The sequence below is a fragment of the Vanellus vanellus genome (assembly GCF_965231255.1).
Source record: "Vanellus vanellus genome assembly, chromosome: 2".
Classification (NCBI taxonomy): Eukaryota; Metazoa; Chordata; class Aves; order Charadriiformes; family Charadriidae; genus Vanellus; species Vanellus vanellus.
The window spans coordinates 450,068-515,914 of record NC_138906.1 but is presented as its reverse complement, the minus strand read 5'-3'; the positions used below and the strand labels follow the sequence as shown (position 1 = coordinate 515,914).

Genomic DNA, 65,847 nt, shown 5'->3' with positions numbered 1-65,847 from the left:
TGTCGGGGTGCTGGCACCTCACGCCCCACCGGGCGCCCCCCCGCTGCCCTGGGGGGCTGTGCCCCCCCCCCGGCGTGGCCGGGAGCGTGCTGGGGTGCCGGGCCAGCAGCGGGGGGGGCCTAGGGAGGGCAGAAGTCTGTGAAGTAGGGGTGCTGCAGAGCCTCCTCTGCCGATATCCGCTGCACCGGGTTGCACTTCAGCAGGTTCTGGGGGGGGGGGGAGAGGCAGAGGGGGAGCCCCCAGAGCCCCCCCAACCCGACGTGGGGCTGTGAGGGGAGAGGACCCCCCCAAAGCCCCTCTTGTCCCCCCCGGGACGGGGCAGAGCGCTCACCTGCAGCAGGTCCCGGCCGGTGGCATTCAGCTTGGGCACCACGTTGACCAGGGAGGTGGTGGCGGGGTACATGGGGTAGGGCTGGGGACAGAGACGTGAGCCCCCGCCGCCCCCCCTGTGCCCCCCCGACCCAGTAACCCCCCACCCGGCCCCAGTAACCCCCCCCACCTCACCTTGTAGTCTGGCAGCTTGGCCATGGCCGGCCACTGCTCCTCCGTGGGGGTCCCCAGCAGCGTGGGGACTGCAGGGGTCAAGGGCCACCATGGGAAGCACCCATCCCCCCAGCCCTCCCCCTGCAGACCCCCTCCCCCCCGGAGAGGGGTGCACACCCCCCCATAGCCCCCAAAGGATATCGGAAAATCCTTTTCAGCTGGTCGTCCACGTCGTTCCCAGGGAAGAGCGGCCGCCCGGCGTTGGCCAGCTCTGGGGGAGAGAGAGGGGACGAGCACCGAGCCCCCGTGGTGCCACACCCCCCCCATGTCACCAGCAGCCCCCCCCCAGCGCTGGCAGCCCCCCGTGGCACTACCTGCGAAGATGCAGCCGGCCGACCACATGTCGATGGAGGTGGAGTAGAGTTTGGCGCCAAAGAGCACGTCCGGGGGCCGATACCACAGCGTGACCACCTGGGCAGAGGGACGGACAGACGGGGGGACGCTCAGCCGGTGGGGGGGGACACGGGACGGCCGAGCGCCCCCTGACTCTGGCGAAAGCGCGTCCTGACCCCCCCAGCTCACCTCTGCCGAGTAGCAGCGCACGGGGATGCCGAAGGCGCGGGCCAGCCCGAAGTCGGCCAGTTTGAGTTCCCCGTTCTGCAGGGAAAGCGCTGCGTCAGCAGGATGGCACGGCACGGCACGGCACGGCACAGGGGGGACGCGGTGCACGGGCAGCATGGCACAGCACGGCACGGCACGGCACACGGCCCCCGCTGCCGGCGTCTCCCCGTCCCTCACCCTGTTGATGAGCAGGTTCTGGGGTTTGAGGTCGCGGTGCAGGACGTTGCGGCTGTGGCAGAAGGCGAGACCCTTCAGCAGCTGGTACATGAACGACTGCGGGAGAGAGCGCGGGACGCGTCAGCACGCCGACGCCGATGGACGGTTCCTGCGACACCGCGGCAGGACCCCGCGAGCTTCCAGAGCCCCCCCCTAAAACGCACCTTGACGATCTCCGGATCCAAGTCCCCGTTGCAGCTATCAAAGTACTTCTTCAGGTCCTGGGGAGAAGCCGGCGGGGGACACGTTGTACAATGACGGAGTGGTTTGGGTTGGGAAGGACCTTAAAGACCACCCAGTGCCACTCCCCGCCATGGGGACCCCTCCCCCCAGCCCAGGGTGCTCCCAGCCCCGTCCAACCCGGCCTTGACCACCTCCAGGGATGGGGCAGCCACAGCTTCTCGGGGCACCCTGCGCCAGGGGCTCACCACCCGCGCAGAAGAGAATTTCTTCCTCGTATCTCACCTAAATCTCCCCTTTTTCGCCCTAAAACCGTTCCCCCTCCTCCCATCGCTCCCCCCCCGCCCCGCGGTGCGTCGTCCCCCCCTTCACCTGATCGCAGAACTCGAAGACCAACGTCAACTTCTTGTCGCTGTGTAGGACGTCGTGGAGCCTGCGAAGGGGAAAGGGGGGACGTGGAGGTCCCGCATCACACGGGGAAGACCACGAAGGGGTCGGGGCTTCCCCCGGGGCCCCGGGGGGAGCCCCGACCCGTGGTCCAGTTGCCATTTGGTAGCCCCCCATCCTACCTGACGATGTTCTTGTGCTTCAGCTCCTTCAGCAGACAGATCTCCCGCAGCGCCGAGCTGGGGACACCCTGTGGAGTGACGGGGGATGGGGCGGGGGGGAGGAGGGGGCTCAGATCCGGTACCGGCTACCGGGAACGGGGTACCGGGAACACGCCCCCCCCCCAAACCCTTCTCCTTCCGCCTCCTCACCTCGTCGTCATCGTCCAGCCGCACTCGCTTCAGCGCCACGATTTCGTGCGTCTCCCGGTTCTTGGCCTTGAAGACGGTGCCGTAGGTGCCTGCGGGGATCCGGGCCGCCGCGCCGGTAATACCGGGACCGCCCCCCCCCGCAACTCCCCCCCTCCCCGCACAGACCCGGCCCCGCCCTCGGCCGTACCTTCGCCGATTTTCTCTAGTTTCTCGTATTTCTGCATCGCGCCGCGATCCCCTCCCCCGGCCCCGCCGCACCGGCCCCGCCGCACCGGCCCCGCCGCCGCCGCCGCCACACCTCCCGGCAGCCCCCGCGCCTGACACGCCCCTTCCGCCACACCTCCCGGCAGTCCCCGCGCCTGACACGCCCCTTCCGCCACACCTCCCGGCAGCCCCTCCGCGCCTCGCGCGAAAGCCACGCCCCCAGCCCGCCCACGCCGCCACGCCCCGCCCACGCCGCCGGACACGCCCGCCGCCGCCGCCACGCCCTCCCGCCCGGGGGTTCCGGGTTCGATCCCCGCGTCCGCCCTCCCGCTGCACAGCGCGGCACCGGGACCGGCGGCGGCGGCGGGAGGGGTTCCCTGCCGGTGCCCCACGGGAACGGTTGCGGACCCACCCGGTGCCGCCCCGCCCCGGCGCGCTCCCGCTCCCGCTGCCGCTCCGCCCCGCGGGGCCGCGCAGACCCGCCCGGCGCGGCGGGACTCTCCGGTAAGCGGCGGGGCCGGGAGCGGGAACCGGAACCGGAGCAGCGCTGGCGACCGCCGGGGCTGTCCCCGCTCCCCCCGCGCTGTCCCCCGCTTGACCTCCCCTCCCCCCCCCGGGACGGGACCCCCGGGGCGCTGCACCGTCCCGGCGGCTCCTCCCGCGACACCGCGTCCCGGCCCGGCCCCCGCCTCCCCCCGCTGCCGCTCCCGCGACCCCGCGGTGGGGCGGGGGGATCCCGGGGGGTCGCACGCCGTGTGCCGCACAGGGGCCGGGGGCTCGGTGCCGCCGGGGGCTCGGTGCCGCCTCCCCCCGCTCCGTCGGCCGGGCAGGAGCAGCCCCCCCGCCGGCGGGCATCCCCCCGGACCCCCCCGGCTGCCGCGGCTCTGCCGGCCGGGGCGTCGCACCTCGGCCCCCTCCCGCCGCCGCGGCGCCGTGCGCACGTGGCCCTGGCTGCCCTCCCGCGCCGCGGCCGGCTCGCACCGCGGTGGTTACGCCAGGGCGCCGCGGGAGGTGGGAGAGCCCGGATGGCGCTGCCGCTGCGCTTCAGCCCCCGGTGTCCTTTTCTTTTCCAGCAGGTGCCGGAGCGACGCGCGGCAGCCCCATGCCATCCCCTCCCGGCGCCTGAGCCCGGCGGTGACCCTCGGCAGGTGAGGAACGTGGCGCCGGGGAGCGGACCCGGCGTGTGCGGCGCCCTCGGCTGCCTGGCACCGCCATCCCGCACCCACCGGCTCCCTCCGAGCGGAGGGACCATCCTGCAGCTCAGCCCCATCCCGGCACGGCCCGGAGCCGAGGGGTTTGCTCCTGGCCAGCATGGTGCTTGCCGGGAGCCGCCATGTGCCGTGCCGGGTGGCGAGCGGCACTGCCCACTTGCGAAACGCTGCCAGGGGTTGAGCAACGCCGGGCACCAGTCCAGCCCCGCTGCTCTCCCACTCGAGCTCTGGCGTGGGCTCCCACGGCGGGGACCGGAGTCGGGTCCCCATGGTGCGGTGGGGGCAGCGGGTACTGGGGGGGGACACGGTGCCTGTGGACTCCTCTGAGCCACTTGGCGCAGGCAGGGACGCGGGCAGAGCCAGCGCCGGGGGGCTGCCCCACACCTCCTCTGCCAGAGAGACCCCCGTGGTCTCTGGTCCGGTGTCGGGAGGCGGGATTGCACTAAGGGGCTTGTGCCGGTGGCTCAGCGGTGGTCCCTAAGGCTGCGGGGAGGGGTCTGTCCCCTGTTTCCCCCCTCCCTGCCCCGGCACGGGCTGCGGGGTCCCACCGGGGGATCAGCCCCCGCTGCGCGGTGCCCTTCAGGGTCGCTGCACGGCTTCACAGCAGCTGCCGGCGGCGCGGGATTTCATCGCCCTAACAACCCCGCTGGCACCGGCGCCTGCGCCTCCCCGCCGGCAGCCCTTCCGCCCCGGCTGCCTCCGGGTACCCGGGTGAGGACGGGGGGGTGAGGGGGGGTGGCCGGCCAGCAGCAGGGCTGGCCATGAGCCCGGGCCGGGGCTGTGCCGGGTGGGCTCTGCCCCATGATGCTGCGGGGAGGATTCTGGCTGCGCTCCCCCCCCCCATGCTGCCACGTCCCCTTCTCAAGGGATGATGCTGGCGGTGGGCTCAGGGCTCCTTGAGGTGGGCAGGACGTTGCCGGGGATGGGGGTGGCAGGAGCATCCCCCATCCCGTCCTACGGACGCTCCTGCCGCCCCCGTCCCCGGCAACATCCCACGGATGGGGGGGTCTGGCTGCCGTCCCCGGCACGGCTCCCACAGGCACAGCCCTGTCATTAGAGGGGACCGGGTGGCCGCAGGGACCGGGCTGGCTGCCCGAGGATGCCGCGCCGGGGCTTGTTTTGGGGTGCGTCTGGGGGGGTTCAAGCTGCACTCTCTGCCCCGCACCCAGCGCGTCCCCTCGTGCGGGCCAAGGTCCTGCCCACGCTCAAGGGGCTGTGGGGTTATGTCCCCCCCCTCCACGGGGGCTGGCCGGAGTGCGGCCTCTGCGTTGGCGCTCGCCGGCGTTCGCCGCTGGCTGCCCCCGAGCCCAGCGGGAGCCGCAGCGCAGAGGTGGGGCTGCCCGAGGAGCCGTTCCGGGACTTGGCACCGCCGCTCTGTTTGGATAAAGTGGCCTGGTGCAGGCTTGCCGAAACAAAGACTCGCGCTGCCGCCGCCGCTGCCGCTGATTTTTTTTTTTTATCTATTTCTCCCCCCCCTCCCCTCTCTTTCGCACCGGTATAAAAGCTCCCGGCGGCGGCTGGCGCTCGGCAGCTCGCGCGGTGTGACGGGGCAGAACGCTGCTTGCCCACGGCCTTCAGCCCCGCGGCCGCGCCGGACGAGGGCCCCGCTTCATCCCGTCCCGGGGGACGCCCGCCGGCTTGGCCGGTGCCCGGCAGCCTCCGCGGGAAGCCGGTGGCAGCGGGAGCGTGGCTGGAACCGCAGCCTTGCTGGGTCACAGGCGATGGGGTGAGTGAGGCAGAACTGCCCTGTCGGTGCCGGTGCCGGTGGGGGACGGGGAGCGGGACAGTTGGGTTCACACCTCCCGGTGCAGCCGCGGGTGGGTGGGTGGGGGTGCGGCCCCGGCCCTGCCATGGAGGGCTGCGCCAAGGGGTTGGTGCCGGTGCATGTGCCGTGGCACGCCGAGCCCGGCACCGCAGCACAGGGGCAGGGGGTCGGCGGGGGGGCGCGGTGCCTGCCCCCGCTCAGGGCTGGGCTGGGGACAGCAGTGGGGACCCCCGGCAGGAGCCTCACATGGGGGGTCCCGGTCTCACCAGGGCCGGGCTGAGGGGGCCGTGGCGGGGGGTGGCAGTGGGGCAGCAGCCGCGGCGGGAAGGAGCAGATGGCACCCTGCGGGGTCCGGGGGACATCCCCTGCCCGCGGCACCGGTGCCTGCCCTGCCTGCCATCCCCCCCCCACCCCCCCCCAAGGTCCCGGTCCCCGGGCGCGGCGGTGGCACCGGCGTGGGTGTGGGTGCGGAGCCGCGCAGCGCCGTGATTCATCTCCCGGATCCGGCGGTTTCGAGGTCGCGGAGCGGGGGGTGCGCGGGGCCGGGGGGGGGCGGGGGGGGAGGTTGGATATTTTTGGTGGCGGCTTCTAAAGTTGCAGCGTCACAGAAAACCTCTGCCGGGGCGGGAGCCGTGTCGCGGGCGGCGTTGTCCCGGCCCCGCTCCGTGCCGGGGTGCCCTCTGCGGCGATGGGGGCGGTGGGATCTTCCGGGGACCCCCGGAGCATCCAGGCGAGTGGGGCCGGGGGGAGCGGGGCAGTGGCCCGGGCCGGGGGGAGCCGGGGGGGGGCGGCAGTGGGCTCCCCAGCGGTGCAGGGGTGGCTGCACCCCCAGTTTTGGTGGCACCGGCTCTGGGGTACGGCTGCTGCCCGCGCTGCCGGGCGGTCTCCTGCCCTCAGGTCCCCGGGGTGGGCCGGGAGCGGGGTGCCGCTGGGACCCCCGTGGCACTGCCCTCTGTTTCAGGGTGCGGGGAGCCCATCCGTGCAGGTGGGACGCCGGCGCACGGCCACCGCGAGTGCCGGTGGTGTGTGCCGGAGCTGCCCGGTGCTGCGGCAGAGCCTGGGCACCCTCACGGTGCGGGTGCAGCGCGGCCTCGGGGTGCTGCCCGGGGGGAGTGGGTGATGGTGCAGCCCCGCGGCAGTGCCGGTGCCGGGGCGGCTCTGCTGGGGACGGCTGGTGGCTCCTACACGTGGGAGCGCCCCGAGGAGCAGCGGGGTGAGCGCGGCTGTGCCACATCAACCTCTCCCTCCGCCGGCGTGTGCCGGGCTGTTCCCGAGGAAGCCGTCCCGGCAGCACCGCGGGGTGTGGGCAGTCCCTGCCGCGGTGAGGGTCTGCGCAGGCAGCGGGACGGCGTGGCACGCGGGGACGGGGCTCCGCTCCCCTCTGCGGCGCGGGTCTGGGGGGCGGCTGTGGCCGAGGAGCCGTGGCGGGATGGGGGGACAGGCCTGGGGGGCGGCACAGAGCCCCCCCGGGGCAGCCGCCGCCATCCCTGCGCTGGGTTGCGTGGCCGGGGCCCCCCGCTCCCTCCTTGCCGGGGCGCAGCCTCGCCGTGCCGTGCCGGCTGGGGAGCGCAGGGCACGTCCGCGCGGCGCGATGGGCACAGCCTGACCTGTGCCGGGCTGGTCCTGCCGCAATTTTCCCTGGAAATGGGGCAGAAGGAGTTCCTGGGGGGTGGCTGCCAGCGGGAAGATGGCAAGGGACACGGCGCGTTCACCGTCACCGCGGTGTTGGCACAGGGGACGCCGGGGCTGCAGGTATGGCTGTGGTTCCTGACCAGATGTGGCCCGGCGGTCACCGTCGGCATCACCTCCAGCCGTGGGCACAAGTGTGCACGGCACGTGGGTGTGTGTGCGTGCGGACCTGCTCCTGGCACTGCCGCTGCCAGCTGGTCCCCTGCCGGGGTGGCAGGGTGTGAGGAGGCACAGGGCCGCCGGCAGCACTGGCACAGGGCAGCGGGCAGATGGGCTCTGGGGTGCCCCCGGGGCGCCCCCGCTCCCCGTCCCCCCTGGAGGGGTGCTTGGTTGGTGCTGCGGGCAGGGATGGATGCCCCGGTGCCGGCTGCGGCAGGGCTGGCGGTGGCATTGCCTCACTTCCCGCCTTGCTCAAGCGCCGCCGCGGTGCCGGCGGGTGCCGGCGGTGGGGCCGGGGGCGCGTGGGGTCCGTGGGGCAGCCCCACGGCGCGGGGCGTGGGGCCGGGCTCTCTAATCGCCTCATCGGATCAGGCGGGCAGGCCGGGGCTGGTCCCAGGAATGTGACTCCGGCACCGGCGGGAGCCGCCGAGCCGGCTCGCGCACAGGCGCTGATCGGAGCCAGCCGGTAATTAGCGGCGCGGCGTTGGCAGCCCGTGGCCGTATCTGCGGACCTGCCCCGCTTATCGGAGCGGCCTGTTCCCTCGCACAAGGGGCCATTGTGCTGCGCCGCCGGCCCGGGGAGGCCGCACGCGGGGCGCGGCGTGGCGGGGCTGCCGCTGGCACTACCGCGGGCACCGCCACCACCCCGGCCCCGTGCGGTGCCGCCAAAGCACATGGCCCCGATCCTCCTGCCCCACGGCTGAGCCCGGAGTGGGGCGAGGTGGTGGCGCCGGTGCCTGCAGCCAGTGGCACGGTGCTGAGTGCCGACACCAGTGGAGCTGCTGCGGCGCACCGCGGCGCATCGGACCCGTCCCCCCATCCCGCGGTGCCACGGCTCCCTGGGTGGCCGGGCGGGCAGCTGCCGGCCCAGCATGGTGCCAGGGTAGCCATGGGCTCCTCTCTGCCGGGCTGGCAGGAGCCGCCGAGCCGGTGCCGGCCGCTGCCCAGCCATGCCGCCCGGGTGAGTCAGCCGCCACCACGGAAAGCAGAAGTTCCCCCCCCGGGGTGTCCGTCACCGTTTCCAGCAGGGTCAGGCCACCGGCTCCCGGGCGCCGCGTGTCTCCTGCACGGCTGGGCCTGGCACCGCGCGTGCCGCCCCGGCACCGTCCCACCGGCTCCCTGCAGCGGCACTGCCAAAGCCCAGGGCTGGCGGGGCAGGGTGCCGGGAACCCCCAATTTTAGGCAAGGGGCGCACAGGCGGCTGCCCCACGCTGGCGAGAGCGCGGCTCGGGGCCGCTTGCCAGCCCGGCGTTCCCTGAGAACAATCCCAAGTGTGTTCCCGGGGCTCTAATCCCCGCGATTAAACCCAAAAAGCTGCTTAGGGCCGGGAGCGGGGAGCGCTTTCCCGCACCGGAGTGGTGCCCACCGCCGTGGTGGCCCGGCGCCGCTCTGTGGGGCGGGTGGGACGGGGGCACCGTGCCGCGGGGAGCTCGGCCCAGGCGTGACGCCGGCGGGGCCCCCGCGGTGCAGCCGGGACGGCACACAGGCGCTGGCTGTGCCTGTGGGTCGCTCAACGCCGCCGACCCTCCCCATGGGCTCTGCCCCCCAGCCCAGAGCCCCCCACTCCCGGCATCGCTCTCACCGGCACCGGGGAGCTCCCGCACCCAAATTGCCGGTCCCAAATCCTCAGGGCTGGGGGGCCGCAGCCACATGGGACCCCTCGGCACCACCCTCAAGTCACCCGGCAAAGGTAGTTTGGGGGTCCCGGCTCCATTTTGGGGGGGGAGCAGAGGTGCTGGCTCATCCCCCACCAGTTCCAGCCCAGTTGGGTTAGGCAGGTGCACTGGTGAGACTGGAGCTGTGCCGGATCGGCTCCCCGTTCCCGATCGGCTCCCTGCTTTACCCGTGCCGTGGTGGGGGGCTGCAGCCAGCCCCCCTCGGGCATGGCAATATGGGGTGTAGGGGGGGGTGGAGTTTCGGCTGCCGGTGGGGGCTCGGCGGGCGCCGCGGGAGAGTGGTGTGGCGGGTGGGATAATCTGCTGGGCTGGAATGTGGATGTGCTGGCTCCGGCCCCGGGTGGGGAGCGGGGATTAGGGAGCAGCCGGAGCCCAGTAGCGCCGAATCCGGGAGAAGGTACGATCCGGTGCCGCGGTCAGGCTCGAGGAGCCTCGGCCTTGGCAGACGCCGAGGAGGACTCCTCGAGCCTGGCCGCAGCCACCGTGGCAGGAGGGGATGCCGGTGATGGTGACGAGGACGGTGATGGTGAGCCACCCATGTGAGACGCAGTCATCCGTCACCACCCTCCGCGGTCCCCTGCTGTCACGTGGGGCCACCTCCCGCGGCAATAAACCACGCCGGTGCCGCCGGAGGGGTCAGCCTGGTGGCCGGGGAGCTGCCGAAGGGCAAGTGTGGGGCGAAGATGGCCGGTGGGCAGGTGTGGGGGGCTGGGATGGAGGTGGTGGGGAGGTGTCGGTCACCGGGTGTCCATCGCTGCCGTCCCCCCCGGGGTCTGGCTCCCTGCCGGCAACCCACGGGGCTGGGTGCGTGCCCAGGGGGGGTCTGGCCACCGTCCCGCTGCTCCGGCTCCGGTCCCCTCCCGGCGTTTGTCTTGGCCCCCGCTCTCTCGCTCCCGCCGGCGGCCAAGACAAACCGGCGCCGGAGCCAGCCCTGCCTGCGCCGGACCCCTGCCCGTGGCTCGGCCCCGGCCGTGGCGGTGGCACCCGGTGCCCGGTGGAGGGGGACAGCCAGCGGCCACGCAGCGCCGCAGGGCATCGCCGCTGCCGGGGGGAGTGCCGGCCGTGCCCCTGAGCACCCCTCTCTGCCCCCAGGTTATGCTGCCCCGACAGCGTCCCCTGAGCCCCCGCGAGAAGGAGAAGGGCTAAGCCGGCCGCGCCGGGGTGCCGCGCCAGCGCCATGACCCACTCCCAGGTGTCCTCCGAGATCCACCACATCGTCTCCTCCGCCTTCCAGAGCGTAAGTGCCCCATGGCTGCTGGGGGTGGTGGTGGGGCTGTACCCCCCGCTGCTGCCAGGGGTGGGTGAGGGGTGCTGCGGTACCGCCTTTCCACTGTGCCGCACCGCGGTGTGGTTCCCCATCGCCGGGCCATGGGGTGCCGGCAGCGCAGCGTGGCAGCAGCCCCGTTGCCCGGCCGTGGGGCAGGGCTGTACCCCTCAGCAGCCAGCCCGGGGCCGGCTGAGCCGCTCGTGCCGGGGCGGCGGGTGCCCTTGAGGCAGGTGCTGCCGGGACGTGTTGGGCCGGGGCCACCGGCTGCACCGGTGCCGCTCGCCTGCCCCAGGCGTGCGCGGTGCCCACGGTGCCCTCGGTGTGGGTTCGTGGGGCTGCCCGGGAGCGGAGTTAATGATTAACCCTTTGCGTGGCGCCGCGCGGCGCCGTTGGGCAAGTCCCCTTCGCCACACACGTGACCGGGAATGGGACCTGCGTCCCTTTCCCACGGCTCTGCCACCCATGGAGTTCCTCCTGGGCTCCCCGGTAAGCTGCGGCCTTGCCCGGGCTGCCGTGCTGGTGGACCCCGTGTGACACCGGCACCCGTCCCGCGGCTGAAGCTGGGCCCGGCAAAGCCGCGGGTGTCCCGCGGGCGCTGGAGCGTACCGGGCACGCAGGGACACGGGGCATCGCCCCAGGACGGGGCACGGGGTTGGGAGCAGCTCAGCCCCACTGACCCCTGGCGGGGCGCCCCGGTCGCAGTGCGCATGGGGACGCCGGCGCTCGGTCATGCCGTGCCGGGGATGCGTTGGTTCCGGGGGCTCTGCCGGCGTCACGTGGTGGCATCGGTGCCGTGGGTGGTGGGCGCGAGGGGACATGCGGGGCTGCCTGTTCCCGGGCACCCCCACTGCGGTACCCCCGGGGTTTGGGGTCACCGCGCGGGGGGGGCCGGGGCCAGGGGACACCGGCTCAGCTGGGGATGTGGTGCCGGGGGTGGGGGGGCTGTGGCACAGCGCTGGCCGGGCACGTGCCGTGGGGCACCGACGGAGGGTGCTGGGCCATCCCCAGGGAGGGTGGCAGCCCCCACCGCCGCTGCCCGGGGGTGTCCCGGCAGGGGACGGTGCCCATTGTGCCCCTGTCCCCACCCCGACCCCCCCCGTGTCTGGGCGGCACTGTCCCCCCCCGCCCCCCTCCTCCCGGTGCCCCCTCCCCACCCCCCCCACCCCGGGGGGGTCATCGGGGGTGGCCGGGACGGGGCAGGGACCGGTCTTGGGGGGGCTGTGGCGGGGGGGTGTCAGCAGTGCCGCCCCAGCAGCGGCCCGGGGGGGCTTTACCGGGAGGGGGGAGCCGTGCGTTACCGGGGGGGGCGACCCGACCCGACCCGACCCGACCTGACTCGCGCAGCACCGGGGGGGCACTGCGCAGCGGGGGGGGGGGTGGTCGTGGTGCCGTGCATCACCGGGGGGGGCGGCTGTGCGTGCCGGGGCTCGGTGCGTTGCCCGGGGGGGGGTCGGAGCCCGGCGAGGGGGGGGTCGGAGCAGTGCTGGGGGGGGGGTCGGGTCCCGGCGGAGGGGGTGTCGGGGCAGTGCCGGGGGGGTCGGAGCAGTGTTGGGGGGTGTCGGGGCAGTGCCGGGGGGGTGGTGTCCCGGCGGAGGGGGTGTCCCGGGGGGGGGCGCAGCGCGATGCTGCGGTCGCCGCCGGTGCCCTCTGCGCGCCGCTGTCACCTTGAGGCGGGCGCGGGGCGGCTCCGTCAATATTTGGCGAGGCCGGAGAAGGAGCCGCCGCCCGCCGCCCCCCCCGCCCCCCCCCGCCGCCCCCATCCCCGGCCGGGCCGCGCCGCCCCGATAAAGCGCTGCGGGAGCTGCGGCGGGAGCGCGGCTCCGCCATGACTCAGGTAGGACCGTCGGGGCGGGGACGCGCCCCCCCCGCACCACCCCCCCCCGCACCACCCCCCCGCATCCCCCCGCACCCCCCACCCCCGCATCCCCCTGCACCCCCCCTGCACCCCCCTGCACCCCCGCTGCACTCCTGCACCCCCCACCCCCGGCACCCGCACCCCCCCGACCCCCCCCAGCCCCCCCCATCCTCCTTACACCCCAACACCCACAGCCGGGGTGCACCGGCAGCGGCGCCGGGGGCACGGCGGGTGCAGGGGCTGGGGGGCACGGCACGGGGGGGCCACGGGGTTCATGGCAGTAGGGCACGGCGCGGGGGTACATGGGGGTACATGGCACCAGGGCATGGCACGGGGGGGGACACGGGGTACACGGCACCAGGGCATGGCACGGGGTGTGCCGGGTCCAGGCTGAGCGGGGAGCACGGCACTGGGGTGGTGGGGCGCCCGTGGGGGGAGTGTGGCAGAGGGGGTGCCGGGTCAGGGCTGCGCGGGGGGGGGCAGGGCACTGGGGATACCGGGGGGACACGGGGAGAGCGCGGCACAGGGGCACAGCACCGGGGGTGCCGGGTGGGGGTTGTACTGAGGAGCAGGGCGCCGGGGTGCTGTGGTGCGTGCGGGGGGAGCATGGCACCAGCGCGCAGCGCAGAGGCTGGGGGGGGTGGGGTGCGCTGGGGGCAAAGGGCACCGGTGGGTGCACGGCCCACGGAGTGCCAGCGGGCACAGCCCATAGTTGCGGGGCCTTTGGGGACCCCGGGGAGCCGCTGCGGGGGGGCTGTGACTGCGGTGTGCTGGGGGCTGGCGGCAGTGCCAGCAGTGCCGGTGCCCGCTGAGCCCGCTGCCGTCCCGCAGCCCGAGCAGGAGGCGCTGGGCGCCGGCTCGCCCGCGTTCGGGGAGGAGGAGGAGGAGAAGGACCTGAACAAGGCGCTGGGCGTCGAGCGCTTTGAGGAGATCCTGTGCGACGCGCACCCCCGCAACGCCGAGGAGGCCGGGCGCAGCTACGGCGAGGAGGACTTCGAGTGTGAGTCTGGGGGCCGGGGGCCGGCGGGGCGGGGGGCAGCAAGCACAGCGCCAACCTGCCCTGTCCCCCCCCAGACCACCGCCAGTCGTCGCACCACATCCACCACCCGCTCTCCACCCACCTGCCCCCCGACACCCGCCGCAAGAAGGGGGTGCCGAAAAAGGGCAAGAAGAAGCACCGCCGTGCCTCCGTCCCTGGCGAGACCCCCACCATCGAGGAGGCCGAAGAGGATGAGGACGAGGCGTGCGACACCGAGACGGAGCGGTCGGCGGAGGAGCTGCGGCAGCCCGGCGTGCCTGAGGCGGTGCAGGTGAGGGCAGGGCTGGGGGCGGGGGGGGCGCTGTGCCCCCCGGCGCTGGGGGCTCTCGGGGCGGGCGGCTGGGCATGTCCCCGGTGCCAGAGCCGGTGGCACCTGCGTCTTGAGGCCACGGCCCCACACAGCCCGTTCCTCCCGTGCCCCGTCTCAGTTCTTCCTGCAGGAGGATGAGGTGACCGACCGGCGGCCGGAGGAGCCGGGGACCCCCGTGGCGCTGCCTGGCTCCCCCCCGGAGCCCCGAGGGTCCGCGTCCCCCCGGGAACCCCGGGCAGGCAGGTGAGCACCGGGGCCCAACGTGGGGCGCGGATGCGCTGGGGCTCTCGGGGGGCGGGCGGCCCCCTCCGGCTGCCCCACGGCGGGGCCGGGGGGCAGAGCGGGGGCTCAGAGCGGGCGCTTTCCTCGCAGCCCCGATGCGGAGGAGGGGGGTCCGCCGGAGGGAGCGGCCGCCGCCGAGGCCGGCTCCCCGGGTCGCCCCGTTCCCAAGTCGCAGCCGGGGCACCGCAGCTACAACCTGCACGAGCGGCGGCGGATCGGCAGCATGACGGGCGCGGAGCAGGCGCAGTACCAGAAGATGCCGACAGACGAGTCGGAGGCGCAGACGCTGGCCTCGGCCGACCTGGACTACATGAAAAGTGAGTGGGGGGCACCCTGCGCCGTGGGGGCCGCGCTGGTAGCCGCTGTGGGCACAGCACAAGCCGAGCCGTGCGCCGGGGTGAGCGTGGCTGGGGCCGGCAGCTCCGGCAGTGCCGGCTCGGGCGCAGGCTCTGGCCCCACTCCAGGCGCGGGGTACGGCCACAGGGGACACGTTCCCGGGGTGCCAGGGATGTGCCGCGTCCGTGTGGAGCACGACCAGGAGCCGGTGCCCCGGGCAGCTGGAGCCGGTGGCGGTGGTGGCAACGGCGGTGGTGGCGGTGGTGGTGGCGGTGGCTCCCCTGGGTGCTCACCAGCCTCTGGTGATTTGGAGCTCGGGGACTCCCCGGGTGGTGGGTGACGCTGCCACCGCAGAGCTCCCCAGGGAACCCCCCCGCGGCAGCGCCCTGTGCCGATGGCCACACGCAGCCTTTGGCACGGGGGGGTCGGGTCCCTCTGCTCCGAGCTGTGCCGGGCAGGCTGCCGGCCCACGGCTCCCTGGCCCCCCGTGCCAGGACTTGGTGGCCCCCCCGGATTGGGGCTCGGGGGCCTCCCAGGTCACCCACCCGTCCCCATCACTGCCCTCCCCCCTCACTGCCCTCCCCCCTCCACGGCAGGTCACCGCTTCGAGGATGTGCCGGGGGTGCGTCGGCACCTCGTGCGGAAGAGCGCCAAGGCGCAGGTGGTCCATGTCAGCAAGGACCACAAGGAGCCCAGCACGCGGCACCGCAAGCAGGACCGGCAGCCCCACGAGGTGGGGGTCCTGGCGCCCGGGGGGGGGGGCAGGGCTGGAGGTCCCGGCGCGGCGCAGGACCGGGGGAGCGGATGGGTGGGCGCGATGGGGGGCTGCCTGCGCACGGCCCCGGTGCCGTGAGGGGGTCCCCACCATGGCGGTGCTGACCCGGCTGTGCCGTCAGGTGTTTGTGGAGCTGAACGAGCTGGTGGTGGACAAGAACCAGGAGCTGCAGTGGAAGGAGACGGCGCGCTGGATCAAGTTTGAGGAGGACGTGGAGGAGGAGACGGACCGCTGGGGCAAACCGCACGTGGCCTCCCTGTCCTTCCGCAGCCTCCTGGAGCTGCGCAAGACCCTGTCCCACGGTAGGGAGGTGGGGACGGTCCCACGGGGACCGGGCGCGGGGGGTGCCCGGCCCCGCTTGCCTCAGCCCCCCCTCCCTCGCCCAGGGGCCGTCCTCCTCGACCTGGACCAGAAGACGCTGCCGGGGGTGGCTCACCAGGTGGTGGAGCAGATGGTCATCACCGACCAGATCCGGGCCGAGGACCGCGCCAACGTGCTGCGGGCGCTGCTGCTCAAGCACAGGTGAGCGTGGGGGGCACCGACCCGCAGACCCCCCCTCCGCCGGGCTCCGCTCCCCGGGAGCACCGGTGTGCAGCGTGCCGGCCGGCATGGCTGTGCCGCGCTGCTGGCCGCTCTCCCCCCGGGCCGCCACGGACAGCCCTGGCTTTGTCCCGCAGCCACCCGAGCGACGAGAAGGACTTCTCCTTCCCCCGAAACATCTCGGCCGGCAGCCTGGGCTCCCTGCTTGTGCACCACCACAGCACCAACCACGTGGCGGAGGGCAGCGAGCCGGCCGTCACCGAGCCCCTCATCGCCGGCCACGCCGTGGAGCATGACACGCGGGTCGACGTGGAGCGGGAGGTGAGATTGGCCGCACCGGCCCCAGCCCCCGCCCCAGCCCTCTGCCCCTGCCCTCCTCCCGGCCGGCCGGCCGCCGCTCCTCGTCCTCGGCAGGGGCCCTGACCCCAGCCCTGCCGCGCGCTGTCCCCGCAGAGGGAGGTCCTCACCCCCACGCCCCCCGCCGGCATCACGCGCTCCAAGTCCAAGCACGAGCTGAAGCTGCTGGAGAAGATCCCGGACAACGCCGAGGCCACGGTGGTGCTTGTGGGTACGGAGGGGCGGCAGGGGGGCGGGGGGGTTGGGCACCACGTGCCGGGCTCCCGCGGTGACCCCCTGTGCCCCCCCAGGCTGCGTGGAGTTCCTGGACCAGCCCACCATGGCCTTCGTGCGGCTGCAGGAGGCGGTGGAGCTGGACTCGGTGCTGGAGGTGCCCGTCCCCGTGCGGTTCCTCTTCGTGCTGCTGGGGCCCAGCAGCACCCACATGGACTACCACGAGATCGGGCGCTCCATCTCCACCCTCATGTCCGACAAGGTGGGTGCCACATCCCCGCCGGGGCCGTACCGCCGCGGTCGGGCTCACGGGGGGCTCTGACCGCGCCGTCGTCCCGCCAGCAATTCCACGAGGCCGCGTACCTGGCCGACGACCGCCACGACCTCCTCACCGCCATCAACGAGTTCCTGGACTGCAGCGTGGTGCTGCCGCCCTCCGAGGTGCAGGGCGAGGAGCTGCTGCGCAGCGTCGCCCACTTCCAGCGCGAGATGCTGAAGAAGAGGGAGGAGCAGGAGCGGCGGCTGCTGCTGGAGCCCAAGTCCCCCGAGGAGAAAGGTACCGGGACCGGGGCAGGGTCCGGGCGGGGGGACCCGGCTGGCAGGGTCTCACCGTCCGTCCGTCCATCCCTCTGTCTGTGGGGCGCAGCGCTGCTGAAGCTGAAGGTGGTGGAGGGCGAGGGCGAGGAGGAGGATGATCCCCTGCGGCGCACGGGACGGCCCTTCGGGGGGCTGATCCGGGACGTGCGGCGGCGGTACCCCAAGTACCTGAGCGACTTCAGGGACGCCCTCAACCCCCAGTGCATCGCAGCCGTCATCTTCATCTACTTCGCCGCGCTGTCACCGGCCATCACCTTTGGAGGGCTGCTGGGTGAGCGCCGGGGGCACGGCACTGCCGGGGGGGTTGCGGCGCAGGTCGCGGCAGGCGCGGGTGCTGCGGGTGCTGCCCCATGCGCACACGGCGGGCGCTGCCCGAGGCCATCGGCTGTGCCGCCGGGGACACCCGTCCCCGTCCCACCGGGTGTGCCTGAGCCCGTCCTGCCCGCAGGGGAGAAGACGCAGGACCTGATCGGGGTGTCTGAGCTGATCATCTCCACGTCGCTGCAGGGAGTGCTCTTCTGCCTGCTGGGCGCGCAGCCCCTGCTCGTCATCGGCTTCTCGGGGCCTCTGCTCGTCTTCGAGGAGGCTTTCTTCACGGTGAGAGCGGGGCGAGCCCCCGCGGGCAGGAGCAGCGGGGGGGGGGGGGGGGCGTCCCGGACCTGCTGCTCCTGCTGGGGCTCCCCCTGCCCGGGGCGCTGCCGCAGCCCCGCGGCCGTCCCTCCTGCTGACACCCCTCTGTCTGTCTGCATCTGTCCGTCTGTCTGCACGGCCCCGGCAGTTCTGCACGTCCAACGAGCTGGAGTACCTGGTGGGGCGCGTCTGGATCGGCTTCTGGCTCATCCTCATCGTGCTGGTCATGGTGGCCTTCGAGGGCAGCTTCCTGGTGCGCTTCGTCTCCCGCTTCACCCAGGAGATCTTCGCCTTCCTCATCTCCCTCATCTTCATCTATGAGACCTTCTCCAAGCTGGCCAAGGTGAGCCGGCGGGGCCGGGGGGTCTGCGGGGCAGTGGGGCTGGCGGGACCGGCCTGAGCACCGCGCTGCCGCAGATCTTCCAGGAGCACCCCCTGCACGGCTGCCTGCGGGCCAACGGCACCGGCGCGGAGGCGGAGGGGTGGAGGAACGCCAGCACGGCACCGGCCAACGGCACGGCCGGCCGCGGCGCGGCCAAGGTGACGGGACAGCCCAACACGGCGCTGCTCTCGCTGGTGCTCATGGCCGGCACCTTCTTCATCGCCTTCTTCCTGCGCAAGTTCAAGAACAGCCGGTTCTTCCCCGGACGGGTGCGTGGGGCGGGCGGGACGGCGGCGCGGGCGCTGCACGGGGCCGTGGGGTGAGCCCAGCTGTGGGGGCAGGGCTGAGCCGGGGGGTGTCGGGCGGTGGGGCCGGGGCCGGGCTGACGCTGCTTTTTCCCCCCCACCCCAGATCCGGCGGCTCATCGGGGACTTCGGGGTGCCCATTGCCATCCTGGTGATGGTGCTGGTGGACTACGGCATCCAGGACACCTACACGCAGGTCAGCACCCAACCGCCCCCCCGCCCCGGGCAGGACCCCACACCCCGCACCCTCCTGTGGGGCCCCGGTCCCACTCGCCAGCGGCGGGTCAGCGGCGTGTGCGGCACCGTCTGTCCCTGCCGCGGCGCTCAGCCGCCTCCAGCTCCCACCATCTCGCCTTTCCTCTCCCCTTTGGTTCCGGCTGCGGTGCGCCCCCGTGTCTCCGCGGCTCACCCCATGGCACCCCTCGCTCTGGGGGAGCTGCGTGCTATGGGGCAGAGCTGGTGCCTCCCCCCCCGCAGCGTTTCTCGCCCCCTCCCCGCAGAAGCTGAGCGTGCCCAGCGGGTTCTCGGTGACGGCGCCGGACAAGCGGGGTTGGGTGATCAACCCCCTGGGTGAGAAGAGCGACTTCCCCATCTGGATGATGGTGGCCAGCGGCCTCCCCGCCGTCCTCGTCTTCATCCTCATCTTCATGGAGACGCAGATCACCACGTGAGCGCAGCGGGGCAGGGCTGGGGGCCCGGCAGGGCCGTGCGGGGCACGAGTGGGGCATGGTGTGCTGTACCGTGCCGTGCAATGCTGAGCTGTGCCGAGCTGTGCCGTGCAATGCTGAGCTGTGCCGAGCCGTGCCGAGCTGTGCCATGCAATGCTGAGCTGTGCCGAGCTGTGCCGTGTCACGCTGAGCTGTGCCGAGCTGTGTGGTGCCAGGCTGAGCCGTGCCAAGCCGTGCCGTGCCGCGCCATGCTGAGCCATGCCAACCTGTGCTGTGCCACGCTGTGCCAGGCTGAGCCGTGCCAAGCCGTGCTGTGCCACGCTGCGCCGTGCTGAGCCATGCCAACCTGTGCTGTGCCAGGCTGAGCCATGCCAAGCTGTGCTGTGCCATGCCGTGCCAAGCCATGCCAAGCTTTGCCGTGCCGTGCTGTGCCAAGCCCTGTCGAGCCATGCCGACCGTCTGCCCTTGTGCCCAGGCTGATCATCAGCAAGAAGGAGCGGATGCTGCAGAAGGGCTCTGGGTTCCACCTTGACCTCCTGCTCATTGTGGCCATGGGCGGCTTCTTCGCGCTCTTCGGGCTGCCCTGGCTCGCCGCGGCCACCGTCCGCTCCGTCACGCACGCCAACGCCCTCACCGTCATGAGCAAGGCTGTGGCGCCCGGGGACAAGCCCAAGATCCAGGAGGTGAAGGAGCAGCGGGTCACCGGGCTGCTGGTGGCCGTGCTCGTCGGTAGGTCCAGTGCTGCCGGCTGTGGGTCCCCCGCTGGCCCTGCTCCGTCCTGTGTGGCCGTGGGGGGGCCAGGCGGCCGTGGGGAGCTGCAGGGAGCAGTGGGGGGGGGGGCGGGCTGGGGTGCCCTCGCCAAATTGGCGTGGCTGTCCTGTCCCACATAGTCACGGGTGACGCAGGACCCTTGCCAAGCATGGGGGGGGTCACCAGGTGGGGAGGAGGGGGGCTGTTGCGAGCCCGGGGGCTCCGGGCGCCCCCTCCCCAGGCACCATGGGTGACCCCGCTCTGGCCCAGGCCTGTCCATCGTCATCGGGGACCTGCTGCGGCAGATCCCACTGGCCGTCCTCTTCGGGATCTTCCTCTACATGGGCGTCACCTCCCTCAACGGCATCCAGTTCTACGAGCGCCTGCAGCTGCTGCTGATGCCCCCCAAGCACCACCCCGACGTCACCTACGTCAAAAAGGTTGGGGGTGGGGAGGACACCCTCATCTGGGGCACCCTTGGGCTGGGGGCACCGGGGCGTCTGCCGGACAAAGCCTTGTTTAGAGGGTGGAGGGGATGGACAATGTTGGGGGGGGACACAGTGCCAGTTCCCGGCCGGGCTGTGGGGGTGCCGCTGGGCACGGGGAGGGGTGGGGACGCGGAGGGCCGGGCACACTGACGCCCGTCCCCGCGCAGGTGCGCACGCTGCGCATGCACCTCTTCACCGGGCTGCAGCTGGCGTGCCTGGCCGTGCTCTGGGCCGTCATGTCCACGGTGGCCTCCCTGGCCTTCCCCTTCATCCTCATCCTCACGGTGCCCCTCCGCATGTGCCTGCTCAGCCGCATCTTCACCGACCGTGAGATGAAGTGTGTAAGTACCAGCGCCGTGTCCCTCCTCCCCGTGGGGGCCGGGGGCCGGGGGCCGTGGCGGCGGGGCAGCCCCTCGCTGCCGGCTCAGCCCCTTTCTCCCTGCAGCTGGATGCGGACGAGGCCGAGCCCATCTTCGATGAGCGGGAAGGTGTGGACGAGTACAATGAAATGCCGATGCCGGTGTGACCGCGCACCAGCCGGCGAGCTGGGCACGGCCGCGTCCTGTGCCGGGACGGGGGCAGCGGCTGCGCAGCCGTGCCCAACCAGGGACGGGCACCCCGCGCTCCCCGTGCCTTCGGGGGGACACACCTGCCAAAGAGACGCCAACCCACAGCCTCGCCCCGCCGGGGACCCCCCACCATGCGGTACCGCGCCGTGCTGTGCCTTTGGACCCTCCTGACCACGCCATGGGGCAGAGCTCCCCCCCAGACACCCCCAGCAGAGCTGCAGATCCTGCCCCTGCCGCAGCTCCTCCGCAGCCCCCGGCCAGGCCCTGGGCTCCCACCGGACAATCGGGTGTTTCCGAAATCCCACCGTGGTTTATTTAACAGAGTAATTTAAATGGCAATAAACAGCTTTGTACGGGGCTGAGGGGTGCCGAGGCCCTTGATGCTGGGGGGGCAGGTGAGCCCCGTGCCCCCCTGCAGGCAGCAGCACCCCGGGCACGGCACGGTGCCAGGGCCGGGCGGGTCTGTGCCTGCCGGTGCCGTGGCTGGGGGGGGACAGGGGGGGTTGCCTTGTGCCAGGCCCGGCCCGGGCAGGGGCTCTGGGCCGGCCCCTGCCTTCTACTAATAAACAGAATGGACTTTGCACACTTTTCACCAGTTTTATTGTAAAGTTAACCCCCACTTCCCCAGCACCCCCCACTCCTCCCAGCTCGGGGGGCAGCCCCCTGTGCAAACAGCCCGACCCGGGGTCTGCCACAGCCCCCCAGACCCTGCGGGACCCCGCAGGTGGGGGCCAGGCTCAGCCCTCCCTCCCAGCAGCGGTGTTGGGGGGCACAGGGACACCCCCACACCCCCTATCCCCAGTGCCACCGGGAAGCCAGGCCAGGCTCCCCCCCGGCAGCAGTGACCCTTGCAGACAGGGCAGGGGGGACAGCGAGGGACACTTCCCCCCCAGCAGCATAGATCCCCACACCCCCCTTACGCACCAGTCAATTCACACCCCTTTCCCCCCCCCAACGGCAATAAATATCTCACACTACCCCCAGCCCCACATCAAGGAGCAGGTGCCCACGGCCCCGCATTCCCCCCCGGGATGGGGGCGGCTCCGTCTCCCACCCCCGGGGAAGGGGGCTGGCAGCCCCCGCCTGCGCCCACCCCGCTCTGCCCCCTCCCCGCCGGGGCCCGGCGCTCGGGGGGGTCCGTCCCTCAGAAGCGCAGCTCCCTCAGCTTCTGCCGCAGGTAGTGCTTGGCCTCCTCGATGCCACTCACCTTCTCCAGCTCCGTGTAGGGCAGCTGGAAGGGAACGGGGAGAAACCGTCAGAGCAGCTCCACCACCACCACCAACCGCCCCCACCACCCCCTGAGACTGCCCCAGACAGCCCTCCGTGGAAGCGGAATGAAGAAATGGGACTGGGGACACTTTCCGAGGGAGGGGAAGGAGGACAGTGCTGTTCCTTCCAAGGGGAGGGAGCAAACCCACCCCAGCTCGGCCTCCCACCGACTGCCAGGTAGAAGCTCAGCCCTGGGTAAGGCGTAGGGACAGGGCAGCCTTCCCGGGGGGGAACGAGTCCCCCAGCGCCTGCCCACACTGGCTCTGCCCTCCCACTGCCTCACCCCAAACCTGCCTGCCCGTACCCGCTCCGGTGCCTGCAGAGACCCACAGGGAGCCCCAGCCCCCAGCCCCACTGCGGCCGGGACGAGCCTGGCACGCACAGGGAGGACACGCGGTGCTGCAGGGTCCGGGGAGCTCACAAGCGTCACCCCAACCTTGAACTCCACTCGCCAACCACTGGGGAGGGACGAAGAGCAAAGCGCAGCCGCCGTCCTGCCCGCGACCCCTCCGCTGCCCGTCGGCGAGCAGCAGCCAGCAGCCCCCCTCCACAGAAAGGGCTGCGGGAGGGAGCTGGGCCCAGCTGACAGCCTCTTCCCCAACTTTTCACGCCATTTCAACCCCAGTCTGCGAAGGAACAGCAGCGCCGGGACTGACAAAATCAGACACAGCCCTCCCTTTGCCCTGGGAGCTGGTACGGCGTGCAAGGTGCAGCGGAGACCCCCCGGGAAAGCTGGACAGGGTGTCAGTCTGTGGAGCCAGGAGCGCTCTCTGCTCCAAACAGCAAATATAACATGGAGCTAAACACCCCCCCCCCCCTCCCCCGAAGGGCCACGAGCCCTGGGCAACCTCAAGACAGAGGCACCTACAGGGGTGGGAGCAGAGATGGGCCCCGGCCCTCCCCACGGCCAAGAATCTCAGGTGCCATTTCCAGCCCTTGGGGCTCTGCCCCGCAGCCTGCTCCGAGAGACGGTGCCGGGGACACGGCCGGGGGCAAGCGTCCCCCTCGGTGGCGCAGTGACCCATCCGAAAACACCCATTCACAGTTCAAGGCTCTCCTGCCCCAGAGCTTGTCACCCTGTAGTGACACCCCCGGCCCCAGCCACCACCCGCGGCTGTGTGTCCATCCCCGCACTCGGCTGGGACCACACCAAGGGTTGGGGAAAGGGAGGAAACCTGCAGCGCGGCAGCCCTGCGGGGGGGGACGTGCAGGGACCAGAACAGGAGACTCCAACTGCCACCAGCGTTCCCTCCACATCACTATCTGGGACTGGGGGCCAAAGCCTGTTGGGGGGCTGGAAGCTGGTCCAGCATGGCAGAAGGCACCACCAGCGCTGGCGGAGCAGGACTAGGGGTAGCCATGACCCACGCTTCAGCCCTGCCCGGAAGCACAGGAGGGCTCAAAGCTTTACACAGTGCTCGCCGCGACAGCAGTGCAGCCCTTGGTGTGTTTTGCTGCTCAGGCACAAGAGGATGCCCGCCCTGTCCCTCCTGGGAACATGGACGTACAAGAAAAGGTCTCCTGGGGGCTCGGAGACCCGCCTGAGGGGCAGGGACACGGGGCTGGGGCTGCGCAGGGCAGTCCTTGGGAGAGAACCTCAGGTGCCATTTCCAGCCCTTGGGGCTCTGCCCCGCAGCCTGCTCCGAGAGACGGCGCCTGGGACACGGCAGGGGGCAAGTGTCCCCCTCGGTGGCACAGTGACCCACCGCTGGGCTCTGTGCCGCTAGCCTGGCCCTCCACCGTTCACGGGCACCAGGAGAGCCGAGCCCCGGAGGGGCTGTGCTGGGGAAGACCCCTCCTCACTGCAGGGCTGGAGCCCGGCCTCTGAGGGGCCCGCGGGGAGCCGGGTCTGCGGGAGAGCTGTGGGTCGGGAAGAGCTCCGTGCCTGGCGAGGGGGTGGTCTACTATACCAGAAGCATCCAAGGCTGCTTGGAGAGGCCGCTGCCATCCCTCAGGAGCGGCAGATCATGACACACAGGAGTTTGCCTGCAAAGGAGGAAGCTTTTTCTCACCAGCTCGTTGAGAAATGGGGCTAATCGCAGGCATCGTGAAGGGCTAAGGTGGGAAAACCCGGCGCAGATGACACAGGGACTCCACAGAAAGGCTAGATCCTGGCACGGGGACTACACAGAGCCCAGGACCTTTTTGTGACTGTCACAGATGAGCAGGTGGGATGGGACAGACAGATGAACTGCACGCTGCCCCCAGGCCAGCGGAGAGGCTGCAGCCCAGTGCTGTTCTCCAACAGTCCCCCACGGGCCAGGGGGGAAGGAGGCGGCGACTGACTTTGCCCGGGGAGAAGGAACCAAATCCTCTGGCTGCAGTGGGGCTGAGTCAAAGGTTTCTGGCAGCTCCTTCCAACTGCTTCACTCTCCCTTCCTCACGGCCCAGCTCTGCGGGGTCTGCCTCCCCAGCGGGCTTGTCTTTCTGACACCACGGATCAGCAGCACAGAAAGCTCCTTCAGCCAAACAGGCTGGCGGCGAGGAGTGCCAGAGCCGGGACAGGGCTGCTTGTGGGAACAGCAAATGCCACCATTATTCTGGGCAGGATCCTGGAAGGCAGGAGCACATCCTTGCCTAGAAACCTCTGAGGGAAGACAGCTGGCTGCCAGTAAAAGGTCAGGACCACTCGAGGAAAGAACATCTACCTTGGAAAGGGCTGAGAGGCAGAGGGTCTGCGGGCAGAGGGTCGGTCTGCGGTAGGTGACCCTGCACCAGCGCTCCCACCGCCTGCCAGAAGGGTGGGAGCACCGCACAGGTTCAACCGCAGGACGCAGCAAGGAGGGGTCCTGTACGAGATCTGGGGATGGCTCTGCAGCCACCGCGGGCAGCCCCTGCGTGCTGTGCCACGGAGGGAGCCGGTGCTCTTGGGAGGAATCCCCGTCGAGAGGCACTGACAAACCCACAGCTGCCGCTGGTACCTGATCAACGGCATCGCAGGGGGAGCGGGGCCCTGGCACCGTCGCACAGACATACCCAGACAGCTTAGCGGCGTGCCAGGCACGACAGGCAGCCCACCGCTGATCGAGCAGGCACACAGCGACGCAAGAGCCAACAAGAAAAGGCCTTAAATTAAATATAAGGAGGGCTGAACTGCCAGGCTCCAAGAGCTGCGAACAGAGGCACCGCGTCCAGCTGGACCGAGTCACCAGCCACATGCCCCAGGAGTCAGTCTGGGGCCAGCACCGTTTAGTGTCCTCATTAGTGACCTGGCCGATGGGACGGAGCGCACCCGCAGCGAGGCTGCAGACAGCACAGGACGGGCAGGAGTGGCTGACACGCCAGACGGTTGTGCTGCCACTGTTCAGAAGGACCCAAACAGGCTGGAGAAACGGCCCCCAGGCAGGGAAGGGCAGAGTCCCGAGCGTAGGGAGGAACAGCCCCACACACCAGGTCGAGGAGCAGATCCTTCCCTGCCACTCAGCGCTGGCGAGACATCTGGAGTGTCCATGGGCACACCGGAGCAAGTCCAGTGCAGGGCCATGACGACGATTATGGGACTAAAGCACATGATGCGTGAGAAGAGGTTGATAGAGATGGAGAAGAAAAGGATCGGGGCATCTTATCTATGCACACAAATATCCGATAGGAGGTTGTAAAGAAGTCAGAGCAGACCCTTAGCTGTGCCCAGTGATAGGGAGTGAGGCAAGGGCACAAACCTAAAATACTGGAAATCCCACTTAAACTCAAGAAAAAGCTACGCATGCACTCTCTCTCACACACCCACACACCCACACACCCCAAACATAAGAAAACCCTCTTTTCCTGTGAGGGTAAAGCAGCCCCGGCTTTGAGCCTGGAAGAGGTCACCCAGAAAGCAACTTGTCTCTGAGACATCCAAAACTCGACTGGACATGGTACTGAGCAACCTGCTCCAGGTGAGCGGGGTTCATCTCCAGAGGCCCCCACCAACCTTAACTGTTTGGCGATTCTGTAAAGGCATCAGAAGAAGAGGAAATAAACCTCAAAGGAGAAGAGGAAGAACAACCACCAAGCTGTGAAGCAGCTTCAACTCAAGAAGAAGTTGAACTGCCTGAGGCTCTTCATCTGAAAGGGGTGGCCAAAGGGAAGAGACCTCTGGAACCACAAGCACAGAAGGTAACCGCAGAGCTTCCCTCTTCACTCCCTCACAGTACCAGACCCAGCAGCACCACGTCGGCTGACGAGACAGCAGGTTAAACCAAACAGAATGTGTTGCAGTTCGCGCTGCCTGGAGCTTGCTGGCACCGCACACTCAAAGAGGAATAAAACGCTCACGGAGAAAAGGTCCATCGGGGCGGTTAAACACAGTTGCCCAGACACACACTCCGGTGCAGGAGTCCCTGGACTACCTGTGCCATACGTGATCCACTCCCGACACATGTTCTAACGATCTGCCACCGTCTGCTGCTGGAGAGGGAAGAGGGGACGGGAGCAGAGCGCGTGCTTTCAGGCACCCAAGAGGAGCTACCCGCACCGGCAGCTGCATGACAACGGGGCACGCTGAGCAGAGGGGAACAGCTCCGGTGGCGTCAGCCATGTGTGTCCTGACACCACATGCTGCCGGACAGAGCCCCTGATGCCGCGCACACCAGGAGCAGGAGCACGCTCCCACTCGCCCGCACCCCTGTCCATGCCGCCTTGCTCCTCAGAGAGCCCCTTGGGCTGCTGCTCAGCAGCCTCAGCCTCCCGCAGCAGCCCCGGCCCACACCAGGGGCACAGACCCGAGCGGTAACGGTTACCAGAGCCGGTGTGAGACGGGGCATGGACGCCCCGGCTCGGCCAAGCACAGGGGGAGCTCAGTTCCTGGCTGCTGCGGGTGTGCTGGGCACAGGGCGGGCAGGGGCGGCTCTCAGACACAGTGGCACAGCCCTCCTCAGCTGAGGGGCTCCCGGAGCCGACGCACCGCGAGAGCCTGCGGCACTGTCCGGGAGCCTGGTGGCGGGCGCTGGGGAGCACTCCTCCGTGCGACAAAGCTCCTCGGCCCCACTGCTGTCGGGGGACACAGCCGGCCCTGGGCAGCCCGTCCTGAGCTCCGGCCCAAGGGAGACGCAGGGTGCGCTGCACAGGGGAGCCGGGCCTGCTCCACTGCTCTGCAGTTCGGGATCTCCAAGGAAATACCACAACTCAAGTCACAGGACTGCCAGAGCTATGCATAAACAAAGGGCTTCTGAACTATGTACGTTGCAAATTATGAAATTAGGAGGAGCTTCATGCTGGCACGCCACGCCGTCAGCAGCAGGGGAGGTAAGAAGCTTTAAGAAATGGTTATGGGACTGCTTGGTAGATCTACGACTGTAATTCAGGTGACCTCTGAAGTGGAGGAGTAAACAGGGATAAGAGGCCTGCATTTCTGAGTTGCTTTCCTCAGAAAGATCTATCCCCAAGCTAAAAATCACCCCACAAATAGTCCTGTGGAAGTTGCACACCTTAAAACAACACCTTAAGTTTCCAAAGAAATCCGAAGACAATTGCAGAGGTGGCGGTGAAGCCTCAAGGGCTTCTCCGTTTGCAGCTCTCACCACAGACCAGCCAGAGGCTGCAACCAAAGAGGCCAGGGCTCCGGGACAGCACCGAGGGGAGCTTCGCCTCACCGCGCCTCCACCCACCGCGGCGAGCAGCACACTGCGGGACCGACAGCCAGGAGCACAGCGAAGGGTATCAGGCTGAGCTCTGTCCCCACTTGATTTCCACCCCATGGCCCTGCAGCCGACACGTCTGCCGGGCACAGGCTGAGCCAGGTTCCCCTTCTCCCCTCCCTGCCCAGTGCACGGGGCCGGTCCCAGCTCCCAGCAGCAGGATGGATTCCTGCAGGACCAGGGGAGATGGAGGGGCCATCCCCTCGCCCACGCTTCCCACCAGGGCAGCGGGGCTGGTATCGCGTGCCAGCCGCCCGGGAAGACTCTCGGGGCGGGGTGGCAAAAAGGAGCCATGAGGATGAGTCACTGCTTCCTCTCACAAGCAGCAAGTGTGGAAGGACGGCTCCCATGGGAGCGTTTACAGCAGCTCTCCCGCCTGCAGCACATCCCGCGGCACCGCCATGGGCCGATTCTGCCCAAGGGGAGGAGGGGAAGGGAAGAAGGAAGCAGCCCCTGCTTACCTGAACCAGACAGTAGCCCAGCAGTCGCAAGTGCCTGTCCCTCATGGCTCGCGAGCCCACCAGTATGTCGGAGTTCTGGCAGTAGTGCCATTTGTCATTGACCGACAGCACCACCCTGCAGGGGACAGAGTGGGGGGAAGAGGGCAGGGTTACCCCCCACCACAGGGAGGCAGGACAGGCAGCAGCGTTGCCCGCGCCTGGTCCCCAGAGCAGCAGTGGATGAAGGACAGCACCCCACACCTCCCCATGCCCAGCTGGTGGCAGGGGCAGCCATACCGCGTGGGGACAGCGGGGACAGGGGGCTCTGCCACCGGGCACCTGACGGTGCAGGGCAGAAGGGGGCCGGGGCGGCCGACTGGGGAGGGCAGGAGCTGAACCCAGTGCTGGCACGGGCCCGGGGCGGCTGTCCTGCTGAAAAGGAGTGGGGACACGGACCATCTCTGCTCAGTACCTCTGAATCTCTTCGGCTCCCTGTGGCCCATCGCCTGGCCCTCGCTTGGGGCTGGGTCGGCACGGAGAGGGCGGAGGGCAGGCGTCCTCGCTGGGCGGTGGGCTCCTTTCCTCCGGTTCCTCCTGCGCCTGCTCCCCCTGGAAGCAGTTGTGATCGCGCCCAGTGCAGGTGGCGGTAGCCTCCTCCTCCTCCTCCAGAATCTTGCCGATAGGGAACTGGAAGAGGGTGGCTGCGGAGGTGCCCCTGGGGGAGCAGTCAGGGGTACCGGCCGGCTGCGCGGAGAGGCACTCGGAAGGGCTGCTTAATGTGGAGCTGCCCTGGCTCTCCAGGGAAGACTCTTTGCTCAGGCCGCAGTAATAGTCCGAGGGAGGCTGGTAGCAGGGGCCCCCCGGGGCAGGGCAAAGCGTGGGCAGGAACCGCCCGGCCAGGTTGCTCTCCCGGGAGCCCAGGGGGCTGCTTGGCGTCTCTGGAGCAAACGGGGCAAAGTCCTGCAAGTCCGAGGTGAGGGCCAGGACGCTCGAGCGCAAGGAAATGGCGGCAGGGGACGTTGTAGCATGGGCAGAGGGAGCCTTGGAAGCCGCAGGGACACGGGAGAGAGGCAGCACAGTGCCCGAGCGGTTAATCCACAGCAGGAAGTCTGTGGAGAGAATAGGGATCAGCGCTGGGCCCAGAGACCCCCCTACTGATGGAACATGGGCTCGGGGACCCTGCGTGCCTCAGGGTGGGAGACTGTGCCAGTCAGCCCAGCAGACAGGAGCGCAGAGGGAACCCCCCGCTGCTGAGCCCTCCTGCAGGGGGGGTGGCTCAGGGAGCTTTGTCCCAAAGCACCAGGGGAAGGCAGTGTCACGGGGAAGGTGGTGACCAAGCAGCCTAATCTAGCTCTGCTCTGAACAGCCTCCCACCCTCAGGCCTTCCCCGAGCACCCAGGCACCCGCAGCCCCCCAAATCCCAAGTGCCAGCCCCCTCCCGGGAGCCCTGCCCCAAAGCAGGCGCCCAGTTCGGCTACCTGTGCAGTATCCTGGGGGCAGCACCTCGTCCTGCCGATAGCACTCCTCTCCCACCAGCTGCCGCAGGGCCTCGGCCACCAGCCCCTTGTAGCTGAGGGGAAAGAGAAGAGTCAGAGGACTCACTAGGGAGAGCCCCCAGCCCGCCCCCTCGAGCGCTGACCACCCGTGTTCTCCCTCTGAGCACATCTGCAGAGATGTGAAGGCCCCTGGGAGCGAGAAATAAGGACAGCCTTTAGCTTTGGGCTCTGCTGTTCCGTGGCAAGGAGGGGACACACTTCAGCTCATTCAGCAGAAAAGCTCCTCCCGATAGCCCTACACCAACAGCACATTATTCTTCACCAAAAGGGTTGCAAGCACTGGAGCAGGCTGCCCAGGGAAGTGGTTGAGTCACCATCCCTGGAGGTATTTAAAAGACATGTAGACGTGGCACTTAGTGACACGGTTTAGCGGTAGGCTTGGCAGTGTCAGGTTTATGGTTGGACTTGATGATCTTAAAGGTCTTCTCCAACCTAAATATTTCTATGATTCTATATTGCTCCTCTACGGGCTTCAGAACTCACATATGGGCCTTTACCCCAGCAACATCCTCGGATGGGATCCTGCCAGAACAAGGTCACCCTTGTGCGTCCCAAGCGACGCTGCACTGTCCACCTGCAGTGGTGGAGGCCACCACACTCCCCACCACGCTCTCCCCACTGAGGACAGCCCTCCCGTCCCCTCCCCAGCATGCCATGCGCCCCCACCACTGACCTGTACTTTCTGTTGGCCTCGTCGGCCGTCAGGGCGTGCTCGAACATGAGGACACGGTAGCGTGGGTCAAGGCGCGGGCCACTGTAATCGTGGAACTCCAGCTCCACCGCCGCGTCCAGCAGCGAGAGGTAGCGGCGCACAATCAGTGCGTAGGGGCTGCCTGCGGGGAGAGGACGGCTGGCTAGACACTGCCTGGGAGCCCCTCCTCACCCAGCCACGCTCCCGACCAGCGAGGTGCTCCTGCACTCCCCCAGGGTCTGTTCTGCCCAACGCTTTCAAAATCCACCTCCACCCCAGCCCTGAGCTCTAACGGCTGCGTTTACCCTGGAAAAGGCCCAACATACTCATAACATTGGTGATGAAGGCTGGGGAGAAGACTTGGTGCAGGACGGTCTGGGGGAAGTGGCTAAGCTGAAACATGGACATGAGGATGTTGACGGTCGCCAGGGGTGAGCTGCCGGCTTTCTGCTCCAGGATGGCTTCCAGCTTGGGGAAGAGCTCACTGTGGTTGGATGGGCGGTAATTCATGCGGCTGAAGGGAAACACCAGCTTCTGGATCACCTGCAGGAAGGAGGAGAGAGTCGGGCCAGGCCGAGCCACAGGACAAAGGACTGGTCAGGCCCTGAGCAGGATCAGGGCACATCCTGGTCAGCCCCCAGTGAGATGCCTCAGCCAAACGGCTGAGAAAGGATACTGTTTCCCCCAGCACCGGGGCAGCCCCAGGCATCCCCTGCAGCCTGGGGCAGACACTGACCTTGCTATCGAGCTGCTCCCCACGCTTCAGGAGGAAGTTTGCGATGGTATCAAGCAGCCGTGGCTCACGCAGCCGGTGCCGGGCCACGTACTTGGCAATGAGGGCCATGGTGTAGGGGGTAAGGTTCTCTGCCTTCCTGGGGAGCCACTCTGCACAGAGCAAACCACAGCAGGGTGTCCGTCAGAGGCCTGGCTTTGTCAAACTGCAGCTCTTCAGAAGCCACTACAGCCTGGGCAGGAAAGGCAGCGCAGGCAGGTGGGAGATAACCAGACCAGGGCAGCAGAGCCATCTCTCCTGAAACCCAGAAGGCTTCCAAAACCCATCACGTTATGGGGCTTGTGAGAAGTTGGGGCAGATTCCCATCACGTGCACCCAGAAGGCACAGCTGGAACATGCACTGAATAGGGGCCCTTCTGTAGAAACCCCACCGAAACCAACCTGCTGCCAGTCTGGAGGTAAGGTAGGCTCACGGCCCCTGGAATGGCCAGGCTGGCAAGTCAGTGACAGGGCGGCCACAATACAGAGCATCTCCTGCTCCAGCCTCACTGCTGCAGGCCCTGGTGCTCAACAGGGCCCCAGCTGGTGCCGTCACAAACCCAGATGTCCTCTGGGGCCAAGAAAGCAGGCTCCGAGGCTACCAAATGCATGGACAGAGCCCAGCACACCCTGCACCGGGGAAGAAGCTCACACCGTGGGCAAGGCTGGGACCCTGCCTGGGCAGACCCTGCCCTCACCTGCCATACTGCGGATGAATCGCTCTTGGCGGTTCTCGTAGAAGAGCTGAGAGCTGAAGATGGCCTCCAGGGCCTTGTTGTTCGCCTCCTGGGCGCACAGAGCCAGCATCTCGTCCAAGAGGGCCAGCTCGTGCTCCCGCATGGCACTCACTTGCCCCAGCGTGTGCCTGACGAGGCGCAGGATCTTGCGGTTGTTGATCAGCTGCTGGTCGGAGGCCGGGTGTCCCTGCAGTGCCTGCGCCCGCAGCCGGTAGTAGGAGAGGAGCAGGAAGAGGGTCTGCGGGTGCCGCTCCTTCTCCAGGTGCCGCTCCAAACTGCTGAGGCACGACTCGACCAGGGGGTGGGGGCTGGACGGGTGGAGCCTCATCACGCTGCTGAAGACCATGGAGACATCCTTCTGGTTGAAGCGGCCCAGGCGGCTGCGGGATTCATCCTCCAGCACTCGCACCAGCGGCGATTCCCCAGGCAGGCCTGCAACAGGGAAGGGATTAGGGACACTCGTACCCCACCTCGCGTCTTCACTAGGCACAACCGTCCTCATAAGCTCAGGCACGGGACTACGGCCAGAGAAAGACAGGTTTGCCGTGTCAGTGAGAAAGGGAAAGAGGACCGGTTTGGCAAAGCCTGACCAGAACATCCGTGCATCTGCACCATGGAAAGAGTCATGTGGAGCCGTTGTATTATTCCTACCCACTCAACCAAAGTCCTTTAGGCCATCCGCAAAAGCAAGGTTTATTTCTCAAGTCTCAAACTTCTTAAAGATAAATAATATGCCTCACAAAGTACTTTAAAAGAAAAGTTTTGGTTGAAAAACAAATAAGACATCAACACATTACCAAAATAAAAACTGCCTGTGTATGACAGGAATTAGTCTTTTCACATTTCTAGCCTTCTTCCATTTTCCAGTTTAGCTTTAGCCTTTCAAACTCAGCTCCTGGGGAAAATACTTTCCTCCAGCTCTGGACGTATTATTCAACCACAGAAAGACAAGGGGCCAGGCACACAGTGCAGTTACGAAAAAAGGCAAAGGCCATCCTTCGTGTGTCAGGAGAGATATTTTCAGGAGGTGCATGAAGCATTATGCACCGTATGAGGCCCTGGTAGCCCACTGGTCTCCTAAGCCAGCTGACAAGATTTCAATTTTCAAAAGGGCTTTAAAGCAACTAAGGCAGCATGGGGTAAGTTGCTGCGTTTTATCATTAATCAAAAATCAGTCAGAAGGTGGAAAGTGAAGAATTAGTCTGAGCAGTTGCTTTGTTCCTTAAAAAAGGCCTCAAAAAGGCGGGTTAGCACTTTTATTAATGAGCGGGTAAGCGTGGTGAGCAGGGAAGGGCGACTGACGGAGAACAAAGTGTGGGTCAAAACCAGAGCAGGCTGGGGGGAGCCCAGCTGAGGGGAGAGGCGCCTGGCAGCCCAGAGTTCAGTGTCAACAAACACAAGGCGCCGTGAGACAGAGGGGGGAAGAGCAGAAAATTCTTCCCTCCCCCCTTTAGCGGGATCTAGAGTTACTGCATCAACCCACGGCCAGGACCGGGCGTCTCCGTACGAGGCTCAGCCGAGGCCTCAGCCCAGCGTGCAGCTGCAGTGGGAAAAAAAAAAGCAAACAGCATGGCAGGAGACGTGTGCGTGGGACAGAGGAGTGCAGGGCCGGCAGGAGGTGGGGAGGGCAGGCACCTGCTGCCACAGGCAGCCACCAGGCGTCATCCCCTTCCTCGCAGCAGGAGAATCCGCAGGGCCCCGGTCCAGCGAAGGGGGAGCTCCCCAGGACACAGCCCGCCAGCTTGCCCAAAGGCTGCTGCTGCTGCGCTGGAACTCAAACTGGACCGAACCTTGTCTCCTGAATATTAAATGCTCAGTGACATGGGCCTCATGGCTGGCAAAGGTTTAGCCAAGACCCCGCCTCTCACACCTCGATGGTCAAATGTTTTCTGATTTTCAGGGATTGGAACAAAACTCAAGGAGTGGTTTATCCCGATCCCGCCAGGCAGCGCTGGCCACCGCTTCAGCTGCCCTTCAGGCCGACGTGCTGGGTGCTGCAGCCAGCCAAGCCCCCCTGCGCAGTCTGTCTGCCTGACTCCCTTCCTGCTGCGTACCCCAAGCAGAGCCTTCTCCTTCGAAGGGCACAGCTCCATCTGCCACAAAGCCACCATCACATGTAAATCCACACACAAGCCCAGACACTGGCTCCAGTTCCGGTACGCCCTTCCTCCTGTGGCAGCCGGACCGGCAAGTTCTCCTCTCACCTCACAAACGCAAGCACTGGCCCGTGTCCCGCTGCCCTGCTTGCCTCCCCCATTTGCTGTGGACAACCCCGCGCAGGCAGACACCGGCAGCCTGGGACACTCACCCAGCGCGGCAGCAGCGTACAGGCAGTTGACAATGCTGAAGTTATCAAACTTGGAGCAGCCGCTGATGATGGCCTGACAGAGAGTCTGAAACTCCGGCTGCTCCAGCATCTGGCTGGGCCCGCGGCTCTCTCCGTTCACCGTGGCCTGGCCCTGTTGCTGCTGCTGTAAGAGCTGGCCCAGCTTGTGCAGGGCAATGGGGTAGTGGCTGGCGGACACCTTGCTGGGGTTCTGCGTGACCCACCGCAGCACTTCCCCCACACTGCGTGAGCGCTCTATCAGACGCTTCATTGTGAAGAAGGTGTCATAACTCATCTTCTCATGGATGAAGTTCCAGCTCTTCCTCTTGCCATGGCCTCGAGTCCTGTAGGCGTCTGGGGGAAAGGTGTGCAGCAGCCCATGGCCGTAGGGGTCCAGGGGGAGCAGCACAGCCCGCCCCTTCGCTTTGCCTGCACAGTAGCAGGTGGGATACATCCCGGCCCCGCTCCGGTCACTAGCAGCCAGGCCCTGCAGGACTCCGGGCCGCGCGCTCTCCCGGGTCAGAGCACGGAGCCATGGCAGCAGGCGCAGCATGGCGAGGGCAGGGCGGCTCGGGAGGCTTCAGAGAACCGGGAGACCCTGGGGATGAAAGCGGGGTGAGGGGGGCACTGAGCTTGTGCCTCTGGGGCGACTGGAGCCAGCGAGGGACGCACGGAGCCCAGGCTGGGACCCCCCAAGTGCAGGGATACCAACCCCACACAGCCCCTCTTCTGAGGTCCCCCCGCACACGGAGTTCCCCTCGGTACCGGGACCCCCGCCCTGCACAGGCCGCCCGGCCCGAGCTTCCCCAGCCCACACAAGGGACTTGTTGTCCCGAGACCCCCGGCCCGCACAGGGGCGCCCACCTTGATGTCCCCTGGCCCACATAACCCACTCCCCTCTCCCAGGGCGCCGGCTAGCAGAGATCGCCGTCCGGTACCGGGACCCCCAGGCCACCCCGAGCGCTCCTCCCCCGGTACCAGGACTCCTGGGCCGCCCCGATCTTCCCCTCCCCGGTACCAGGACCCCTGGCCCAGGATGGGCCGCACCGGGCCGGCGACACCCGGCCCACCGAGGCCCCATCCCCGGGGTCCCCTATCCCCACCCCTCCCTCCGGCCTAGACGGGCCCCGAGGCGCCCGGCCCGCGCCCCCCCGCGCCCCGTCCCGCCCCGCCCCGCCCCAGACCCCCGGCCCGGCCCTACATGGCGCTCGCGGCCGCGCTGGGACCCGCCGCCACCTCGGCCGCTCAGCACCGCCCGGACACCGAGTCCGCCATCTTCCCGACAGCCCCGTCGGGTCCAGGGAGGCCGCGGCCCCGCCCCCGGCGCGGCTCACACTTCCGGGGGCGGGGCCGGGCGCGCAGGCTCCGGCGGCGTGCGTAACGGCATATATAAATAGCCGCTACGCGCGCTCCAATAAACGAGCGTATCGCGAAGGGGCGGGGCGGGGCTCCGTCAGCGCAGGCGCACTGCGGATCGCGTGGCCGGAGAAGGCCCCGCCCACCCGCTGGGAGCGCGCCGCCGGGGAAAGACCCGCCCTCTAACCCACAGCCCCTCCCACCGCCGTGGAACCCCGCCCCAACACCACCACGGAGCCCCGCCCCCGGCGGATCTCCGCCCCTCCCACCTGCCCGGAGCCCCGCCCCTCCCGCCTGCCCGGTGCCCCGGCGGCGCAGCAGAGCCGGGAGGCGGCGGCCCTTCACAGTCCTTTAATTGTCACAGAGTGGTGGGAGCGCGGCCCCGCAACCGGCACCAGGACCCGTGCCGGCTTCCCCCCTACCGCTCCCCACGGGGAGACAGCCCCAGACCCGGGGCAGTGCAGGCCCCATCCTGGGCAGGGCACAGACAGCCCTGGCAGGAGCTCCCGTGTGTGGAGCTAGCTGTGGGGCTCGGGAGTAGCAGGTGAACACTCTGTGCAGGGCCGGGGGGGGCACCGGGACACACCCCCCCCCCCCCCCCCCCCCCCGAGGTAGCACAGCACTGGCTCTGGCCCCGGTGGCAGCACTGCCCAGCCAGGGAGTCCCGGGACACAGTGGCTCCCACCCGGACACTGGCTCCCTCGGGGCCCACAGCCCCTGGGGAGGCACAGTCCGGGGGTGCGGCAGGCAGACACCACCCGGAACCATGTTCGTTCTTTGTGTGGCAGCTCTGTCTGGGGCACGGGGCCGTGCTATCTGCGGTACATGGTGAAGGCCACAAAGCTGAAGAGGAGGGTGAGGCCAGCCAGGAAGGTGGTGGCGGTGGCGGTGAAGACGTGCCGGTACTGCAGCTGAAAGTACCAGAGGACGGCCAGCATCAGGACGAAGAGCGGCAGGACGAGGCTGCCCACATCAAGGGCGGCGTGTGCGGGGTCGGCAGAGGCGCGGGGGCTGGCAGGCGCGGGGGCTGGGCTGTGCGGGGAGATGTGGCAGTGCAGGACGCTGTTGTGGGTGAGGTGGAGGGCAGCCAGGCTCTGGGCATCATCACGCAGTAGCTGGCCCTGGTAGATCAGCCGCACTTGCTGCTCCTGCCCAGGGAAATAGGCCCTGAGGTGGGTGAAAAGGATGTCAGGCTCCTGCCAGGATGTTGTCCCCTCCATCCACCCCCCGAAGAGCAGGCTGCCAATGCACCCCCATGACCACCCCACACCCCTGCGCCCACGCTTCGCCACCAGCCACCCCAGTGTGACCAGAAGTGAAGGCATATGCTATGATGGCCCCGCCAGGGACAGGCACAGTGCTCCAATGATGGAAGGAGCCGCCAGGGGATAGGGGAACCCCCCCAGCAGCCAGGGGAAAAGCTGCCTGCCCTGCCCCTCACCTCTTCAGGGCCCCGACGGTGTCGCCGGGGCGCACCCGGGCCAGGCGCTCCGTGTCGTTGAGGAACTTCAGCCGCAGCACCATGGTGGGCTCGGCGGGGCCGCCGTCCCCCTCACTGAGGGGACTCTGCGGGGGTGCGGCCCGGGGCCGCAGCCCTGCCGTCAGCCCGCCCGCCCCATCGGGGACAGCTCCGTCTGACGCCGGGGCGGGGGCCTTGTGCTCGACGGGGGTCGGGGCAGCGCTCGGGCCCTCCTCGGGCACTGGGGCGGCGGCGCGGGGCGGCGCGGCAGGCTCGGGGGCGCGGGTGGAGGCCCAGGCCAGCCCCAGCACCACGGCGACCAGCAACAAGGCGAAGAGCACGGTCACCTCATCGCCTACGCCCTCGATCAGCGCCATGGCGGCGGCGACAACGGCTACCGACCTGCGGCCATAGAACGAAGGACCTCAGCCCGCCGGGCCGCGGGCGACCGGAGCCGCGGCCGGTCCGGGCCCCTCACCTGCCGCCATCGCGCCGCTTCCGCCTCGCCGCAAGGCACACTGGAAGCTGTAGTCATACTCTGCGCATGCGCTGCGTTACGCCCCCGCGCTGTACGCTGGGAGTTGTAGTCCTATCCGCGGCGCCGAGCATGTCTCTGGCACGCCCAGCGCCACGTGCGGGACTACAACTCCCGGCGTGCACCGCGCCAGACTAGTCCCTTCCCTCCTCCGCCATTATGGTCCTAGCCTGAGGAGACGTGGTGCTGTCGGGCCGATGAGGGAGCGGGTTAGATGAGCTATTAGGGAGAAATTCTTGGCTGTGCGGGCGGTGAGCCCCTGGCCCAGGTTGCCCAGAGGAGCTGTGGCTGCCCCATCCCTGGAGGTGGTCAAGGCCGGGTTGGACGGGGCTGGGAGCAACCTGGGCTGGGGGGAGGTGTCCCTGCCCAGGGCAGGGGGGGGACTCGATGGTCTTTAAGGTCCCTTCCAACCCAAACTATTCTGTGATTGTTTCGTGAAACCCTCCAGATAAAATTTCTCACACAACTGAAGGAGCGTGAACTTACCGGTTCTGCTTTATATAATTTAATCGATACACTGTGCTTTGTTTTGTATACAGAAAAGTTGTGAGGGGTCTGGAGCACCAGTCTTGTGCGGAGCAGCTGAGGGACCTGGGGGTGCTCAGCCTGGAGAAAAGGAGGGTGAGGGGAGACCTTCTTGCTCTCTACAGCTCCCTGAAAGGAGGGTGTAGCGAGGGGGGGTTGGTCTCTTCTCCCAAGGAACAGGCGATGGGACAAGAGGGAACGGCTTCAAGTTGTGCCCGGGAAGGTTTAGATTGAATATTAGGAAAAATTTCTTCATCAAAAGTGTTGTCAAGCACTGGAACGTGCTGTCCAGGGCAGTGGTGGAGTCGCCACCCCTGGGGGTATTTAAAAGACAGGCAGACGTGGTGCTGAGGGACGTGGGTTAGTGGTGGGCTTGGCAGTGTTAGGTTAACAGTTGGACTTTATCGTAAAGGTCCGTTCCAACTTAGACGATTCTGCGATTCTAAAGGTGGGCAATTGGCGAAGGACAGCAAATTCCAGAGGCAGAGCCTGTCGCTGGAAGAGCCGTGCTGTGGGGAAGACGAGGTCTCTGGCAGGGAATAAGTGGGTTACGCAGCGCAGAGGTAACGGGGGAACAGGAGAAGCTTCTGACTCAAACTGATCGAGTTGCAGTGATCCTCTGGGGGACTGCGATTCCCCAGATGTGTTTAAACCTACCTGTAGGCTTCATGAAGAAGGAAAGTTTGAAAGGCAGACAAGAAAATTAGTGTGGAGTAGTTTTTGTCTCCAGCATAGGTTTGATATTCAAAGACATTTCAAATAGTTTGTCCTAAAATCTCTCAGCTGAGCTAGTAGCTGGTATTAAACCTTAATGCTGGATACTTGTTTTTTTTGTGTTCCTGGAAATCATTCAAAAATTGTGAATGTGGCCAAAAATTATTTGATCAACATTTCCATATTTTTAGGTGGTTTCTGGGGCGGGGTGGGCTGGGCTGCCTGCCTCCAGCCCCCTTTGAAGTCCTGGTTCAGGCCAGTGGCCAGGAGCCCCAGAATCAGGACACGGGGCCTGAGGTGGTGCTTCTCTCAGCTGCCTCCTTCAGTCCTGATCTGCATTCTTCATTGCTGTTTTCAGCTTATCGTTAGACTGCAGCAATGCAGATTGATGAGACGTGTGGTAGGGGAGCCTGAGGCTCCAGGCAGTGTAATTGTCATATTAGCATTAGCAGGAGGCATTGCAAACATAAGATTTATTTTCTGTGTACAGCTGTCTTGCAGAACTCAAGAGCAGAACTCGTCCTGCGATCACAGGGAGCAAAGTCTTTAATGACCTGCAAATAGCACGGAGAGAGCTGAAAAGTGGGGCTGCCAAAGCAGAGCTCTCGCATGCACAGCAGAATTTAAAAATAGGCTGCTGCTGGCGTTCTCGCTTACCCGCCGTTCCTGGAAGCCCACGGGGAGGATGACTCTCCAGCAGAGGAGAGACGCAGTCCCCTGATGTAACTTGCCGTGGCAGCTACGCTGCAGAGTGGAAAGTTATGGATTCAGTCATTTTACACCGGAGCATCCCTGATCGTTGTCTGCATCTCTTCCAGCCCCAGGTCTGCGGTGGGTCCTGACTCCACTCTCCCCTCCGCGGAGCAGCGAGGCAGCGGGGGAAGCGTGCAGACACCCCCTAGCCCGTGCTGCTGCCATCCCAGTGGGACTGAGGAGTCCCTTTGGCTCAGCATCATCAGCACCTTCAGCAAAGCTCAGCGCCTGTGGGAGCGGAGACATGGGAGAAATGAACGCCTCTGCAGATGAAGATGCTCTTCAGAAGCTCCCACCAACAGCGAGAGGTGTCAGCCCCAGTCAGAGACGTGGAGATGTGTTGTGGGAAAAAGCAGTTGGGCCAGAAAAAAGAGCTGGAGGGTGGGCGCGTGGGGAGTTGGGGATGCTGAGCTGCAGCATCTCTAGGCGAGGATGAGCTCTGCATTTACACGGGACTGCAGAGAACCAGGCCCTGAAACACCCTGTCCCCAGCATGAGCAAGGGGTCTGTGACAAGCCCCCGAGACGCCACCCCTGCACAGCACAGCCCCACTGTCCCTCGTGGGGCAGGGACAAGGAGGGACCCCCGCGCTGCATGCTGAGGGACTGGAGGAGATGGGTGGCCACCGGCCAAGCCGGGGATCCCAGCAACAGGGGTGGGTAGCACCCATGCGTGCCGAGGCTGCTGGGGAGCACATCGTGCTGCTTGATCTGCTCGGGGCACTGGGGCTGAGGGGTGGGCACAGAGGTGCACCCCAGGGTGCCATGGGGGTGATGGGTGTGCTGCCCTCTCCCACAGCACGGAGCCATGAGCGTGGCACAGGGGGCGGAGGCCAGAACCTGGTGGGGAAGAGCTGCCCCTTCCCTCGGTCACTAAGAAAGCACTGGGCAAAGCCCAGGTCCGTGCCTGGGGAGTGTCCTGTGGAGACTCAGAAGAAAGAAGGGGTGAGGCTGGGGCTGGGTTGGCCACAGAGGGGACCTCAGTGCTGGCCAGAGACCGGCCCAAAGGGAGGGAGGAAGCCAGGAGACAGTCAGAGGGGGAGGCTGGCCTGGGTATTGCCACCCAAGTTATAATAACAGTTCCCTGAGTTTCTGTTCCCTGATTTTTTTCAGAGCTGCTGCTCACTCCTGCATCCATGCAGTAACCGGCACTTGGATGGAGCAGCACTGCAGACCCACCCAGCCATGGTCACTGCGGTCATCGAGTGGCCCTGGACCTGCTGTGGCCACAGAGCCCGTCTGTCCACAGTCACTGGTGACCACAGCCGACACGTGGGGTCACTGCTCCCGTGACAGAAAAGAGGGAGAGAGCAGTTAATATAGAAGTGAGGGAGGACACGGACGGGGACAGGCACTTGCAGCAGGGGGAAGTAGGACCCATGTTATTCTGAGCTGAATAAATCACTAAAGAAAAGGCGAAGCTTTGAGGGCAGTGGAGCACCCGCTGAGGAAGACAAGAAAAAACACAGCAAAGAATCAAAATTTATGATTAGCTGCTAGTAAATTATTTAAACAAGCTGCAGTTAGCAGGGGGGGATGACTGCAGGTTCTTCTTCGGGACGCAAAAGCCCTGGGTGCCAGAGCTCGCAGCAGTGTCTCTGATGAACTGTCGTGGGGACACGCAGGGTCACCAGGACCATTCTGCCAAGCCCTCGGGGCGCTGGGGGTACCCCAGGCTGCTGCTGCGGCGGCTGAACAATATTAACTTTCCTGGTGGGAAGGAAAATGTGCCCATTGGCAGCTGCACCCATGGTGTCCCCTCTCGGTGGGTTTTGGTGACCAGGCTGTGGTGACTGGCGTAGCTGGTGATGCTGTTGGGGGTTTACTGACCCGACATGTGCAGGTCCTGCAGGACAAGGAACTGACATTTTCTCGCTCCTTGGCTATGGGACACCAGCAGCAGAAAACCAAGTGGGGATCTTTTCCTCATGTGTAATAACCTTAAAATACCCACTGTGGTTCCGGTCCTGCAGCCAGCGGGGCGGGGGGGACCCCTGCCCAAGCGGTTTTTGGAGTTGGAGCCTGAGGCCAGACGTGCAACACAGCGCAAAGCTTAAACATGGTCTGAAGAGAAAAAGAGAACAAGAGTAACAAATACTGATCAAAAAAATGTCATGATCTTGGTAGTTCCATTCAATACTTTCAAAATTAAGCCCTTCACGTGGAGGATTGGTAGCACAGTGTTTAGCCAGACAGAGCGGCAGGACCTTACAGAGCGGGCTGCGTGTCGGGGTCACCCAGGAGAAGGCAACCAGAGTCGAGCAGGAACTGTTGGGAAGTGGACATATGGAGAGGGGGAGCGATGCAGAGCGAGTCACTGCCTGGCACACAACGTTTGGAAGAGTCTCTGGGACCTGGAAGGTGGGAAGGAGTGACTTAAGCTTGATGCGCACCTCGGGGAGAGTAAAAGGGAGGATTTTGGCAACGATGATTCAGGTAAAGGCGCAGGTGAAGGCTGCAGCTTTGGGGACCCACGGAGGTGCGGCACAGCAAAACTGGAAGAGAAGATTGCAGGATTGCAAGAGTGCTGTATGCAAGGATGCAAAAGCAGCAGCAGATTTAAATACATATACCGTGTAGGAAGCAGAAACAGAATTTATAACTTCCAGGATGTAGAAAATAAGCCATGTCTGAACGCAATCATTTGAGTGGTTATGACTGTTCAAATTTAATGCATTTTATCCAGTGGTTAATCACCCTCACCGATAAAATTTTGTGTCTCATTTTCAATGTGGATTTGTCTGGCTTCAGCTTCCAGAGATTGAGTCTTTTTATATCTTTCCTGACTCGATTAAAGAGCCATTTAATATTTCCTTATGAAAGTACTTCTACAGTGTAATCAAGTCACCCCTCAATCTTCTTTTGGATAAGCTGAACAGATTGTGCTCTTTAAATCTTCTGCAGTAAGGCACTCGCTCTAGCCCTCACATCACTCTGCGTGGGTCTTTTCAGAGTCTCTTTGATTTTTCAATATTCTTCTAAAATGTTGTTAATATGAAGCGATGCCCTGTTCTAGAGCGCTGCTGCTGCTCCGGTGAGATGCAGAGGCGAGACCACCCCCTGCCCTGCCCGGGGCTCCCCGTGCCCCTCGGGGGACCGGCCCGTTCCTCCCTGCGCTGGGCTGCCAGCTCACCGCCGGCCCTGCCGCCCATGTGTGCCGCTCATCTGAATAGATGCTGCGGAGATGGAAAATGAGCCAAAACTGCTCACTGTTGCATTGCTTGTGTCTCCGGCCAGGGGCAGGGCAGGGTGAGACACAGTGGCTCTACCACAGGCACTGGCCCCTCGCTGCGCAGTGCAGCGTTGTGTGCCAGCACCGCTGCGTGAGCGGGGGCCTCCCTCTCCACTTTCTGCTCCTCGCCCTGAGCCCATCCTGTCCACCGCGCCGCCTCTGCACCGGTGGGATGGATGAGGCAAAGTCACTCACTGGCTGCAGGGCATCACCCGGGTGGGCAGGCGGCCGGTCGCCACACCTGATGCTGCTCTGGGTGCCGCACGTTTGGGGGAGGTCAGCCCAGAGACAGAAAACCACGGGAGCAAGGTGCTCTCTGGGATCAGCAGGGGTGGGCGGTACCCCAAAGGATGCTGTGACCTACTGCACCTCGAGCAGAGGGTGCCACGACTCACCGCAACTCGGGCAGCCGGCACCACAGGGGGTGCTGCGACCCATTCCTGCAGCTCTGCCCTCTCCCAGGGCTGGAGAACGCGGTGAAGAGCCCAGACCTGCATGGGGCTGCACCTGTGACCTCCTCCATGGCAGGAACTGACGTCCACGCTCACCTTACAGTCTTTTAGGAAACTGGCTGCCCACCCTGAGGCCGTCCTGCTTGTCCCATGGCTGCCCACTTTCCTTAAAGCCCTTTGGGTATCAAAGCAGACTTCATCCTTCGACCGTCTTACCCACGTGTAATCTCTCTGTTCTCTCTTTGGGGCTCTCTGTAAGGTCAGGACTTCTCTGCCTAACAGCCGTCCCCCCGCGGGGACGCTATCTGTGCAGCCTGCAGTAGCTTTACTCGCCGCAGCTCCCATTCGTTCGATCCTCACAGCTCCTGAACTTACAGGATTTCCCAAGAGCTCCCTGGAGCCCGTCATGGATGGCACCACTCGTGGGACCCTCCACCACCCAGGTATCCACCGGGTATGGAGGCAGCTGCGAGGAAAAGGTCCCGGTCACCCAGGTGGTGCATGCCGGGGTCCCTGTGGCACGGGCCAGTGCCCTCCCATCACCTCTGCTCCTCTGGTGTCCTCTGCGGCCATCGCCTTTCCAAACAGATGCTCTGCTGTGCCCCTGCAGAGAGGTCTCCCTGCAGGGTAACCCCCTCCGGTTCCTCCCCAGCTGATACAGAGCCACAAAATGGATTTAGCTCCTCTGCAGCCGCCCTGTCCTCTCGGTTTACCTTTTGTGCCCGGGCATCCGTTGGCCCTGCGGGCTTCTGGAAGGCGTCCCGCTCCCGATGCGTCTGAAGAAAGATTTATTGTTGGCTCTAATCTCTTTGTTAGTTGTTCCTCAGCGCGGTCTCACTGCCTGGTTGTGTTTATGCATTTAATCTGCCGGGGTTTATGGTTCCCTCCATTTCCTCCTTCACTCACAATTTCACCTTTCCAAAGGTGCCTCAGTGTTTCTACCCCCGTCCCCGACCCTGCTGCTGCTCTGTGCCCGCTCGCTCCCTCCTCGCCAGCCCTCCCGCTGTCCTTGCCCGGGCTGCCCGGCCCCGGGGCGGCACCTCCACCGTGCCCAAAAGGCTTTAATTCTCCTCGCTGCCATTTTTAGCTTCTTTTTAACAACGACACACGTTTGCAGAGTTCAACTCCCATGGACCAGCAGTCTCTAACCAAAGAGAGGGGTCACAGGGGGATCCCAACCCCACGGGAGTGGGTCCGGCTATGGGGCACTGGTGGGACTGGGGCACACTGCCCCGTGGCCGGCCATGCACTGCGGAGGCCGGGCCTCTCCGACCCCCCAGACTGCAGCCCAGGAGACAGTACTGGGGTGCTGCACACCCCGGTTTGCCACCAGGAGCAGGACGTGTGCCAGTGGGTCACCAAATACCCAGGGGACGTCTGGGAATGGGGGATGGCTCAGTGGCAAGTCACGTTAAAAGACGCAGACAAGGAAGGGAAGGCAAACCATGGTTCACCACTTCTCTGAACCAAGAGCCGACCTGCATCTGCTCCCCTTGCCTGGCCAGTGGCCATCTCCTGCGCTTAACCCGTCAGCAAATCATTAGCCCAGTGAGGGGGAAGCGCTGTTTCTTGCCTGTAAGGCTCTACGCAGGTGTGGAACAGCCTCATACGCTGAGCTGTGTGGTTTGGATTTAGCGATTTGTTGCTGCCTGACAGCCGTACTTTGCGCAGATATGGATGGGATTAATTCGGGCAGTTACCTCCAAGCTCCGGAGTAAGATTAAAGAGCTGCAGCTATTCTGGGGAAAAGCTCTTGGCCTGATCCCCGTCCCAAAGAGGACAGTTATTGTGACTTGAAGGTGACATCTCTTTATGAAACACCTCCCTCCCCACCACGCTGCTGCCGCTAACTGCCTGCGTTGTAGCAGGAGCCACAGCAGAGGGAAGTCCTGATGGGTTTTGGAGAAGGAGTCGCGACGAGGAGGACAGGGCAGGCTGGGCTGTCCCAGGGCTGTGGCCATGGGGAGGGGACGAGGTCTCCTGCTCCTGCTTTGGTTCTTGGGAAAAGGAGAGGTGACTGAAAGGGTTGTCAAGCAGTGGCAGAGTGGTGGAGTCGCCGTCCCTGGAGGTGTTTAAATGACAGGCAGACATGGTGCTGAGGGACATGGTTTAGTGGTGGGTTTGGCAGTGTTTGGTTGATGGTGGGACTCAATGATCTTAAAGGTCCCTTTCAACCTAGACGATTCTGTGATTGTGTGACTCCCAGCGCTGACCCGCACAAGCCAGCTCTCCCGGGCAGAGGTGTCCCCATGGAAAATAAGGCAACTCCAGGTCCCAAGTGCACCAGGAAGCCTTAAAGCCCGGAGGAGCCCACCAGGGACCCACAACCCTGCCTATGGGGCCAGGACACCCATTTAAGCTCAGCCCTGGGCCTCTGCCTCGATGTGAGAGCAACAGTCTCCACCTCTTTTGGGGGGTGCTGCTCTCCAGCCCTGGGTGGACCTCGGGTGTTGGTGGTGGTGGCTTCTCTCCAGCCCTGTCTCCTTTTGCTCCAGCCCGGACCCCTTGGAAGGGCCCTGTGCCACTCCATCCCCTCGACCATCCCCTCCTGCCCGTTACCCGCAGCAGGCTCAGGGCTGGAAAAGGCTCTGCCGTGCCTGCTGGGCGGCGAGCAGATGACTGTCTTCTGCCAGGGCCACCTCCCAGCACGAGATCTGGCAGCTTCCCCGCTGCCAGCCGGGTTCGGATAAGCGCAGTGAGTCCCCCGCTCCCGTCCCTTTTGGGCCGATGGGCTCTGGGAGCTCCGGGGTGGTGGGGACAGGCTGCGGGACCGGCCGGTGTCCACGTAGGGTCCAGACTGGGCTCTCTGTCCCTGCACTGGGAGCTGCCATGCCATGAGCCGGGTCCAGTGCTGGCTGAGCTGATGCCGACCCTTTCCTTCTGCCGGGGCGGTTTCCAGCCGGTTGAGTCCATGGCCTCCGGAGGAGGAGGAGGAGGAGGAGGAGGAGGAGGAGGGGGAGGAGGAGGAGGCGGCATCGCTCCTCTTGGCAGCGGCGCCGGTTTGAGGCACTTGTGAAGCGTCAGATGGAAGTGCTGCAGATGGAGAGCGCCTCTGCGCTGAGAAAGTTGGGGTTCTGAGCATGAAAATCACCCTAAAAAATTATTTCCATTTCCCCATGGCCACTGTCCACTGAAAGCGTCCATCCGACCACCCTTGAGTGCGTTTTTATTCCAGAAAGCCCCGGGCTCGTCTCCCCCGTGAGCTCTCGCCTTCCTCCCCCACTTCCCCTGTTCTGAAGTCATGCGATGCGGCCTCTCGGTACATTTAAGTTCTCTCATGATTTTTTTCTTCCTTATCTGTGATAAGTCCCAGCTCCATCTGTTTGCCTGCAATTAATGTGGGCTTCTCTCTCCTTGATCTCGTCTGCCTTTGCAGTATCTTTGGGCTCTGATTTTCCAGCGCCGGCAGCACTGTGGGAGCCGGTGCCGTGACCGCACCGCAGGGAGGGGGGTCCCGCTCCGCAGGGGCTGCCGGTGGTGGGGTCCCCCTGAGCCCCACGCAGGGTTGGGCTAGGGGATGCTCCCTCCTGGTGGCCACCCGTGCCTCATCCCCTCCTTGTGCTCCGTGTCCCGCCTGGCACCCGCCGGGCAGCGGGAGCAGCAGGGATGCGCGTGGCCCCTGGCGCTGGGGGACACCAGAGGGTCCCTGGTCCGAAGGGGATCACCCCACCTCCTGTCCAGACAATGCCTTCATAAACCGCCAAGAAGGGGGTGGTCGCTGCCCACGTGTCAGGGGAACGTCACATCCAACCGTCTCAGCTGACTTCTTGGCCAGGCGAGGGGGTGAAGGGCATCCTGTCACTTGCTGGGGACACATCCCAACACCATCTCTTGTCGCGTGGTGCTGGCGAAGGGGCTGCGCAGAGGGTGCAGGGCCGTGCACCGGGGGAGCTGTGCCTTTCCTGGGTGGCGCGGGCTGGGGCGAGGACACCCGTACCGGGGCTGGCTGGGAAGGTGGCACCACGGAGCAGGGCTGTGAGCACTTGGGACGTAGGAAGAAGGCTTCACCAGGCAAGTGGGACCCTGTGTGACAAGGATGAGCATCCGCACCAGATCAGCAAAACCAGTTGGGGGCTATGAGGTCCTGATTCATGAGAAAAGCTCGAAAGCTTGGGCTTGGTTCAGCTGGGAGAGGAGACGATTGCAATGACTTTGCATGTATAGAAATATGGGGAAAACTGATGAAAAGAGGGAGGGAATAATTTAGAAAGGAAAAGGAATCGTCTGCTGAAGTTCCAGAAAGGGAACTCAAAGTTTGACAATTTTCTAAGAATAACTGAGCGCCGGAACAGAGCAAAAGTTGTCAGATCTCCGTCACTGGCGGTTCGTAAGGGCAGGCTAAATATCATCAGGAACCCGGTCAGATAACGGAGCCCGGCCGGGGACGAGGGGACGAACGCAAACAGCCTTTTGCAGCCTTTCCAGCACCGTGGTCTAGTTCCTTCTTCTTTTTCACTCTTTTGTGGAAAGCATTTTACTAGTTTATTTTCAAAATTAATGTATGTGTGCCCACCTGTTTATCTTGGCCGAGGCGGGGTGGAGATGGTGGGAGACGAGCAGGGGGGAGTTCGGCCACAGCCCCGGGCTGAGCTGGTCATGTTGTGCAATTCCAGTGCGGTTTTACAAGCGCTTTTTAGCTCAGCGCCAGGCAAAGCTGCGCGGGGAGCTCTTGCGGGGAAAAGGTTGGTTCCACAGAAATGGTGTTTGGCAGCCGTAACACCGCTGTTCTTCTGTGCAAAGCCCCGGGCAGAGGCGGCCGCTCCTCCGCGGGCGCTGGATGGGGACCGTGCCCTGGCGCTGGTGGCGGGGTGGTGCGGAGGGACGCGGCGAGGCGGGACGGGCGGTGTGCGGGGCAGAGCGGCTGCGTGGGCAGCCGGAGGAGTGCGGAGCCGTCCCCGGGCAGCACAGCCCGCGTCCTCTCCGGCATGGGAATGTGGTTTCCAGTCGTTGCTCAGCCAAATCTTGCCTTGCAGAAACGCTCCGTTTGGGTTTATGCGCCTTGAGGGCGTTCTGATGCTAAACCTGCCTAAACCACTACTGGAAACACGTCTTTGCTGCTTGTTTGTGTTTGCGCCGTTTCCACAGCAGCCAGCCGCTCTTGTTGTTCTTCTGATCGGAGGATCCCTTAGACGTCAGTATTTTCTCCCCTGAACGTGCTTGTCTGCCATAATCGCCACTTCTCGAACCTTTCTGACAAGCTACGCGGGCACAGATTTCTTCAGTCAGGAGCTGAAAATCCCTTTCCAGCTCCGCGGTGCAGCTTTTCCCTTCTGTGCAGCCTCTCCGTCCTTCGGAGTGTCTCCACCGAGCCAGAGGGGTTGTGTCGGGGCAGATCTCGCCGGTGCCGTGGCTGGAAGACAGATCCGCCTTCTGCACCCGTTCCGCTTCGTCGCAGCCTCCGTTACACCCGCAGCACTTCTGCTGACCCCTCTCGGGGCAGTTTTGCACCATCTCTGGTTACTGTGCGACCCCGAATCCCTCTTGGATGTTTTCCTTCCTCAAGCAAAGACCTTGTTTCTCCAGCTGGGGGGCTACAGTTTTTATTACCAGGGAGATGGTTCTTTTTGACTGCATAAATATATGTTATTTGAGTGGGACTGGCTCGCCAAGTTAGCTGGGTCTGTCTCTGTGTCTGCTCTATTGTTGCTGTTTGTCCACTCCTTTTTTTGTGAAATCCACTAATTTTATCAGCAGTGATTTCATGATCACTCCCAGATGATGCCTGACCAGACAGGATTTAGGAGGTGGACAGGAATCAGCTCCCACCTCGTGTGCTGAGGGTAAAAACACCCCCTGCAGTAACGCAAACGGCGGAGCAGCAGGCAGGAGCGCGGGGATCTGGACGTGCCTCGATAACGGGGCTCTCCCGGTTGCCGTCACCAGCTCCGGGGCTCCTGCTCTGGTGGGCACTGTTGTGCTCGGGTGTCCCGTGGCCCCCGTGCTCCTGCTCCCGCGTAGCGGATGGCCCGGGACACCGCTGCCTCGTCCCGCTGCCCCGGGACCCCGCGGCACTACCGCCTCCCGCCGAGGTCTGCCCACGCAGGGTCTGTGTGGTGCCGGGGGATCCTGGTGGGGCAGGGGCCGGTCGCTGCCCCCTCCTCCCCAGCCCCACTCCTCACCTCTGTCGCCTGTTCATGTTTTAAAGGGATATTGAAATGTGCAGATCGACTTGGGCCGCCTGTTGTCTGTCTGTCCCCATCGGTAGGCTGGCACCCTCGGCTTCGCCACACGCTTTGCACGGCATCCCCACGCGGCACGCAGCGGTTCCGGTGACGGGCTGTCACGCAGTGTGCTTAAACCCGCTCCCCCGGTCCCTCCGTGGAGAGGTTCTGCCCTGGCGTCCCTGTGTCGGAGCACCGAGGTGTCGGGGGGGAATATCCCAGCCCAAACGGCCGCTGTCCCCTCGGCACCGCGTTGCCCGGTGCCGGGCACCGCTCCAGGCTCCGGCAGTGCCTTCTGCGCAGGATGGCCATGGGCGCTCCCGGCTCCCCTTCGCCTCCCGCCGCCGGGGGCCGGGTGCTGGGTGGCCGGTGGGGGCTGCAGCGGCCTCTGCCAAGGTGGGGTGGTCCTGCCCCACGCTGAGCGCCCGCAGCGGGTCCCTTCTCAGCCTCTGCTGCCCCAACTCGGTTTCCCACCATGAGCGTTGGCCGACTCCAGCTTCTCTGGTGGGGCTGTCACGCTCGGCATGGGAGCCGCTCCGCTCCCCACCCTGCCCCCACGGCCTCCCGCCTTGCCTTCTCCTGCCCTGATCTCCGGCCCCGGCTTCAGCCGTCAACGTCTCTTGGTTCAGTGTCATCTCCACCACGGGAACGCTGGTTGGGCTGCCTCTCCTGCGCTGCTCCCGGCGCTGCTCCTCCCCGGGAGTGCAGCAATTCCACTCCTGCAGACAGCTCCTATTTGGGCCGGGGCTCGCGTTCGGCTGCTCTGTCCTCGGCTGCTTTATTCAAAACAAGCAGAAAACACCACGAGGAACTTTGAAGTTTAACTAGTTTCCTAAGCTGCAGTCACAGCCTCAAAATAGCAATGGCACCTCTGCCGGGTGAGGAAGGGCGGGTGGCGCAGGCTCTGCCTCGCGGGGACAAGTGTGAACGCTCCCGGGGAGGAGCAGTGTCTCCCCAGTCTGTGGCTTCTGCTGCTTCTGCTGCCGGGGTGCCGGCAACCGCCCGCCGGGCACCTTCCCCTGCACGCAGCCCCCCCTCGCCTGGCCTGGGGTCAGGGTGGGAAGCGCACCCAGGGTGGTGGGAAGCAGCGCATCGCTGACACAGCAGAGGTCTTGCTCCGTCCTGGCTCCAGCTGCCGCCCCGTGCCCCGGCGAGAGGGCCGAGCGCGGGCACGGCCCCAGGGGCAGCCTGGACTCTGACGAGGAAACCCTCCTGTCCCGTGCATTTGCAGTCCCTCCGCACGCTGGGACAAAGCTTTTGGCGTCGGGGCCTGCGGCACTGCTGGGGGAAACGCTTCAGCTATGGCAGACGATGGGTGTTTGAAGGAAGTTTGATTCTGCTGTTGCATGACAACCCCCCCGCAATGCCCACGGAGAGGCCGTGGGGGGACAGCCCAAATAACACCCCCCGTCCAGCAGCGCAGCCCGACCCGACCCATCTCCACCCGCCCAGGGGAGCACAGGGCCGCAGCGGCAGGGGGGGACCCGGATTAGGGACCCCCCTCTCCTCACCCCCCCGGGGCCGTCCCAGGGAGCCGCAGCCCCTGGCCGGGGGTGACACCGTCGGGGGGGGACACCAGGAGCAGCTCTGGGACAGGGGGTGTCACTGCCCGGGGAGCGGGGCTCGCTGCGGGGTGACACATCCCTGTGGGCTGTAGTTTCTATAACCCGGGGGTTTATCAGTCATCCCCGTGACGAGTCACAGCTTCTCACGACGGGTCGCGACAGGCCAGGCGCTGCCAGGGCTCTGCCCGCCCGCCCGCCCTGGGCGGAATCCATTCGCTTTTCGCTGGGCAACGCCGCTCTCTACTCAGCCCGTTCCTTCGAGTGTAAAATGCTCTTTTTGCCAATCCCTTCACTTTCAGGGTTGTTGCAAAACACTGTAAATGAATAAAAGAGCTTAAACGCTAATGACCCAAAGAGTTCCTCGGTGTGACGCGAAATCTGCTCGGGGCATAAGGACGTGGAAAATGGTGTGTGAGTATGAATGAAAATGGATGTACGGGCGTGATGCTGGTACCTGCCATGTTAGCTCTGTTGGCACACCGGTCGCTCTTCGTGCCGCACTGGCTGTGCCGGTCTCGGCAGGGCTCACAGTGCCGGCACTGAGCGTCCCTGGGCCCGGCGGGAGGTTGCTGGGGGCTGGGGAGCTGCCCGCCGCTCACGGTGGCCGAGGGGACACAGACGCCACTCGTGCTGTTTCTCTCCCATCTCCCGGCACTGGGTCGGACCCGGGGGCTGCGGTTAATGCCGCAGGGGGGTCAGCCGAGCCCCCCAGGACCGGGCACTGGGGCCGGGCAGCAACAGCCGTGATCCGTATGGGAGGGTGACGAGGAGCCCGTTTGAGCTGTGTCAGGGGTCCGGGGGGAGAGGGGGGGTTAACGCGTCGGTGGCGGTGAGACCGGGCGATTTCTGCGGCCGGGCAGGTGACGTGGCTGCTCGTGGCGTGCGGGAGAGGGCTCCCTCGGGCAGAAGCGTGGGACCGGGCGTCCGTGCTGACGGTGCCCCTGCGGCCGCTGCGGGTGCTGATAACGTAAACGACACGTCTGGAAGGCGAGCACTAACGAGCAGTTGCACAAGACCGGGATGTTGCTGTGGGCTGGATGAGGCCCGAGGATGTGTGGCAGCATCTCCCCGGCACCGCAGTGCTGAGCGCCCGTCTCCACGCACGTCCACACCGCGATGGCGACTGCAGACCGCCGTGGCTGCCCCCGCCGTGCCGGCTGCTCCGTTGCCGCCGTTCTTCGGTGGAGCCTGAATTTGGCATGAACAGATCCCACAGAGCCACCCTTGAGTGGGGCTCCCCAGCGCCGCAGGGACCAGCCTCGGGGGGCGGCCAGCGCTGTCGGGAGGGCAGAGGATTTGGGCCCCCGTGGAGTCGCTGTGCGAACTCCCCCCGATGCGCCTCGGAGGCTCGTTAGAGCTTCATTAGAGGCAGACGCTTGGATTATCCCCACTGCAGTATCTGTAACTTGTTTCCTTAGGAACTCGGGACACAAAGCGACGCGCAGTGAACGGAGCCGCTAGGAAACAGAAATTGCGGTAAATGAGACTTCGTAAGTGGAAAAAGGCAGGGGACGCGAGAGGCAGCAGGAGCAAAGCCAGTCGGGTCCTGCCGAGGGCAGCGGAAGAAGGTGCGGGAACGCGTTACGGACAAGAGAGCCGCCAGCAGCAGCGTCCCTGCCCGGCCCCGCGCCATGCGGGCGGCGACGCGGGGGAGCGGGAGAAGGGTTGGACGTTCCTCCTCTGGGCTGGAAGAGGCAGGGTGGTGGGCTTGTTTCCACGCAGCAGGCGACGTGCCCGCCGCCGCCGGTGCTCCTCGGGAAGCAGCAATGGCCGTGCAGGAGTTGCAGCCCGGGAGCTGCGGGGCCGTGTCGCCCACCCACACTGTTTCCTCGCGGCAGACAGATGCTGCCGGGCACCTTCGTGCCTGCACGGCCGTCGCCGCTTCCCCCGCAGCCCGGGGCAGCCCCCAGCCCGCCCGCGGGGCGATGGTGGCCACGGGGCCGACGCTGTTGTGCGGTGGGTGGGTCGGGCGAAGCGCTGTCGGTGCGCGGGCTGTTTTGTGCGGAGTTTGGGATTTGCAGGCTCCCAGAAGTGCCGGGGCGCGCTCAGGTGACGGAGCTGTGCCGTCAGCGTCACCACTGGTTCGTGGAGACGTGCAGCAGCTGGAGAGCGGGTGGGAAAGCGGCCTCAGCCAGGGCAGAGTGTGGCTGCCACGGCCACCAGCAGCATGTGCCGGGAGCCCTGCGGCGGGCAGGGGAAGGGGAAGGGGAAGGGGAAGGGGAAGGGGAAGGGGAAGGGGAAGGGGAAGGGGAAGGGGAAGGGGAAGGGGAAGGGGAAGGGGAAGGGGAAGGGGAAGGGGAAGGGGAAGGGTCCCACTCGCTCCTCTGCACTGAGCACCTGGAGAACTCAGGGCAGCACCGTGGGGGCACATCCTGCTGCGGTGGGAGGGGGGGCCTCGGCGTGCCCAAGCAGCCCCGGCAGCGTGGGGCCGGGACCCGCAGCCGGACTTTGCCTCACAGGTACCGTGGGACACTGGGTGGCAGCTCGGCCATGGCGCTTCCCATGGCACAACGGTGCTCCCGGTACCGAGCGCCGTTTGGTGCCCAGCCGCCTTGGCGACTGCTCTGGGGTGGTTCGTTTCCTCTTTCGGCAATTCTATCTCCAATTTGTAATCAAGAACGCACCGTTTTGCTTTGCAGGGACTATTCCGTCTGCGTTCCTCCAAGCGCCCACCTCCTGGGAACGGTCCCCTCAAACAACCCCCTCTTTGGTTTTTGAAGACTGTGCTGAAAAGGTAAGTGCAGACGTGACACGCTCCGCTTTGGTGAGAAAAATGACTTTGTGCCATGGGATATTTTGATTTAAAAGCTTATCTGTGTACAGTGCTAATAAAGAACTATTAAATGATTCTAAAAGCCCAACTGATGAATTTAAAATGTGTTCATCATGAGGAATTTCTTTTTTGGCTGAGTGTGTTCCCAGAAAGGTCTCTGAAAGATCTCTGCTGGTGCTGGTGGCGTTCAGCATCTTACTCAGTGGTCTAAAAGCAGCAAGGAAACACGGGTGTTGAAAATATGTGGATGACCTGCAGTTAAAATCACAGACCAGGGTCACAGATAGGCAGGGACCCCCCCCAGACGCAGGGCAAGGCGGCGGTGCGGGTGACGCGGGGACAGCGCTGGGGCCGTGCTGCGGCACTGGGCAGAGGTGAGACCGGTGCTGGGAAACGGCGTGTGGAGTTCTGCACTTTGGAGAGTTATTACGACGTCTGAGAGTATTCAGAAAAGAAACATGAAAATTATCTGAGGTTGGGAGAAAACACCTTACTTGGGTCTTTCTAAGCCTTGCGATGGCATCAGAGGGGGGTTGAGGAGGGATTTGATTACGGTGCCCAAACACCTTTCTGGGGAGAGAAGGCGGCTCTGGTGCCTCAGCAGCAAAGGGCGGTGAGGTTCCCCCTCGCCTGGAGCCGGGAAATCAGCTCTCACTGGTGACAAGTGCAACAACCACAGGCAAGAGACTCCCAAACGGAAGGAAGAGCAATGTGGGATTAGCGGCAGCATCGCCAGAGCGAAGGGTCTGGCTGGGCAGCAGTGGGGCACGGACACACGTGCCGGTTAAGTCACTTGCAAAAAGAATGAACCTCAATTTCGGGGTGTATTCACAGGAGACTGAAGAATTTAAGATCAGTTAAAAACGTTCGTTAGGATTAACTGACGTTCCTGTGGTGCCAGAGGGCAGTAGTGCCGTACGGCGGTCGGTGCCCGACCCCACCTCAGGGGTCTGTGCCCAGAGCCGGCGGGTACGGGCGCCGCGGGGGTGCGGGCAGAGCGCGGGCAGGCAGGGTGTGAGGAGGGAGCGTGGCTTTTCCTGGGGCAGCTGCTGCGCTGGGGGAAGGCTGACGAGACTCCAGACCCCCTCTTCCCCGCGCTTTGCTCAAGAGACGGCCGAGAGCAGCACACGTCCCGGAGCAGCGCAGTGCTGGGGGGTGATGGTCCGTTCTGCCTCCTGGTGCTGCAGGTCTCTCCCAGACCCCTCCGGGGAATTCCTGCTGCAGCCAAAGGTCCTCTGTGCTTCAGCCAAAAAAAGTTCCTGGTCTCACCGCCGAGGGCACCGGGTGAGATGTCACAGACCGGGATGCCGCAGTGCCCTCGTGTCGGTGCGTCCCATAACTCCACTGGCGCCGGGTACGGGGCAGCTGCGGGTCGGGGAGCGGTGGCACCAGACGGATGCCACGCTCGGAAAAAGAGCCCGTGGGTGTTACCTTTGACATTTAAATTTAATTGGGGAAACGATGGTGCAAAGCTGCAAGAAAATAAATTTGATGTGAGGCCGTGTCTTGGGCGGAGAGGTTCTGCTGACCTCAGCAGTGCGGCCATCGCAGAACAGCCCCTCCTCCACTGCCACTGCCACGAGCGGAGGGAAACGCTGCCCGAGACCCGTCCATCACTCCAGGCGGCCCGAAACCACACTTCTGAGGCCAGTCCTTTCGAGACGAGTTTCCAATTCTGTCTTGGTCATCCAAGAGATTCTGCTTAGGGTTTGCATTTAAATTCATGTTTTTTAGTCTAATCTTTCCTTTCCAGCGATTTTCCTTGACCTTCCCCTGTTGAAGGAAATTAAGCCTTCCGAAGTGCTGCATCAGCGTGTTATTGGCCAGGATCATCACCTATTTGTCCGGATCGATTGCAATCCTGTTATGACGGCTAATTGCAGGAGGACCACTCACGGATCACAGCAGCACCCGTCCCCCCCGGAGCATCCCGCCCCGGGCTCACTGCGGGTCCTGCCCCCACCAGCCAAAGGCAGACGGAGGGTCCGGGTGTGACCCGCAGCGGGGGTTGGGCTGGAGCCCCGATGCGCCTCCGAGGGCAGCAGTGTTGGGGTGAGCAGCGCCCCGGGGGCTTTGCAAACAGACCCGCTGGTGCCCGCGGGCTGCGGGATGGATGTGGCCGCTCGGGCTCATCTTTTGAGGTTTCATTTGTCACCCGGCATTGGAGAGCGTTCGCTTTCGGTGCTCTGCTGGTGCACAGAGATAAGGAGGAAAGCAGAAAGCAATGCATTTTTTTTTCTTTTTTTTTTTTGTTCCTTCTCTAAGAAAGGGAAAATATTGAAACATATACACGTGTGTGTATGCACGTACGTATATTTATTAAAAAAAGACTAACCCTGCTGTGTGGGCTCCACAGACATTACAGAAATACAGAAATCTCCCCCTGGACCTCTGGAAATTCCCCAGGCTGCGATAGCCCACGCGCTCCAGGTGGACTTAACGAAAGCGTCACTGCCTGCCCAGGAGCCTTCACGGGTGACGGTGCAGCACCACACACGCGTTTCAGAGACATCCCGGACCCACAGCCTTCCACTGGCCCTCTCCTCCGAGGAGGCAGGAGACCGAGAGAGAGGCCCCAAGGCGGTCATTTTGGACAGAAAACCATCAAAGTGGTTTTCTCATTCAGAGATGACGAAATAAACGTTCTCAGCACTGGAGGAACTGGGAGATGCCTGCAAGGCAACCTTGCCGGACTGCTCCATCGCTTCCAACGTAGGTGGACTGGAAAACCCTTGGCACGTGGTACCAAAGCAGCTTTCTAGAGAAAGGAACCCGACCACTCTGGCGGTACTGGGCGCGAAGGTGCGTGATACGGCCAATGCACCAGGGAAACCTCTCAGGCCAGAGTGTCCCTGGGAGGGGACGCAGAAACCGGGCTCGGTGCTGTGGGACAGGCTGGCGGGGGCAGAGACCCCATCCCGCCCCTCCGGAGGGGTTGGGGCAGGGGACCCTGACGGCCCGGTCTTGCCTGCAGTCCACCCCTTCAGCTCGCTGCCGGGAACCGGGACGGAGAGACACGAATGAAAAACCACCGTCCCCAGAGCAGGCTCCGGGCACGGCACGGCAACGCAGCCCAGGGCGTGCAGCCTGCCTGCGCGCTCCACGGGCAGCGACCGCAGCCGGAGCAGGCGCAGCCGCGGTCACAGCTGGCATGTTCGGGAAGAGCCAGCCCGGCCTTTGCAGAGCGAACTTGTGACTCACAAACCCATGAAGAGGCCTCGGAGAGCGTCGGCGAGCGCACGGGTGAGGCTGATCCAGCTGTCATAGACGTGGGTTTTCCAAAAGCTTTCAACAACCCCCTTGTAAAAGTTATTCTCTAATAAAGCCCTTCTCACAGCGCAGGCAGCAGGGACGGCGCTCTCGAGGAACACCGGCAGGCCAGAGGAGGGCGAGGAGGAGGGCACAGATGTGTTTCTCCCACCTGCACCCCCGGCAACGGCTGCGCGTGTCCCAGAGGAGTCCTGAGCCCTCTGCTTGGAAACCCTCCAGAGATGCTCTTCTTCTTCCTCCTCCTCCAACCCTTCCCACCATCACCTCCAGGAAGGGCGGTGGGTGGGAGCCCGCCCCAGCCGCCCCCTGAGCCCCCTGGGCAGCGGGGCATGGCTGCCCGGCGGGGCTTTGGTGCCAGAGGGACCGAGGGAGAAATTCGTTGGGGTCTTGGGCCATTTTTCAGCTTTGCGTCTTTGTCTCCCTAATTATACTTCCTCATTTAACTGCACGATGCTGTGTTCTTCCCTTCTCAGTGTTTTGGAAGACGCTCTCTCGTTTCCATCGCCCTCCTGGCTCAGCTGGCTCTGGCCCTGCCTGCAGGCTCTGGCAGTGCTGCCGGCGCTGTGGCCTGCCGGAACCTTCCGGCTCTGCCGGTGACCCCTCGCAGGCCGTTTGCCGGGGTGGGCCCCACCGGGGTGGGCTCTATGGGCCCTGCCGCAACCGGAGCAGCCCGATGGCCGCGCGCCGGTGAGCCCCGCCAGCGCAGCCGCCGCCGCTTCGTCAGGGGCACCCACCGCCGCCCGCCCGCGTGTCCCGTGGTCCCCGAGCATCCCCCGGGATGGTCCCCGCGGGCGGCGCCGTCACCGGGCGCGAGTGGGGTGACCGCGGCGGGGCCCCGCGGGCAGGGGGTGACCGGAGAGGGGCGGCGGGCGGTGGCCTTCCGCGTGTCACAGCCCCATCCATGGCCCCGGTAACGGCGGCACTCCCCCGCGGGGCGGGAGGGGGCCGCGGCGGGGCGGGGGACGGCGGGGCGCGGTGTCCCCGCGGCGGGGGGCGGCGGGCAGCACGCGGCGGGCGGGACGCGGGGCCGATCGCCGCCGGGGGGGGGGGGGGACGGGACACGGGGGCCACGACACGCGCGGGGGCCGCGCGCGCGTCCGGCCTCGCCCCCGCCCCGCCCCGCCCCGGGGCCGGTCCCGGTGCTGCCGCCGCCGCCGTGACGCGGGGCGGGGGCGGCGCGTGACGCGGGGCGGGGGCGGCCGAGCCCGCAGCGCGGCGGACCCGCAGAGCGCGGCCATGCAGCGGCTGCCGGCGGCCCCGCGCCGCTGACCGCCCCCCCGCCCCGCGCCCCCCGCCCCGCCGCCGCCGCTGCCGCCGCCGCCATGAACTTCCAGGGCGGGCCCGGTCAGAGCCCGCAGCAGCAGAGCCTGGCGGCGCCGGGCGGGCCGGTGCCGGTGCCGGTGCCCGGTCCCTCGGGCCCGCAGCCCGGCGGGCCGCCGCCGCCGCAGTTCGGGCTGTCCAACTCGGCGGCCATCCGGGCGGAGATCGGCCGCTTCGAGTCGGTGCACCCCAACATCTACGCCATCTACGACCTCATCGAGCGCGTGGAGGACCTGGCGCTGCAGAGCCAGATCCGCGAGCACGTCATCTCCATCGAGGGTGAGGCGGCCGCGCCGCACCGGGCCGAACCGGGCCCCGCCGCGCCGAACCGGGCCGCGCCGCCACCCTTTGTCCCCGCCGGCCGCTGCACCTGCACCCGGTGCCCGCCGGGGGCCGCGGCCTCGCCCGCTCCTCCGGCCGGGTCGGCGCCGGCCGCGCTGCCCGGTGGGACCCCCCCTCCTCCCCCGCGGCGGGGCCGGGCCTGCGGACAGGCGGGCCGGGGCCTGCGGGGCGCGGCGCCCCCCGGGGCCGGGAGCGGCGGCGGGGCGGGAGGGGGGCCCAGCTGGGATCGGTCCCGGGGCTGCAGGCACCGGAAGGGGGAGGCGGGCCGGGGGGGGGGGGGGGGGGTCGCTCCGCAGCCGGCCCTGCCCCGGGGGGGTCGGCCCGGCGCCGCGGCCTGTCCCGCCGGTGGTCGCGGCCCGGCGGCCTGCGCAGGGCCCGGGGACGGTGGCCTTCTTCGTCCCCGGCGGGAGCCGCGGCCCCGGGGAGAGCCCGTCTGCCCCTGGCAGCGGTGGGCAGGGGAGCGCGGGGGGCACGCGGTGAGCCGAAACCTGCTAAAATTACAAATGCAGAAAACTGCGGTGTCGGCCCCGGGACCTGGCGAGGGACCGGCTGAGGGAGCCGAGCGCAGGACGGACGCGGAGGGTTCCCGGCGTTAGGCTGGGGGCGGCTCGCCGTGGCCCAGCCGGGGGGTCCCTCTGGTTGCCCCAAACCGGCTTTGCCCTTGAGCAAAGAAAGCCGTGGGGCCACGAGGGCCACCCGGTCCGGGTGAGGTGTGGGGGCTCGTTGCTATTTCCCTGCCACGGTTCCTCTTGTCTCTGCTGGATTTTTGGCAGCGTTCTCAGGTCGCGTCCCGCTAACTCGGGTCAGAAATGTTGCTGCAGGTGACACCGGTTTGGAGCGCGGTGGCCCCACTGCCGTGGGTGCAGGCAGGGATCATGCAGCACCGGCCTCCGCGGCGGGTGACACTGCCCGGGGGTGGTGGTCTGGGCCACGCAGCCTCCCTGGGGCTCTTCTCGAGATGCTTGCGTCCTCCTGCAGTCTCTGGGGTGGTTTCTTTGGAAAGAAGAAAAGCGAGAGGGACTGCAAGAAAAGTCTAAAAGATTGCATGGTTGAGGGGATATAAATTCAAGAATTTGTTTCATCTGCCTTGCAGCGTGAGGACAAAGGATGCTCAATGGGATCAGAATGGGGCAAATACAAAACCAATAAATGAGGGGCTTTTTTCCGTTTCTGTGACTGCCCTGTGAGGTCTCGTGCCACAGAAAGCTGTTGAATTAATGGTATTTAATGAGGTGAAGAGGGAAGGGATTGGTACCGGTGATCAGTGGGGATACACAATGTTGGCGCAGGCCATGGCGGTGCCTCAGCCCGGGGTGTCTCCAGCCCTTCCCCAGCGGGGGAGGTCAGGATGGCCCTGGTGGGGGAAGACCTTCTCACGTTCATTCCCATGGGGTTTCTGCAGCTCTTCCTCATGCCCCTGATGCCAGCTGCAGTGGAAGACCTGAGGGACTGGTAACGGTGATGACGCGGTCTGATCCTGCTTGTGATTCCTGTGTTGTGGGACAGAGAAACTACCAACTGAAATAGTGCTGTACAAAACCAGGGCATCGCTCCCGAGCTGCTCTCGGGGCCACCTCCGCACGCAGCGTGTGGGTGGCCCAACCCTCCTGGGCTCCCCATGTCCCTGCGCCTCGCACTGTGTTTCCCTCCCCACGGGGATGCGGAGCTGCTCCCATGGCTGTTGGGTGCGCGTGTCCCTCCCCGGCCGCTCTCCGTCCTCGCCTGCCGCTGCCCGCCCGCGCCCTGTCCTGCGCTGTGGGAACATGTGTAAGCTGATGGTGAGCACGTTGGCGTTTAGGTGCGTCTCTTAGCAACTTCGCTCGCGGCGCGTGTTTTCTCCTGCTGCTCAAGGGAAGGTGTGAAAACAAAATGCTTTCGCAGGCAGCTGCAAACGGTCAGGGCTTCCCGAAGCCGGCTGGCAGCTGTCTCCTCTAACCTGAAGTTGAGGTGTGAAGAGTGACCAGCGGCACGAGCAGGCAGCCACGGTGCGGCTTGCTCGGCGTCACGCGGGGCTGTATGACGGGGCTGGAGGCTGCGTCTCCTCGGGGGCTTTGCCTGCTCTGACCACAGACCTGTCCTGTCTCTTCTGGTCCTTCCCCGCCTCCTCCTGCCTTTCTCTCCAGCTACGGATTTGGAATCCCACAGATTTCCTTATCTTGGCTTCATTCCCCTGCTTACCTGCCAGGCACTGGGTTAAATCGTGATCCTGGTGACAAGCGCGCTGTGATTATGCAGTTACATGCAATACGTTACCAAGCATATGTGAGAGACTGAATTAATGGTGGGGGTAATTAACCACTGAAAGAATTCTGCTGGAGATGTTATCATTTCTCTAAGTGCCTGAGTCTGGAAGGGAATATGCATCTAAACTGTGTGTTTTGGGCTTGATACAGAAATTGCGCAAAGAGGGTTTTGTTTGTTGGTTTGTTTGTGTTCTTGATGCGAAGATCAGATTCTGTGACCATTAACAACTGCTTCTGGTCCTGGAATCCGTTGTGGGACTTACCAGTGGAATCCCAAATCCAACTTCCTAACGCTGAGTGCTGGATATTGCAAGACTCACTCACGTCCTCTTACCAGATTCTTCTTCTGCAGGCAATCCCGCCGTTTTTCAGAGGGACAAAGGCAGGGGCTGGCTCCTTTCCGCAGCGGTAGCGCCGTGCCCGCGCCGTCCACCCTCTGGCCGGAGCAATGGTTGCCGTTGCTTCAGTGCGGGTTTTCACCTCCCGAGCAGTGCTGGCGGGAGGAGGGCAGGCATCAGCGCAGGGTGTGTTGTACAGAAACCTTGTGGTTTTGGGGCTGGTGCTGCGGGCGGCGTTGCCGGGGAGGGCAGTGAAGCAGGCGCTGAGTCGGCTGCTGCAGCCGGGAGCCCCGGTCGGCCGGCCGGCGCGGGAAGGAGCCTTCTCCCAAGGGGGGACGAGAAGAGTTTGGAGTCAACGATGGGGTGAAAACCGCGTGTGGATGGAGCCTGCGGCTGCTCGCCGGTCACCTGCCCTGGCCTGAACGGAGGTGGTGTTGAGAGTGTCGCTGTGGGAGGAAGGGGAAATCGGCGTTATTTTGGTCTCCTTGCAGCCGGCGCGTGGTTGAGAGGCTGTGGCAGGAGGGAGCTGCTGGGCACCGGGGCCGGGGAAGGCGGTGGGCCTGGCTGGTCGCCAGCCTCGGCTGAATCACAGGCAGGGCCCGGTGGTTTTCAGGAGTTTCTAACCGCCAAATTTGGACAGATTTTCAGGGGGCTAGCAAAAAGCGTTTCCCTCATCCCAGGCTTGTTTCCTTGCCAAATTTCAAGAGGCTGCTGCAAGCTGCTGAGCTATAAAGGATTTGATATATGCATGAAGCAAAATGATACGCAACTTTAGTTCTGAGGTTGGAACAACCCCTGCTTGTAATAAATGTGACCTCTAACTATGTTACTCTGGAACAGACTATAGACAGAATTATATTAATAGAATTCATAATTAGAACAGTAATTACACAGCACTTAATTTCTTTCATAGAAGTGAATTTTCAGAAGTGACCAAAACGCGGGTTCTAGGCAGGGAGAGCGACGCCGACGGGAATTACCCGCGGGACACGCAGGACGGGGCCTGCGAGTTGCGTGGGGCAGCGTGGATGCGCTGACAGACAGGAGGCAGCGAGCCAGGAAGATGGAGATGTGGAAGGAGGATCGCGGTGCGGGGCTGGGAAGGTGGTTGCACAGAGGTCTTCTGTGGGCGCAGAGTAACGAGGGCCAGGAGGGAGGAGGTGGCGGGTGGATGAGGAGAAGTAGGTGAGATCCTTCAACAGAGCTTTTGTCAAATGATAGGACGAGGGGGAATGGCTTTAAACTGGAAGAGGGGAGGTTTAGATTAGATATTAGGAAGAAATTCTTTAGTCTGATGGTGGTGGGCGCAGGGTGCCCCGAGAAGCTGTGGCTGCCCCATCTCTGGAGGTGTTCAAGGCCAGGTTGGCTGGGGCTGGGAGCAACCTGGGCTGGGGGGGGGTGTCCCTGCCCCGGGCAGGGGGTTGGAACTAGGTGATCTTCAAGGAGCCTTCCAACCCAAACCATTCTATGAATTGTTTCGTGACGTTGGCTGTCGGGCATACGTCTTGCAGCCCACCTAAAATCTCAGCTCTCGGGAAAAGTTTGGAGGAAGTGGTGAGGGGACTCGGTGGCCAGGTAGCAGGAGCAAGAATCTCTCTGTTTGAATGAGCGTGGTCAGAGTTTTACCCGGAGCATGCATTTTTCCCTTTATTGGCCTTTCACACCCCTCCAGCCCACTTCTAAACTTGTTTTGGTTCCCTTCTGCATTTTAAGAAGCAGGATTAGTGTGGAAAAGCTTTCCTCTACATTATTCAGCTGTTGCTTCTCTGGCTGAGGCTCAGGATGAAAAAAGCCCCGGAGAAGGATCTGCCGATAGCAGACTGGTGCTTACCCGTGGCTCCGCATCTGGCTTTAGCTGGGCAGGAATTGCCTTTGAGCGTTGACGTTGCATCGTGCCAGGCCCCAGCTGTTTCCCAGGGCTTCAGGCTGCAAAGAACCGTTGGGTCACTTGGTATGAACCCTTTCATCCCGGGATTTTAGCCTTTTCCCACCCAGCTAAATAGCAGACATCTGGTTAAGGCATATCTTTGAGATATGCTTACAGCCTAGGGCCTTGCTACTTTAGGAGTTCTTCTCCGTTATTAGGCATCTCACTGTTAATAATTAGCATCACTTTTTCAATAGGCATCTCCAAGATCCTGGATCTCTTTTATCTTTTTTGCGTTTCTCTCTAAGAGTAAGTAGTTCTTTGATACTGGGTATTTTTGTGTTGAAAGCCGCTTGTACCAATTAATGAGGTCACTTTTCTGTCTCTTTTTTTTTTTCTGATGAGTTAAACTGGCTGAACCTTGTCATTTTAGTCAGTTCCAGCACAAGTTTCACAGCTCTGTTCTGCATCCTTTTCCAGTGTCTTTTGAAAAGGGTTCTGGATGCTGTGATTCACAAAGTGCAATCCGAGGCGGGAGTTGCCATTGATGCAGTATCTTCTTGAGGACGGTGACAGCGAAGCTCCCCGGAGCCCTCCCGGCATCCTGCCTCGGCTCTGGGGGCCCCGGTGCTGCCAGGACGGGCGCAGGCTTCGCCGCCGTGTCCTTGCTCAGCTGAATCAGCCTCAAGTAAATTACACCCTTTGGGAAGGCGAGCGTTCTGCTTAGCTAGCTTTTTCCTGCTAATTCCATGACCTCTGCAGAATTGCCCTGTTTGTGTGTGCCCGTACGTTCCCCAAGGCTTGGAAACCACAGGGGAGGGTGGCGGGGTGCGGTGTGGGGAGCGGTGCTCCGGCTCCTCCAAGAGCAGCGAACTCAGGAGCTGTCAGCGCATCCTCGCTCCTGGGGCTGGGGCCGGGCATCCCGGGCGGCTGCATGTCTTCTGCCCCTTCTGCCTGCCGGACCGGGACGGGCTCCTCCGTCACCATAGTCTGGAGCTTTGCTGGGAACAAAGTGCAAAGGTGGTTAAAAGAACACAGAAATGGGAGATGGGGCAGACGTTCCGATGGCACGTTCTGGTTTGTTTGGGTGGGGGTGCTGGGGTCTCGGGGCAGAGACTCCTGAGGGGACGTGGAAGTGCTTCTCGAGCCATCGTATGTGCCAGCACGGAAAAGCCCTTGGCCCTCTAACGCAGCACATGTCCTCTCCTGGCCGAGGAGCCGGCAGGGCTGACGCTGCTCAAGGTCTCCCGGAGCCGATGCCCGGCATGAGCAGAAGGGTCTGCCTGGGGGGAGGCCTGGGGCAGGTTCTGGTGCGAGGGGAGACCCTGGTCCCATGGGAATGATGGGCAGAGCAGACGCACGGCCAGAGGAGGCCTGTAGCAACCTTGGACAAGCACATCTCCTATTTTTATGAAGTTTTATACTACGGCAACAGTCATCTGGAGCCACCTTTGCCAGATGCAGTTCTCGCCTTGTAGAGCTTACAACTCAAGATCAAGGTCTTGTGGAAGAGTCAGAAAATCAGAAATTGTGTGATACTGTGGTTGACAGGAGCTGAGAGAGACGATGAAGCCGGAGCAGGAAGACTGGAGGATGATCTTTGTAGCTGAAGACTGAGTGGGATGAAGTTGCAGGTGCCATGGTGAGAGGAGAGAAGGTTTCTGGCGCTGTGGGGGCAAGAACTCTGATGTTGTGGCTAAAGAGGAACAGATGGGGACGTGGAGGTATGCCGCAGGGAAATAACGGGGTTTGGATGTGGCCTCAGTGAGAGCATCGGAGATTTCTGTGGCTGTGGCTTTGCAATTACCTGAATCCAACACAAGCGGGGTTGCTGGTAGAAGGGGCGGCGGGCTCGTCCCACCTGGCAGCTCCTTGCCTGCCCTCGGTTGTTGCTGCACCGTGAGCTGGGTCAGGGAACTGCTCTGGTGGAAACTGAGCTTTGCACTGGGCTTTGGCTGCATCAGCTCTCAGTTGCTCACTGGGCTCACGGTGCGACCGTGTGGATGTGAGGAGGAGATACATGTGCTCAGGGCTGGGGGGAAGGCAAAACAGACCTGTGTTTTGCTGATTCTGAGCTTGTGCAAGGCTTACAGCAAAGGTCCGTTTACTAAATATCCTGAAGTCAAATGTTGGGGCAGGAGTGGAGGAACCAGCGCCTGTTTAAGGGATGCTTTCTCCCAGTGTTTTGACAGACATTGGTGGGTCTTCTGGAGCTCAGTGTGGTTCCTGCGTGGTGTTTAGTCCTTGGTGGCTTGCTCTTCCCTTGGCTTGTTTGGTCTTCCTTCAGCTACATGAAGTTGTAGCTCTCACGATCTCTGCCAGCGGGGCGTTTCACAGTTTGGTGGCAGTTCTGCACCTGACCGTTGCTCCGGGCAGTGACGTCCTGCAGACCCTGTCCCGGGAGCTGCCTCTGTGTTCGGTGCAGGGCTGGGACCGTTGCTTGTGCTTCCCTTCTGTGCCTGGGCTGGAGTGCAGGGACTTCACCTGGTGAGGACCCAGCAGGAGAAATTCAAGCGTGGTTAGTTTTTGGCAGTTGGTCCGTGAGTAGCTGATCTTGTCATCCCCTTTCAGGAGGTTTCCTAGAGCTCCTGATGGAGCGTGTCTGGTTTCTGTGCAGAGACCCTCCAGTCTTGGGCAGTGCTGGGCTCTCGCCTCTGCTGAAGTTTGGCCAAGGTGAGAAGTAGAGGCGTCGGTGATCCAGCCTGGCCGCTCAAAGCTGCGGATAGGACTTTTGGTTAATTTGGGTGGTCAAACTAGGTTTAAATGATGTCAACTCTGGACCTTAAACTGTGTTTCCGGATGGACTGGCTGATGTGAAACGGGTCCCACCTTCTCTCCTCGTCAGAAGGAGACCCTGGGGAGGACTGGGTGTTCCTGGTGCCCTGAGCAGTGGCGTGGCAGCCCTTGAGCTAAAATCCCAGTCACACTCTAAGCGCCTGCGAGAGGGGTGTGGGCAATGGCCGTGAGCTCCAAAGAAGCAGCAGTGGGCCGAAAGCTGGTACAGAAGCCTGGCTGCTAGCCACTGACCTGGCAACGTGCCTATGGCCGGAACTTTTAACCTTGACGAGAATCTCCGTAATACCACTGGGCTTCTGTTGCATCCCTCACTGGGCAGAAGGAGTCCTCCTTCTCTTCGTGGCGTCTGATTGTTTTAAATCCTCTTCCAGGACTTTCTGCGAGTCAGAGCCTCCCGTACAGCAGCTGCACGG

At 65.0% G+C, this 65,847-nt stretch overlaps 5 protein-coding genes across 6 annotated transcripts in view; 2 read left to right on the top strand and 3 right to left on the bottom strand.

The window, feature by feature from the left end:
* Positions 1 to 2,736, bottom strand: part of CDK5 (cyclin dependent kinase 5) — a 3,097-nt gene extending 361 nt beyond the window's left edge. The window contains exons 1-13 of the mRNA XM_082498857.1: positions 2,732 to 2,736; positions 2,446 to 2,528; positions 2,259 to 2,347; positions 2,070 to 2,137; positions 1,873 to 1,933; positions 1,485 to 1,541; positions 1,282 to 1,377; positions 1,066 to 1,140; positions 858 to 954; positions 685 to 754; positions 505 to 565; positions 332 to 412; positions 1 to 206 (exon numbers count right to left, since the gene is read on the bottom strand). The exon at positions 1 to 206 is cut by the window's left edge and continues 361 nt beyond it. Of these exons, the coding sequence (XP_082354983.1) occupies positions 120 to 206; positions 332 to 412; positions 505 to 565; positions 685 to 754; positions 858 to 954; positions 1,066 to 1,140; positions 1,282 to 1,377; positions 1,485 to 1,541; positions 1,873 to 1,933; positions 2,070 to 2,137; positions 2,259 to 2,347; positions 2,446 to 2,482 (879 nt within the window). The 5' untranslated portion in view covers positions 2,483 to 2,528; positions 2,732 to 2,736 and the 3' untranslated portion in view covers positions 1 to 119. The remainder of the gene's footprint in view (positions 207 to 331; positions 413 to 504; positions 566 to 684; positions 755 to 857; positions 955 to 1,065; positions 1,141 to 1,281; positions 1,378 to 1,484; positions 1,542 to 1,872; positions 1,934 to 2,069; positions 2,138 to 2,258; positions 2,348 to 2,445; positions 2,529 to 2,731) is intronic.
* Positions 2,737 to 10,074: 7,338 nt separating this feature from the next.
* SLC4A2 (solute carrier family 4 member 2) lies at positions 10,075 to 20,843 on the top strand. Its single transcript, XM_082479621.1, has 22 exons — positions 10,075 to 10,199; positions 12,916 to 13,084; positions 13,159 to 13,394; positions 13,552 to 13,676; positions 13,806 to 14,032; positions 14,648 to 14,784; positions 14,948 to 15,128; positions 15,213 to 15,348; positions 15,504 to 15,687; positions 15,820 to 15,934; positions 16,014 to 16,198; positions 16,279 to 16,492; positions 16,583 to 16,804; positions 16,982 to 17,130; positions 17,312 to 17,506; positions 17,581 to 17,814; positions 17,957 to 18,046; positions 18,351 to 18,517; positions 18,994 to 19,247; positions 19,539 to 19,708; positions 19,924 to 20,097; positions 20,202 to 20,843. The coding sequence occupies exons 1-22, from the start codon at positions 10,140 to 10,142 to the stop codon at positions 20,280 to 20,282; spliced, it is 3,705 nt and encodes a 1,234-aa protein (XP_082335747.1). The 5' UTR covers positions 10,075 to 10,139; the 3' UTR covers positions 20,283 to 20,843.
* A 438-nt stretch (positions 20,844 to 21,281) lies between these two features.
* Positions 21,282 to 34,188, bottom strand: FASTK (Fas activated serine/threonine kinase; the record flags this gene model as incomplete). The annotated part of the gene is made up of 9 exons (XM_082479741.1): positions 21,282 to 21,556; positions 27,674 to 27,788; positions 28,125 to 28,761; positions 29,131 to 29,222; positions 29,882 to 30,041; positions 30,226 to 30,442; positions 30,636 to 30,784; positions 31,370 to 31,840; positions 33,717 to 34,188. The coding sequence occupies 9 exons, from the start codon at positions 34,186 to 34,188 to the stop codon at positions 21,470 to 21,472; spliced, it is 2,400 nt and encodes a 799-aa protein (XP_082335867.1). The 3' UTR covers positions 21,282 to 21,469.
* A 1,238-nt stretch (positions 34,189 to 35,426) lies between these two features.
* TMUB1 (transmembrane and ubiquitin like domain containing 1) lies at positions 35,427 to 37,028 on the bottom strand. The gene is made up of 2 exons (XM_082499038.1): positions 36,532 to 37,028; positions 35,427 to 36,257 (listed from the first exon to the last, which is right to left on the bottom strand). Exons 1-2 carry the CDS (start codon positions 36,924 to 36,926, stop codon positions 35,903 to 35,905), a joined length of 750 nt encoding a protein of 249 aa, XP_082355164.1. The 5' UTR covers positions 36,927 to 37,028; the 3' UTR covers positions 35,427 to 35,902.
* A 20,822-nt stretch (positions 37,029 to 57,850) lies between these two features.
* AGAP3 (ArfGAP with GTPase domain, ankyrin repeat and PH domain 3) overlaps positions 57,851 to 65,847 on the top strand; it is a gene marked incomplete at both ends in the record, with an annotated part of 153,037 nt that continues 145,040 nt past the window's right edge. For both annotated transcript variants that reach the window (XM_082479178.1, XM_082479177.1), the window contains one exon: positions 57,851 to 58,127. In XM_082479178.1, coding sequence (XP_082335304.1) covers positions 57,851 to 58,127 — 277 coding nt within the window. The remainder of the gene's footprint in view (positions 58,128 to 65,847) is intronic.

Bases quoted from the DNA above. Each gene is read 5' to 3' on its own strand.
- SLC4A2 (XM_082479621.1), top strand. From the start codon at position 10,140: ATGACCCACTCCCAGGTGTCCTCCGAGATCCACCACATCGTCTCCTCC. The intron at 16,199-16,278 runs GTGGGTGCCACA...TCGTCCCGCCAG, and splicing joins CCACCCTCATGTCCGACAAG to CAATTCCACGAGGCCGCGTA. The intron at 16,805-16,981 runs GTGAGCGCCGGG...TCCTGCCCGCAG, and splicing joins CACCTTTGGAGGGCTGCTGG to GGGAGAAGACGCAGGACCTG.
- TMUB1 (XM_082499038.1), bottom strand. From the start codon at position 36,926: ATGGCGCTGATCGAGGGCGTAGGCGATGAGGTGACCGTGCTCTTCGCC. The intron at 36,258-36,531 runs GTGAGGGGCAGG...CACCCACCTCAG, and splicing joins ACCGTCGGGGCCCTGAAGAG to GGCCTATTTCCCTGGGCAGG.